We start from the raw sequence: 72,089 nt of genomic DNA, 5'->3' as shown, positions 1-72,089 counted from the left end.
TGCTGCAGGCACCTGATCAGAGTGTGCTGATGAGAGTGTGTTGATTTTGCGTTTCCCAGGACTTGCTCTGCACCTGGCTTCTTATTTGTGCATAGCTTGTTTTCTTTCTCACACTGCTTGTTTCAAGGGCAATTTAAAGTTGCTCTGCAGTTTTAACTAACAGGCCTGGGCTGTCCAACCCAGACAATGGTAACATATGTCCACAGTCCTTTAAAAATTCCTCTAAACTCTCCCGCTCCTTCTCCCTCTCACTCTCCTACTCCCTCTCCTTCTCATTCTCCCTCTCCTTCTCCCTCTCATTCCCCTTCTCATTCAACCTCTCCCTATCCTACTCCCTCTCCTCCTTCTTCTTCTCCCTCTCCGTCTCCTTCTTCTTCTCCCTCTCCCTCTCCTACTCCCTCTCCTCCTTCTTCTCCCTCTCCATCTCCTTCTTCTTCTCCCTCTCCTTCTCCTTCGTCTCCCTCTCCCTCTCCTTCTCCTTCTCTCTCTCTCCTCTCCTTCTCCTTCTCCCTCTCCCTCTCCTTCTCCTTCTCCCTCTCCCTCTCCTTCTCACTCTGCTTCTCCCTCTCCCTCTCCGTCACCATATCCTTTTCCGTCTCCCTCTCCTTCTCCGTCTCCCTCTCCTTCTCCCTCTCCCTCTCCGTCACCATATCCTTTTGCATCTCCCTCTCCTTCTCCTTCTCCCTCTCCTTCTCCTTCTTCTTCTCCCTCTCCTTCTCCCTCTCCTTCTCCTTCTCCTTCTCTCTCTCCCTCTCCTTCTCCCTCTCCCTCTCCCTCTCCTTCTCCTCTCCGTCACCATATCCTTTTGCGTCTCCCTCTCCCTCTCCTTCTCTCTCTCCCTCTCCTTCTCCTTCTTCTTCTCCCTCTCACTCTCCTCCTTCTCCATCTCCCTCTCCCTCTGCTTCTCCCTCTCCCTCTCCTTCTCCCTCTCCCTCTCCGTCTCCATCTTCTTTTCCGTCTCCCTCTCCTCCTTCTCCCTCTCCCTCCCCTTCTCCTTCTCCCTCTCCCTCCCCTTCTCCTTCTCCCTCTCCTTCTCCTCTCCCTCTCCATCACCATCTCCTTTTCCGTCTCCCTCTCCTTCTCCATATCCCTGTCCTTCTCCCTCTCGCTCTCCCTCTCCCTCTCCTTCTTCTTCTTCTCTCTCTCCCCTCCTTCCTTTCCCTCTCCCTCTTCTCTCTGTCCTTCTCCTTCTTGTCCATCTCCTCCTTCTTCTCCCTCTCCCTCTCCTTCTTCTCTCTGTCCTTCTCCTTCTTGTCCATCTCCTCCTTCTTCTCTCCTCTCCTCCTCTCCTCTCTCTCTCGCCCTCTCCCTCTCCTTCCCCTTCTCCCTCGACCTCTCCTTCCACATCTTCCTCTAATCCACCCTCTCCTTCCCCTTCTCCCTCTAATCTGCCCTTGCCTTCCCCTTCTCCCTCTATTTCGTCCTCTCCTTCCCCTTCTTCTTTGCCCTCTCCTTCCCCTGCCTGTTTGCCTTCTCCATCCCCTTCCTCTTCACCCTCTCCTTCCCCTTACTCTTCCCCCTCTCCTTCGCCGCCTTCTTCGCCCTTTCCTTCCCCTTCTTCTTCGCCCTCTCCTTCTCCATCTCCCTTACCTTCTTCTCCGTCTCCCTGTCCTTCTCCTTCTCCCTCTCCCTGTCTTTCTCATTCTCCTTCTTTCTCCCTCTCATTCTCCATCTCCTTTTTCTGCCTCTCCTTCTCCTTTTTCTTCTCCCTCTCCTTCTCCTTCTCCTCCCTCTCCTTCTTCTTCTTCATCTTCTTCTCCCTCTCCTTCTTCTTCTCCCTGTCCTTCTCCTTCTTCTCCCTCTCCTTCTCCTTATCCTCCTCTCTCCTTCTCCTTCTCCTCGCTCTCATTCTCCTTCTCTTCCCACTCCTCCTTCTTCTCCCTCTTCTTCTCCTTCCTCTCCGTCTCTGTCTCCTTCTTTTCCTTCTTCTCCCTCTTCTTGTCCTTCCTCTCCCTCTCCTTCTCCTTCCTCTCCCTCTTCCTCTCCTTCTCCCTCTCATTGTTTTCCCTCTCCCTCATTCTCCTCCCACTTCTTATTCACCTTCTCCTTCGCCTCTTTCTCATTCTTTTCTCTCCCTCTACTTCTAACTCTCCCTCTCCTTCTTTTCCCTACCCTTCTCCTTCTTCTGCCTCTCCTTCTCCTTCTTCTCACACTCCTTCTTCTTCCCCTTCTCTGTCTAATCTGCCCTCTCTTTCCCCTTCCTCTTCGTCCTCTCCTTCCCCTTCCTCTTTGCCCTCTCCTTCCCCTTCTTCTTTGCCCTCTCCTTCCCCTTCTTCTTTGCCCTCTCCTTCTCCTTATCCCTCTCCTCCTCCTTCTCCCTCTCTCTGTCCTTTTCCTTCTCCCTCTTCCTGTTGTTCTCTTTCTCCTTCCTCTACCTCTCCTTTTTCTCCCTCTTTCTCCTTCTCCTCCCTCTCCCTCTTATTCTCCCTCTCCTTCTCCTCCCTCTCTACCTTCTCCTCCTCTCCCTCTCCACTTCCTGCCTCTCCCCCTCCTCCCCCCTTTCCTCCCTGTCCCCCTCCTCCCCCCTCTCCTCTCCCTTCCCCCCTCCTCCCTCTCCTCTCCCTTCCTCTCCTTTTTCTTCTCCTCCCTCTCTTCTCCCTCCTTCTCCCTGTCCTCCTCCTCCCCCCTCCCCGCCCAATCACAAATAACGGCCTTATTTGCGCAGAGATCATATTAGCAGAGTCTGTCACACTGCTGTTCTGTGTTCTCTGCTATGGTTATAGTAATAAACTGCTTCTGTTCTGACCTGATCTAAATTGTAATTATGGTTATTTCTGTGACACTTGCATGTGGTGCAACTTCACTCTGATGAACCAAACCAACCAAACCAATAACAAGGGGGAGAACTTCCATATGGAGATGAATAAAAGGAAAGGCAGGAAGGCCAAGGAGACACAGGGGACCTGGGGAAGTCTGGAGAGGTCTTCAGAAGAGAATAAGGAGCCAAGAGATATGGAGGGATTGCACGACTATAGGAGAAAAACATATAAATAGTGATATGTGTGCAGAGAGAGGAGAGTTCCCACTGGGGAGACAGCAGGATGCCAGCTAGTAAGTGACATTCTCAGTAGAGTATCTACTCATCTGTCTAGTATAACTGTAATCTATCTCCTTTAACCACATCACCTAAGCATCCACTTTTGGTTTGTGTATCCTAAACTACTCTAACCTCACTCTCACATATAAAAAAAGTGAAAGAGTCTTGGAAATGTCTTTAGCAGATTTAAGAAAAAAAATTAAAGGGGAATAATTTGTACATCTTAAATATATATCTATATGTATCTATACTTGCTATCAAATTTCTTTCTTCAGAGAGCCAGGCTCTCAGATCTCCATAGGGATATATACAGGGTGGATAAAAATAGAAGAATTTAAAAAAACAACTTGCTTTTGAATCTTGCTTTATTTAAAGACATTTTTGTTTTAAATCAATCCATTTATACTTAAATATGAAATCTGACATTCTGTGCAAAGTAGTAATCTAGTAAACAGTTAATTTAAACTACAAAAATATTCAGTAGTATTTGAAGTGTTAAAGAAAAATCAAATCTCTGAAAGAGAAGTCAAAGACAAAGCAGCTGAAGCCAGGATATATTGAAATGCTATACCAGTTTTTGACAGGAACAGATTGTTCCACAGGTGCATAGTGAATATTTGCTTCATTTAAAATTTCAGCTACTTCATTCAAAGCTGAAAAACAACTAGGATTTTAAAAGACTGGAAACCTTATTTTCCTGTTACAATTCATGAAAAAGAAAATAGGTGAAAGGCTGTGATTCTAGTTTTAAAATCTTGAAGCCCATGATAATACAAACCAATTAGTTCAGTTCACTGCTATAGATAATATTGTATTAACTAAGTCAATATGTTTCAAATTGAAAGCATATTTTTTGAAAGTTATTTTCTCTTCCCTATGCATGTTAACTAGATTTTATGTTACTAGCTGTGCTCAGTCTGGCTGAGATGAGGTTAACTTTCTTCATAGTAGTCTGTATGGTGCTCTGCTTTGCATTTATGTTTAAAACAATGTTGATGACACACCAATATTATGGCTACTGCTGAACAGTGCTTGTACAGCATCAAGGCTTTGTCTCTTTCCCACTTGGGCCCTGCCAAAGCAAGTAGGCTGGGGGTGGGCAAGAGACTGGGAGGGGACACAACCAGGACAGCTGACCCCAACTGACCAAAGGGATATTCCATACCATATGACATCATGCTCAGCAATAAAATCTGGGGGAAGAAAGGGGGGGGGGGGGGGGGGGGGGGGGGGGGAGAGAGGGAAACAACAACAACATTCAGAGTTATGGCATTTGTCTTCTCAAGCAACCATTACACATGATTGAACCCTGCTTTCTTGGAAATTGCTAACCATCCGCCTGGCAATGGGAAGACGTGAATTAATTCCTTAATTTGCTTTGTTTGCATGCACAGCTTTTTTTCCCCCTGTCATTATACTGATCCACAAGTCTTCTTGCTTTCCTTCCATTTTCTCCCCATCCTGTGGGAGAGGGGAGTAGACAAGCATCTGTGTGGAGGTTTGACTGTCGGCCAGAGTCAAACAACCAAGGCTTCTTTTACACACAAATAGCACAAACTATAGGTAATAAATGATCCACATTATATATTAACATTGCTTAAATTTTGTGAAAATGAGAAAACTTAATAAACATATGTTAAAATACACTGCCACTGAAATGCATTGTCCCAGTTAGCAAAATGAGATACCAGTAACATATTTGTGAAACATTAACCTTTTTTAATTATTAAAGAGAACCAATCTTTTTCTATGGGAAAAAAAAAAAAAAAAAAGAAGGATGAAACCAACGTTTTTCCCATTTTAAAAGTAAAATTGTAGTCAAAACCATGTAAATTAATTTTTCTTCTACCCTGATCTTCTTTGTCTATAACCTGGAGGAAAAAGGGATCATTTACTGTCCTTAGAAACAGCTTAGCCCCCTTGCTAAAAGCATTTCAGATTTCTTCCTTTCATAGCAGTAGAAAAAAATCCTGATGAAGGGCAGAGATTACTTCTGTTGGAAAAACCTACAACATTACATTTTTTTCATTTGATAAAATTAAAGTGCTAGAGATACAGAAGCTCTAAAAATATGATGGTGTGGAGTTGACAGTGGGAATTGCTGGTTGGTACTTCCCCTCCCCATAATCTGAACTTTAAAAGAAAATTTAAAATAGGTAATTTCTTTTTTAAAACAAATTTCTTCCCCTTCTGGTGGCATGGAAGCAGTGTTTTTCCATTGCCTTTAAATAGCAGAACACTTTATTGGGGAGAACGGAGGGAATCCCCCTAAAATTAAAATATATCGGTAAAAAGGACAAGGGAGACACTAATTTACCTCATCTAAGGCCACGGAATGTTATTTCTTTAAAGTCTTAGGATTGGAAGCATAACCACCCCTTTGATATGTACCAACACTTCCATAATTACTGAGATTGTACAACAAAAAGACTTCAAGTTGGTTTAAACTAAGTCATTTGATGCTATAAATTTATCTTCAGTTTTCTGTGAGAGGCAAATAAGCAGGGTATCTTTAGATTACAAGGTGATGTTTTCTGCTATAGTCAAGTTGCACAAATGAAGTCAGACCAGTTCCTATTCCTAGTGTAGTTCTGGTACCTGATACAGCTAATACTCCCAATTCAATGCACTCAATATTAAAAAACGTTAATAAATATGTTAAGGACAACTTTGTGCAAAATAAAAACATAATTCAATGTTATTTATATTTCATCATTTAAATACCCAGGGAACTGCTGTATTTGTATTACCAACAGAGGTAGAATTAGCCAGCTTTGCAATTACCTAAAAACTTGTAACATTAGCTCAGTTAATTTGATGTGTCTCTAATCCCAGTTGGAAGGTCTGTTTTTAAACAAGACAGTGCCATCACTTAAGTGAAAACATAATTTTTTTAAAAAATGGAGATTGTGATACAATATTGGCTTTCTGGAAAAAAACCACAGTACTAAAGTACCCTTTCTCCCCCCAATACATTACCAACTTAATCAGACTTCTCTTTTCTAACATTAATTTATTTCCTTGTTTATATTTCTTGCTATCAAATTATCACTTATTTTTCTGTTGAAGTGTTTACTGACATATATTTAAAGACACACTTTATGATCCTCCCACTTTTCATCATACTGTTATCCCAAATCTGGGTTCTTCACCCAGTGTGCAAGAGCCCATCCACACACAGAATTTTTTCATGTCTGCGCAGAGATAGGTGCTAGGTTGTAAATCCACAAAGCTAGCACACCACTTAACACACGGTAAAATGTTTTATACGCTTTAAACAATTGTTTACAATTACATTTAGTCACACTAAATTCTCATTAGTTCTTATGAGCCTCATTGTTCTTTAAAGGTAAGGTATTCTTTCTTTTCACTAGGCATGTTCTGCGGGGAGGGGGCTTTGTTATTGTGGGCTTTTTTTGCTCGAGGGTGTATCTTTTAGTATGCTAATTAGAATAGTTCACACATAGGTCAAATAATTTTCTGTTTGGCCTTATTAACCATTTGGTTCTCCTTAAACTCATCCTGTTATTTCTTAGCTTGAGGTATTTATGATATCTATTCTCTCTCCCAAGGCCATCTCTTGTTAACTGTTTGTAAGGGTTAATTAGCATCGTCTGTTTTTTAAATTCCTTTGACTTTTTTTTCATTATAGATATTTATGCATTTCTTTAAAGAAAATAGCTCTTGCATCAAATCCCCCCTTTGAGACTGTGTAAGGGAAGAATTTATATTTTTCCTTTATATTAGACTCAACTTTTCATTAGTTGGCCCACCCAAGATAAAACAATGTCTTCACACACATTGAGTTAGCACGTATATACTCACAAATATTGGAACCCCTATTGGCATGCAGGATCACACTCCACAACCCTATCAGATTGCAAAATAAGTATATATGCACTGAGCACGTGGGGAGGGGTGGGGTGTGTTAGTCCCACCAAAGCCACAGCAACTTGCCTAATTTTATACAAACAAATGTTACATATACACAAGATTTCCAAATATGCCTATACATATACATAACCTAGCCTCACTTCATATTAAAACTAGCTCCTAGAAGTCATTTCCATAAGTCCCTCCCAACTGTGCATGTGTAGTGCCCTCTTGGTGGGGGCCACGGGGAGGAAGGCTTGGTAGTCTCCCTCACTCTGAACTTTTTTGCCTTCTGTCTTTGAACAAACTCAGTTGTCCCCTGACCTTTGTCTAAACTAGAGTTGGTTTTTGTAGCGGAATGAAGGCAGTGGGTTGATCAGCATTGATAACATGCAGCTGTGGCCTTGCCTCAGCGGCAGTGGGTTGATTGACATGGATGATGAGCAGGTGTAGCTCATTCCACTAAGTGGTTAAATAGCCCTGAGGATGGGGGTGGTGTCAGATTGAGGGAGAGCAGCAGTGTGGTCTGGCCTTTGGAGGAAGGAGCTACAGCATGGGCAGTAGAATCTGACTGGTGATGAAAGCCTTGTTGCAGCCTACTAGTTTGTGCTGCAGCAATTGGTGCTCTGTGTGAGGCTGAGTTGGATTCAGACTACAACAACTGGTGCCCAGCATAGCTGAGACAAGTGGGAGAACCTGTGACCCGTAACAGACACTGTGATAGGAGAGCTGTTGACAACATTGATGTGGGTGTATTGTAATATTTGTTGTCTATCTTAACTCAAACAGCAACTTTTGGTGCTCAATATAGATGGGGACTAATTGATATGGGTGCAGAAAAAGAAAATGCTATGTTAACAATGCTTAGAGACATAATTGAAAAAAGAAGTGTAAAGTATAACAAGAAGGCAATAAGAACTTTGCTAGCATGGTGCAAAGTAAATGATGTGTTAATTATGCCAAAAAAATGTCTCCAGTGTTCAGACATGGCAAAATGCTGGAAAATCTCTTTTTGAGGCTGCCTCGAGGGGTGATAAAATTGCAATAACATTGCTAACAACATGGAGATTAGTCTTAGAGCTACTAGAACAATTAAATGTGGACAGGGAGACAAATTCTATATTTGCAATGCTTATGGATATATTTGAAAAAAGAGGTGTAAAATATGACAAAATGGCAATAAGAATTCTGCTAGTATGGTGTAAAAAGTATGATTTGCCAGTTACAGTGAAAAAGGTTTTCAGCATTCAGACATGGCAAAGCATTGGAAAGGTACTTCTTGAGGCTGCTTTGAGAGGAGACAAAATTGCTACAGCTTTGTTAACAGCATGGAGACTGATCATAGATTCGCTAGAACAATCAGATGTGGACAGTGAGACAAACCCTGTATTAACAATGCTAGTAGACATATCTGTAGGTAAAGGCATAAAGTATGATGAGATTGTAATAAGAACTCTGCTAGGGTGGTGTAAAAGGAATAATTTGTCCATTGGAGTAAAAAATGTCTCCAGCATTCAGGTATAGCAAAGTACTGGATTGTTACTTTTGGGGGCTGCCACGAGAGGGGACAAATTGCTACAGTGTCATTGGCATCATGGAGGTTGGTCTTCAATTTACTAGAACAATCAGAAGCAGACAAGGAGACAAAGGCTGCGGTTGAAATAGCCACATCCCTGGTTGCAGAGATGATGCCCAATAAGGTACTTTCGGCACCATCGGATTCTCTGCCATCACCTGATTCACGCAGTCAAGGCCGGCAGGAGGAGCAGAGCGGTGCCGGGTCAAGTGGACAGAGTTGGTTCCCTTTGGGGTGGCAGGGAGATCTGGTCATTGTCCCATTGCCTGACTGTGATCCCAAGCCATCTGTGATAGATTTATCGGAGGAGACCTTGGGTCGTGTTCAACAACCAGCCCAAATTACAGCATCGGGACCAGATCCTGCCAAATTCTTGAAAAAGATGCGGGAGCAAACACTTGTGGAAGGGGATATCGGTGTTCAACTGCCATGGGGGGCAGGGTGTTAGCCTGCCCAGTGCTTTGAAAGGATGGTAAAGATTCCCCCCCCGAGCGGGGAACCTTTTAACTGGGGAGTGATAAAAGACTTAAGACCAACCTGTATACAGTGTGGAATAGGCTCACCTTATGCTCAGTTGTTGTTACGTAGTATTTTCACAGCAGAGATTACTGCTCATGATTGCCGTTCAATTGTGCAAATTATATTGACCCCTATGCAAATGTTAATGTTTGAGTCAAATTGGAGGCACTTTGCAAATGAGCAATCACTGATGAATTTAGAATACCTCCAGGATGATCCACGTTTTGGGACGGGGATTCCACAATTGATGGGGGAGGCTCCAGTTAATTCTCCTCAGTTACAAGCTCGCTTACATCCTTTAGTCCTGCAGCAGGGAAAAGTTAGCTCTCCAAGATTTATTGCAGGTCCCGGATCATGGTGCTCCACAACAGTCATGGACCACAATAAAACAAGGCCCAAACGAGGGACATGTGTCATTCCTGGATAGGTTGAGAGACACCTTGGACAAGCAAATACAGAATGGGGCAGCTAAGGAAGCATTGTTAGTTCAATTAGCTAAGGACAATGCAAATGAGGATTGTAGAAAGATGATTGCAGGCATGGCGAATCGTAATCCCACTTTAATAGAATTAATGGATGTATGTGGGAAGGTGGGAACTGCTGTCTTCCGAATGGAGCGTCTGGCAAAGACCTTTGCTGATGCAGTCAGGGTTGTCTGCCGTTGTTACACATGTGGGCAAGAAGGTCACCTAAAGAGATCGAGGCTGGGAAGGACTGATGGCTCTGGTTTGGTATGCTGTTGATGTAACAAACCAGGGCGTTTTGCAAAATACTGTAGATCTAAATTTAACACTCAAGGACAGTTGCATTCTGTTGCCACCTGCAAGTAGGGAAACAGGGGGAGGAATGTGGGGGGGTGGAAACAGTGTGATGATACAAGTGAATCCTCCACAACAATTCCAGGCTTATGCAGTCAACTCGCAGCCCGAACTTCAGGGAGCGCTGGATTGGATGTTACCACAGCAGCCGCCATCACAATAGAGGATGATAAAGTACGTAAGGTCCCACTAAATGCTGTGGGACCCATCAGCAATAAATTGAGTGTGCTGTTGCTTGGATGCTGTAGTGTAACGTTACAAAGTTTGTTTGTCTTGCCAGGAGTCATTGATGCTGATTATATGGGTCAGATTGAAGCAATGGTGTGGACACACACACACACACCACCACCAACACCCCCCCGGTGTCAATTCCTGAAGGTAGTTGGATTGCACAATTAATTCCTTTCTGGGTGCAAGTTAATTATGCCCATGACAAAGTCCGGGGCAAAGAAGGGTTTGGTTTGACAGGAACACCACAAATTTTCTGGACTCTGAGTGTATAAAATGCTTGACCAACTCTAACCTGTAAAATCACCTTTGCCAAAGGGACCCCTTCCGCAATATGGGTGACTGGAATGATTGACATGGGAGCAGATGTAACTATTATATCTGTGTGCATCTGGCCTTGTTCTCGGCCTGTCTGTTTGGCAGGTTCCATATTCGCGGGAGTGGGTGGTGTGACACAGAGTGTCCAAAATCAGTATATGGTGCAGGTTCAAAACCCTGAGGGCCAGACAGCAACAATCTGTCCCTATGAATTTGTGGGGATGGGACATTTTGGGACAGTGGGGATTCATCATTGGTACCCAGAAGGATTTTTAATAGGGGCCATTGTGATGGAGGGTGTACAAAGACCTACTCTGCCTTTGACTTGGAAGACAGATACCCCTGTTTGGGTGGAACAGTGGCCCCTCCCTGAGGAAAAATGTGTAGCCCTCCAGCAATTAGTCAAAGAACAATTAGCACAAGGTCACCTAAGAACCTTCCCATAGTCCTTGGAATACCCCTGTGTTTGTGATAAAAAAGAAATAGGGCAAATGGCGCTTGTTACAAGATTTAAGGAAAGCAAATGATGTAATGGAGGGAATGGGAGCCCTGCAATCGGGCATGCCTTCCCCGACAATGATCCTGTGAAACTGGGACATTTTGGTAATAGGTTTAAAAGATTGTTTTTTCAGTATTCCTTTACATGAAGCTGATAAATGTTGGAAGAAGGGTTCGCCAAAGTCAAGAAGACGCTCAATATGAGTTATGCATCTTGCTCAACTTTATTAGTTTCTAACACTACTTATATAGAACCAATACACATGCATATTCGTAAAGCAAAAATATAATTGGTTAGTAGTCTATAAACACGCGCGGTTCTCACACCCCTAATTATCATGACTAAAATAAGCATTCTATCCATGTAGCTAATTGAGTTGCTGTGCTTCAGCCTTGTAGTTTGTTACTCCCTATTTTCCTATACCGGTCCCTATCTTTCTTGGCCCTGCACCTGCTTTCCCAGCAGCTGTATCTTGTTACAGCCACGGCCTGTTGGCATAACATAATTACTTGGTCTCAGGATTCAAGAATAGCTCAAGGCTACCTTTCTTGTTAACTTCAGCACAGCAACTTCAGTACAATTCTGATTACAGGCCTATTGTAATACCAGGCCTGGATTGTGCAGATCTTCAGAGATTCTAAAGCCATGCTTCTGCAGCCATTCTTCTGCAATTCCCCCTTTTTTCTTTTGCACAAGCCAGGCCTGATTGGTTATGTTAAAAACTAATCTCTTTAATAAAGAAAAAACACAGCTAAAAACTAAAAGCATTACTATAATGATTATAACAAAGCGTATTCCTTCCATCAATAATGTCTTTAACCAACCTGTTATGCCCAATCCTCTCAACCATTCATCAAAGGGATTATCATCAACAAGAATATGCTTCATGTTTCCCTGCAGTTGTGACAACTTCTTGTGGATAGATATGGAATGATCGGAAAGGTTCACACAACACATCCCTTCAAAATCCTCACAACCGTGTCCATGTGCTAATAACAAAAAATCTATTGCAGCTCTATTTTGTAATGTAGCATGCCTAACACTATCTACGTCAAGCAGTAATGAACTTAAAATCTACGATGTAAGATTAAATTGCTTCTCTCCCCAACACGCTAACCTTCGTATATTCTTAGCGTTTAATGCAGTCATTGCTCCTGGCATAAATATGGAGGCTAGGACATTTGTTGTTACAGACTGCAGATCGACTCGGTCATTACATGTTTCATCAAAGGTGCGCAGTGCCCTCCGTGATCTATGAAATTGTGGAGTCATTTTCAATAAGTCTTTCATATGTGGAGCAAACAAAGTTAAACACCCTAAATAACATGGTCCACCGACAGGATTCAAAGGAATCCCTGGCCATGCTCTATCTCCACATATCAAAAAGACTCCCGGTGGCAACTGATAGCCCCCTGATACATTTACATGTAACCCTCCAGCTTTCAGTTCACCCCAATTAGGTGAACCGGTTAAATTTTGAAACTATGTATCAAACTCCCATTCACCTTGTCATGCTAGCCACAATTGCCACGGTTCACCAAACCAAGTTACTCCAGTGCCATTTGCAGGTTGAAGTGGTGGTACCGTGTCCTCGCATTCTGGCATTCCCGTTGCAGTCACGTTAACGTACTTAACAGGCGTAATGCTACCCAATAGGTCTAACTCCTGCAATGGCAAATGATATGGTCGATTCAAATTTTCAATAACCGTTTTCTGCCATGCTGCATTACGCATAGAAGGCCAAACAAATTGCCCATTCGGACTCAGGCATGTTCCCTTTTCATTGGAAGTCAGATTCACTGTTTTGACATTCTGAAAACCATCAAAGTCCGCTTCATTCTCCTGCAGGGGAATACCAATTAAGCAAGTTCTAAAGGGGTTGTCTGCTTGCTGCAAACCTAAACAAAAGTCTGTTACCCCTGTGATATTTGCCCATGTCACCCATATGTTTGTTCTAGGCAAGATGTTAAAAATACTTTGGCCAACGGGTAACACATTCATCAAGACCATAAACCAAATCCACCATTTGAGCATGCTTAAATGAAACGTTACTTTCTGTGAGCTCTCCTTGCCTTCATTCTGAGCCTTCCCCCACCTTTTGGCAGGGGCAGCATATTTTCGGGGTATAAAAATATCTTTACCACACTCCCTACTTATAATTTTAGTCTAATGTAGCAGCCCAAGGCCGTCCAAATATCTGCAAACCCGCCGCTGCCACTGTGCTCGATTTGCGCTTTCAGTAGCTTCAAACAGGGCAAACAGATCTTGAGCAAACCGGTGGTCTCCTCTAATGCCTTCTTGCAATTCCCAAAAAGGATTCCTCTCTCTAATTTTCCATTTACACTGTAAACACCCTAAATCCGTTTGCAAGGTATATACACAGACCCACCATACAAGTTTACATAAGCCACAAAGTAATAGAACCCAGCCACATTCCCTTTGTCCACAGTCACAGGCATGTAAGGAATAGTGCAGAGTTCTGTTCTCTAGTTCTGCCCGTAGCTGGTCACATGCATTCCTCGGGGAGGCCCAGATTGTCCTCTTCTGTAACAGCAGCGATGCCTCCAACACCGGAGGCTGTGTGGCTAGATGCCGCCGATGTAGCTCCCGCTGGCAAGCTTCCAGTACCAGTTTTATGATTAGTGATATCAGCATGTGTCCATTTACTGGGTGCCCATACTGGACCTGTAGGGGTGGAAACACACATATAACCTCGACCATTAAACAAAACAGGGGCAGGACCTTCCCATTCCCCTGACCACGGATTTCTATAATAAACAGATAATTCAGTTCTTGGGGCTGCAGTATTTACACAAGTAGCATGAATGATAGCTGGGGGTTCTGAATCGTCCCCAAACACACACAAGTGATTGAGAACAAACAAGGTTCTGTGTAGACGCTCCTTTGGATCTGTAATGTCCGCAAATTTCTGCAGATAGTCCTTCAATGTCCTGTTTGTTCTTTCCTTTACATGAAGCTGATAAATGTAAATTTGCTTTTTTGATACCTAGCAGAAACAATGACTCCTTGTAGGTGATACCAATAGACGGTGTTGCCGCAGGGTATAAAAAACAGTCCTGCTATATGTCAATGGTATGTAGCAAAGGCATTGTCACCTGTATGGGAACAATTTCCACAAGTATATTGTTATCATTATATGGATTATATTCTTGTATCAGCTTCAAATAAGTCTGAACTCCGAAAAATGTAGCCAAAAGAGATGTCTTAGGTGAATCACCCTTCTGTTCTGTTGATTTTTCTACCACATCTCCTCCCAACGCTTCTATAGCTGCTGCCGTTACTTTTTTTTTCCACCTTCCTAGTTTCCAGAGTGTTAATTATAGACTGCCATGTAGCTCCTAACGCTTTAGCTTCTTTACCTTCTTTACCTCCCTCGATCGTAGTATCCCAGAGGCAATTTCCAACTTCTCTCCATTCCATAATGCTAAACAATAACACGGGCTCGGGGATCTTATTCTTTTTTCATTGCCCAGTGAACTAAGGTCTCCACTTCTGTTTCTTTAAGGCTCTCTCCTCTCTTAAAGAGGATGCTAGTTAACAGTTTAATTGCCGCGACTAATTCCATCGCAGTCTTCCTCAGAGTTCCCCCCTCTCACAGAAAGGATATAAACGGGGAGCCCCGCCACACTCGTTGCGGTCTTCCGTAGTGCCCCCCCATCTCTCAGAGAGGAAATCAGCGGGGAGCCCTGCCACAATTTACTTGACGTGGTCTTACCTCCGGCAGGGGTGTGATCTGCAGCTCTACACCAAACTCTGGACTCCGCTTTTCACCTTCCAGGTTCCGCCCGCCTCCGACCTCCAGCTCCCTAATCGGACAACTTCCCTTCGGGTCCGATGCACAGAGAATTCAGCGTTTAAGCTAAACCGCATTTAAGCGAACCACATTTAAGCGAATAAATGGGTCCCTGTTTGGGCGCCAGACAAAGAGGGTCCCCCGTAGAGAGTCGGCCAAGTCACGACAATCACACCAATATAGCTACATGCCGTGCTCACTTTATTAAACAAACAGGTTATATTTGTAACTTAAACCAACTGCTCACCTGACTTTACACACAGGTGATTGGATAAAAGTTTCTGGTCACGCGGGCGTCCGTGTGGCTGATCGGTGAGCATGCTGCAGGTGCCTGACCAGAGTGTGCCGATGAGAGTGTGTGGATTCCGTGGTTCCCAGGACTTGCTCTGCACCTGGCTTCTTGTTTGTGCACAGCTTGTTTTCTTTCTCACACTGCTTGTTCCCAGGACAATTTAACGTTGCTCTGCAGCTTCAACTAACAGGCCTGGGTTGTCCAGCCCTGACAATGGTAACATATGTCCTCGGTCCTTTAAAAATCCCTCTACAATCCTTCATTCCCCAAACTCTTTGTAAAGATTGTACATTCGCTTTTTTGAAATAATGTCTGCAAGTCAGTTTTGAGGAAGGGCACACCAAACAAGGACTGGTTCAGTAAGGAGACCACACATTAGTTGTTGGGTTGACTGGCGGCAGCAGTGCTCCCACAGTCTGGCACACTAAGCTCAGGCTGCATACAGCGAGCAGGTATCCATCGCGGACCTTCATCTGTAGAAACACGAGCATAATCTCTCCCCTGAGTTAACAATTCATGCGGTCCCAACCAATGCCCAGTACGAGAGTCTTTCATGTGTACTAAGACACCTTCGTACTTTTGCTGCTTGTCACCAATTGACACAAAGTGCTGCACAATGGGAGGCACTGCATGGTCGGCAGAGATTTTCAGAAAGTTCAAAACATAACATGCTTTCTCTAATCGTGCTTCTGGGGTCATTCCCTTCATTCCCCATTCCCTCCCCCCCCCCCCCCCCCTTTTTTTTTCTTTCTTTTTTCCTTTTTTTTTTTTAATAGCAAAATACATTTCAATCGTTGTAATACAGTAGATTATAAACAGCTTTTCTGCGTGACAGAACACAGTCACCCCGTACTTAGAAACAGTTTTTTCCAAGTCCTGCACTACTTTCCAAGCAAATGGTGCATGAACGTGAGGATTACCAGCAGCCACATTACCCAGTACAATAGGATATGCATGCGGCGCAGCGGTGGAAGGAGTAATAAGATCAAGGAGCGGTCCGCCTATCTGTTCTGCTAAATTCCAGTTTCCCTCTTTTAATGCCCCATCTCTTATAGCCTGCCAAAATTGCCGAGGGTCGCGCGGCATTACCGTGACACTGGAAACTGGATTTCTACCACCTCCACCTTCTTCATTGCCTGTGACTGGTAACGTTGTCGTAGCTGGATCCGAATCCGGGTTTTCGGCATTTCCATCCTGCGCAGGCAGGGGTGGAGCAGAGGGGGCGGGCGGGAGGGGCGGAGCAGCCGGAGGAGGAAGGAGTGTGGGCTGGCACAAATGTCGGGGGGAGTCAGAGGGGCTGGGATCAGTCCGCCGAGGTTTCTGCTTGTAGTCCTCGTCCTCGGTATCAGATTTAGGGGATTCGGGGCATTGGGGAGTGGCATCTGGTAAGGGACACAGACTCTCCCCCTCCCCCACCCCCTCATCCTCTTGTCTGTATTCTGGAGGGGGGTACAGGGGAGGTTTGAATGATACACCCCCATTCGCATTTTGCTGACTTTTCAAGCTCCCACTCACATCTTGCTGACTTTTCAAGCCCCTACTTGTGTCTTGCGGACTTTGCAAGCCCCCACTCATGCCTTGATGATTTTTGAAGCCCCCTACAGCATGTCTAAGCAGTCCCCATGTAGGCAAAAGCTCTGACGCCTCTTTGTCCCCTTTCTCCAGAGCTTCTGACAGTGTTGATCCTAAATTGTCCCAGGTCAACACACTAAGAGCAGTCACGGGGGACGCTTCCACTCCATGTGTTTTGGCCCACAATAACATATTTTTTAACCAAAGCCCATCTAAAGTAATTCCACGCTTCTCTAATACTAATTTCCACATTGATAGCACCATGGTATCTTCTTTAGATAACTTACTCCCCATGTTGTCCCTGGTGGCTCACCTTACCGGTGTCAGTTCTCCTGGGGCCTTGCAGCTGCTCACTGCGCTATTCCTCTTCACCAGGCTCCGCCTCCCCAGCAACTCGCTGGTCAGTCTCAGGATCTGCTCCTGACACCCCTTACCGGGGTCACATCGGCACAGTCTCAGGGTCTCTTTTTGATACCCTTTACTGGGATCACATTGGCACGTCGCAGTCACCAAATGTGGTGACACAGGTCGAGGCAGACTGAAAAACACTATGTCTGCGTGGCTGGGTTCAGACAAAATGACAAAATGGCCTTTATTGTTTATACAAATTATATATGTATCTTAGACAGTACATGTGTCAGACCCTGATAGGCTTTTTGTGTTCTTCTTGCTTGCTGTGATAAATGACTTAGTCCCAAAATAGGATTACAATCAAAGTTTGCAATTTATTAAGCAAATAGAGGCAAGCAAACAGCGCTGGGTGCACTGTGAGTCTCTGTTCCACCAAGATGCGCACCATACAAAATTTATTTTAGGTTTACATTTCCTAAACTAATACATATTCATAGCTTTTTCTAAGAAAGGGTTGGTTTATGTAAATGGATCCTTGGAATAGGTGTGTACTTCATGGCGCATTCTCTTTCTATCTCCAAGGGTCTTCTTAACTCCTATCTGGTGGTCAGTGGATGAAGTCAGCAGTCTTCCTCGGCTCACCCTTAGGATGACCCTAGATTTTACGCATGCGCCCTGTAACTTACTTAACACTATTCGGTTAGCAGTCAAGCCAGTTTTAGCCAGCATATCAGGGTGTGTAACCAGATGTCCTTTGTAAGATACAGGAACTAGCTATGTAGCCAGATGTTCTTTGTAAGATACAGGAACTATATATATTGATCACTCTGTTTTTCTTAAGCGTGTGGTTATACAAGGGTATGTAAGACAGAAGGTTACATTTCATCATGTGGTCCTAGCATTGTTCTATATTGACACGAATCAAATGAACACATTTCACAATTCCCCATCTTTTTTATGGTATTGATTCGTGTTTTCATTTCCAATCAAGTCAACACTTGTCGAATTGGTATCAATTTTGGATCTTCTTTTGTTTTTATTATCATCAGGGAATGGGTTTTCTCTTTCCCTGGTTCTGGGTCAACAGGTACCGCAGATATTTGCATCCCTTGTATAACCGAGTATATTAATCTGGTAAAACAAGGTATTAAACATGGAATAATTAACAATCCTCCACATATCCCAAATACAATTATCCCGATTTTAGTAAGCCAATCACCACCCATAAAGCTTCCCCATAATCCTCCTAGATTGATTCCATTCCAAGTTTGAACTGGGACATGTGCAGTTTTCTTCATTTCTTTTATCAGCTCATTTACAGCTTTTCCTTCATCATCAATCTCTAAACAACAATTACTAAGGTTAAATTTTCCGCAGACGACTCCTTCTTGTGCTAACAAATAACCCAAAGCTAAGCAATTTTGATAAAAAGCGGTTCTCATCTTGGTATTTTGCTTTGCAATTAATCCCAGTGCATCTCCAGTTTTATTTACAACTATTTCTACTACAACTTGTAGCCTAATTATTCTATTAAGCATATATATTGGGGTCCTATAACCCCAGGATCCATCTTCTGCCCACATAGCTGGATCATAATAGGCAATGATTCTCTCAGGAGGCCATTCATTATCTTTCCAATTTCCTATTTGTAAGCTTCATTTATGGCGCCTTTTTCTTAGCTCATCAGCTTCAGCATATACTGGGACTCCTAATCGCTCTCCCCGATTTATGGGTAACAGGAAAAAAATGGGTCTTATAGTTCTTAATACACAGGATTCTGTCCAATTCTTTGGTAAATATGCATAGGCTAGTTTGCCACAAATCCAATAATGTCCTTCAGGAGTTGGCCAACCATTTGGTATGTTTTTTCCATTGGTCCAATTCTTAAATTGATTATTCATTTCCAGTGGGTTTCACCATTTATCCCAGCTATTCTGAGTTTCGTTCCATAAGTAACCTCCTTCACACTCCAGGTTACCTACTTGGCTTCCTTCGTTTTTTATATTTTGCCAACAACTCCTTCCAATTATACTCATTTGGAGTACCCCTTGTTGTTTTCTATTACCCTTTCTCATTGTTTCCCATACTTGGGGATTGCTTATGTTGCTCTCCATAGCCTCCCATGGCCATCGTTCACCTCAATTTGTTCCACCACAAACATAACAATTAGTTATATTCAATGACTTGGCAATGTTTTCAGCAAGATTTATAAATAAATTTTTAGCAACTGTGGGAATTTCATATTTTACTCCTGTTTCTATTTCATGATAAAATGAGTTGAATAACAGTCTATGTTGCACTGACTCTTTTATCCTTTCTTTGATTTCAATATTAATAACTATACCCGGGTCTTCTCCAGGTCCATATATCTTAAGTCCAATTTTGGTTACTTTCTTCTGTTTCCAAATTTCTAAATTTATAAGAGTTAAATTTACTAGATTGCAGGTACGGGTTGTACAGTTACTGTCTGTTTGTACCCTTGTCATCGAAGCTTGTAAATTTCCACATTGATTATCATATCCCCAGCCTGCAGTATCCTTACACAGGACCATCCCCTTCTTCCACATAGGTGTGCCGATTGATACCTCGGTGTTTGAATAGGTACATAATCAGGATTTATTTGACATTGACATCCGCCAGGGCAGATGTATTTTGGTTGATTACTATAGTACCGTGTCCACTCTAAACTCCCACAATTAGTGTCTAGATCATCATCTATAATATCACATGCATGAAAGATTACTGACACCGATGTGTTCAAATTGGTTATAACCTCACTTGTTACAATTAATCTACCTACTTCCGAATTTGTCTTCATTTCCACCCAATATTGATAAGGGAGTTCTTTTGGATCATAGCATACGGTCCTGTTATATTTTCTGCATAGAGCATACTGGGTTTCGTTATGAATGCAGCTTCCTATTTTTTGGTCTTTACAGTCATAGACTATATGATACACCAAGATTTGGGAACTTACCCATCCCCTTCTAGTAGTTACTATACATTGATTGCAGTTGTTTGTCGTAGCCTGGGTTAAGGAACTCACCCCAAGTAGGACTAAAAGAGGTCCAGTAAGGGCCACAGTGATCGGCGGTCACAGCCCGAAGGGGTTGCAGCCCTTAGCAGACCTTCCAAGCCACAGCACTGGTTCCCTATCCGGTCTTGCCCTCTTCTTTAATCTTAAGGGATGGTCTCTTTTAAACAGCCAGATGAGATAATTTGTATGCTATGTCCCAAAAATTTTGGTATATATTGTGGATAGCTTATTACTGTCTCTTATTTCCTAAAAATGCTTCTTGATTAAATTGACAACAATAAAACCTTACCCAGGGTAGGTTATATAAGGGGGTGGTGGCTCTGCATCGAATACACCAAAACTAAGCTGTTATTTAGATAGTGTTCCTATCCTCCTCCTGGGGAAGTAATATACTTAAAACATTTAGAACACTTAACCCTTAAAAATAAACAACAGCGTTTACACGATGGACAGGCACTAGTACCAGCTCCTCTCCAGGGGCTTGAGAGGGTATGACATTTTGTCAATTCTCCTATATATTAATATATTACTCGAAGAGGGTCCCCCGTGGAGAGTCGGCCAAGTCACGACAATCACACCAATATGGCTACATGCCGTGCTCACTTTATTAAACAAACAGGTCATATTTATAACTTAAACCGACCGCTCACACGACTTTACACACAGGTGATTAGATAAAAGTTTCTGGTCACGCGGGCGTCCGTGTCGCTGATTGATCAGGTGCCTGCAGCATGCTCACCAGAGTGTGCCGATGAGAGTGTGTTGATTTCGCAGTTCCCAGGACTTGCTCTGCACCTGGCTTCTTGTTTGTGCATAGCTTGTTTTCTTTCTCACACTGCTTGTTTCAAGGACAATTTAACGTTGCTCTGCAGCTTCAACTAACAGGCCTGGGTTGTCCAACCCAGACAATGGTAACATATGTCCTCGGTCATTTAAAAATTCCTCTATATATCCCCCTTTTTCTTTTTGGACAACCCATGTCTTTTTCACAATAGATGTTAACACTTTCTTCACACAAGAAAATAAACAGCTAAAAACTAAAAACATTACAACAATGATTATAACAAAGCATATTCCTTCCATCAACAATGTCTTTAACCAACCTGTTATCCCCAATCCTCTCAACCATTCATCAAAGGGATTATCATCAGCAAGAATATGCTTCATGTTTCCCTGCAGTTGTGACAACTTCTTGTGCATAGATATGGAATGATTGGAAAGGTTCATACAACACATCCCTTCAAAATCCTCACAACCATGGCCATGTGCTAATAACAAAAAATTTATTGCAGCTCTATTTTGTAACATAGCATGCCTAACACTATCTACATCAAGCGATAACGAACTTAAAATCTGCGATGTAAGATTAAATTGTTTCTCTCCCCAGCACGCTAACCTTCGTATATTCTTAGCATTTAATGCAGGCATTGCCCCCGGCATAAATATGGAGGCCAGGACATTTGTTGTTACAGACTGTAGGTCAACTCGGTCATTACATGTTTCATCAAAGGTGCGCAGTGCCCTCCGTGATCTATGAGATTGTGGAGTCTGTCTTTCATATGTGGAGCAAAGTCAAATGCCCTAAATAACATGGTCCACTGACAGGATACAAAGGAATCCCTGGCCACGCTCTGTCCCTGTAGAAGGATTTTTAAAGGCCCAAGGACATATGTTACCATTGTCTGGGTTGGACAACCCAGGCCTGTTAGTTGAAGCTGCAGAGCAGTTTTAATTAGTCCTGGGAACAAGCAGTGGGAGAAGGAAAACAAGCTATGTACAAACAAGAAGCCAGGTGCAGAGCAAGTCCTAGGAACCGCAAAATCAACACACTCTCATCAGCACACTCTGATCAGGCGCCTGCAGCATGCCCACCAGTCAGCAACATGGACCCCACGTGGCCTAGAGACTTTTATCCAATCAGCTGTGTGTAAAGTCGAGTGAGCGGTCAGTTTAAGTTATAAGCATGACCTGTTTGTTTAATAAAGTGAGCACGGCATGTAGGCATATTGGTGTGATTGTCGTGACTTGGCCGACTCTCCACGGGGGACCCTCTTCGAAGGATCTTACTGAAAGCCTTGATATTTGGGATAATTGGTTGCCTCTGTATAATGTTAACCCACAAGAAGTTGATATTGTTGGCACTTTGAATGTTGATAATTGTCTTTATGTAGATGCTAATGTAGTAGGAGGCTATGATGGGACCATGACACCCACATAAATCAACACGTGAACATGTTGATGAGCATAATGCGATTAAAAGCAATATAATTTTGGATGAAGCGTGTAATGATGTAGTTGATTTATGGAACTGATGGGAACATATTGCAGCCATTCTTCTCTTATCTGGAGCAGCAGCATGGAAAGTATTAAAGAGTTAAATCACCTTGTTTGTTAGGCAGTCAAGAATGTGAGTCAAACCTCTAGTGTTTTGGGATTGTTAGCTGATGATTTGCCACTAGTACATACAAAACAGAGCAACTATTGGGGTTTTGTTGTTGGCTCAAGGACATGGCTGTGAGGATTTGGATGGTATGTGCTGCGTGGATTTTAGGCGCCCCATTGAAGCAACATGTTATCAAAATCTGAGAAAATGTCAGCCTTTTTGGCATCGATTCACTCAATTGGCAGTATTGTTTGTTTGCTATTGCCTTGGTTGCTGTCGTGTTTGCAAGGGCCCCGCAGCACATGGCAAACCTGGTACTAGCTGTTCAAAAACAAAAAGGGGGAATTGTTGGGGTCTGCAGCAGGTCTGCAGAGTAGTTAGTTGACTTCAAAGTCTTAGTCGTGTACCTTTAAGACAGCCACAAATTGTCAGGTATGTAAACAGGATGTGAAGAACCGGAACTTAGAAACGCAGCATACGGGCACCTACAGCAACAGCAAATAGCAAGCAAGAAGAAGAACACAGAAAGCCTATTAGGGTCTGACACATGTACTAAGTAATTTGTATAAACAATAAAGGCCATTTTGTCATTTTGTCCGAACCCAGCCACGCAGACATAGTGTTTTTTCAGTCCACCTCGACCTGCGTCACCACATCATAGCATAACAATTACAATTTAACAGTTTAGTCTGTGTCCTCATTAAATTGAATTTGGGTGCCTATCACCAGTGCTGTATACTCTAAATTGACTGAAAGAACAACCATTACACATCAATTGTTGCTGTTTCTTATTAAGCTTACTTTGTAGTTATGATTAAGCATCATTACATGCATAGAATCATAGAATGGTTTGGGTTGGAAGAGACCTTGTTGTGGTTTAACCCTGGCCGGCAACCAAGCACCACGCAGCCGCTTGTTCACTCCCTCCCCAGAGGGGTGGGTGTGGTGTATGAAGGCACAGACTCAGGTTGTGGTGCAACCAGAGACACTGTATTGCACAGAGAAGGTCATATTTATATCTCTGAGCCAGGATACAAATTCCAGTTGTAGGTACCACCAGGCTCAGGGCGGAAACTGTTCATGCAGTTACATAGCTATATATCATTACAAGCATGCAAAGAACTTTTGGCTAGATAACCATGTTTATCTTTCTTACTTTCCTTCATAAGACCCAGTTGTTCTCTTATCTCCTGTCAGATCAGACATTCTCCATCCTCCTCTCATACATCTATCTTACCTCTTGTCAGTAATAATCAGACATTCTCTATCTTCCTCTCCCACAGGTGGGGAGGAGAATCAGAAAGGAGTGTAAAACTTGAGGGTTTAGATAAGAACAATTTAATAATTGAAATAGAATAAAAATGAAAGAACAATAATAATAGTTAATAATGGAAAGGCTGGGGAAAGGAAAAAATCCAAAGGAAAAGAGAGAAAGGAAAACAAGTGATGCTCAGTACAGCTGCTCACCACCCGCTGACCGATGCTCAGCCAGGTCCCTAGCAATGATTGGCAGGTCCCAACTAACCCCCCAAGTTTTTATACCAAGCACGACATCCCATGGTATGGAATACTTCTTTGGCTAGTTCAGGTCAGTTGACCTGGCTGTGTCCCCTCCCAATTTCCTGTGCCACTCCAGCCTTCTCATTGGCAGGGCCCAAGAAACTGAGAAGTCCTTGACTTAGTATAAACATTACCCAGCAACAACTAAAACCATCAGTGTGTTATCAACATTGTTCTCACACCAAATCCAAAACACAGCACTGTACTAGCTACTAAGAAGAAAATTAACTCCATCCCAGCTGAAACCAGGACAGACCTTTAAAGATCATCTAGACCAATTCCCCTGCCATGGGCAGGGACAACTTTAACTAGACCAGGTTGCTCAAAGCCCCATCCAACCTGACTTTGAACACCTCCAATGATGGAGCACGCACAGCTTCTCTGGGAAACCTGTTCTAGTGTCTCACCACCCTCATCATAACAAATGCTTCCTTCTTTCCAATCTAAACATACCCTCTCTCAGTTTAAAACCATTGCCACTTCTGTCATTTCAGACCCTGGTAAAAAGTCTTTCTCCATCTTTCTTATAGGCCCCCTTTAAGTACTGAAAGGCTGCAATAAGGCCTCCCTGGAGCCTTCTCTTCTCCAGGCTGAACAAGCCCAACTCTCTCAGCCTGTCTTCATAGGAGATGGTGTTCCAGCCCTATGATCATTTTCATGGCCCTCCTCTGGACCTACTCTAACAGGTCCATGTCTTTCCTGTGCTGAGGACTCCAGAGCTGGATGCAGTACTCCAGGTGGGTTCACTTGAGAGCAGAGGGGGAGAATCCCCTCCCTCAACCTGCTGGCCACGCTTTTTTTTTTTTTTTTTTATGCAGCCCAGGATTCATACTGAGGTGCAAGAGGCCTGTAATTTTTTAGGTATTGACAAATTCTGGGATCTTGATTAGCTAATCTGCTGATGACACAAAACTTGGACCTCAACAGGTTGGAGAAACGAGTTGGTGGACACCAAGTTGAACATGAGCTAGCAACGTGCCCTCACAGCAAAGGTGAATGGTATACTGGGCTGCATTAAGAATGTTGCCAGCAGATCAAGGGAGGTGATCCTTCCCCTCTACTCAGCACTGTTGAGGCCACACCTGGAGTCCTGTGTCCAGTTCCAGGCTACCCAGTACATGCAAGACGTGGACATACCGAAGAGAGTCAAATGAAGGGCCACAAAGATGATGAAAGGACTGGAGCATCTCTCATATGAGGAAAGACTGAGAATGCTGAAACTGGTTAGCCTAGAGAAGAGAAGGCTAAGGGCAGGGATATTATTAATGTATGTGGATAACTGGCTAGCTGAAAAGGGTCACATAGACATAGTCCAGCTGGCTGGACAAAAATGCACATCGCTCTCAGCTTATCTGAAGTAAAGCAAAATACACTGTCTTTGGCTGTCCTTGTTACACAATAACAGGAAGATTTTGGTGGGAAAAGAATGTTGCAGGTGGGAACAGAAAACTACAGAAGAGAAACTAGGGGTGGGCTTGGTATTTAGGCAACTAACCAATAATGAGCTTAACTTTTGTAATATGTATGAGCTAATTATAACAAGGCATAAAAGGTGACTGTAAGGGACAATAAACGAAGTCTGCTGATCACTCATATTGAGTGACTGTGTCTTCCCTCCGTCGCGACAAATGGCGCCCGAACAGGGACCCTAGAGAGGGCTGAACCTGCGAGCCACGGTTCGACGGAGATTCGGGTACCGGTCCTGAAAGCAGCGCAGGAGGCGGAAGGGCACAGTCCCCGCGCCCGGGAGCGCCTACAGAGGGTCCCGCCGGCCACGCGTCGCCGAAGTCTCGCAAAGGCTGCAACAGCGCTGACGACGGTATGGAGAGACAAGCGACGTATGATTTGCTCAAAGGCTTTTTAGAAAAGCGGAGCATTCGGGGCATAGACTGTAAAAAGGCATTACCCGGGTTATTAGCTTATGGGGTAGCGAGGGGTCATTTTGGGAATCCAGATACGGTTTTCGAGCATGCAGAGTGGCGTAATTATGGGGACACGCTGTTTGCCGAAGTAATAGCCGACAATAAAACTGCCAAAAAACTGATGAAACCGTGGCAGGCTGTCACTAATGCCCTTTTGCAACATCGAGCCGAACAGAGAGCGGCTGCTGCTGCCTCTGGGCGGCTGGGAGTTGCAAGCGGGACTGCAGTAGCCGCACGGCAGGGGGAATCGGCTTCCCCCCCGATTGCCCGCTGCCTCCCTCGGTGCGTACGCTGACGGTTCAGCAGGGGGCTGCGGGAAGCTGGGACCAGTCGCCCTTCCCGTCGCCGCCCTCGTTGAATCCCTCAGCCCCCCCCCCCGTCGGGGAATGATGACGTAAGCGAAGAGATAGACCGTAAAAACCCCGTAGAGAGTAGGGAATGTACGAATCCTTCTGCAGAATGCCTTCAGGTTGCCCAAAATAGGCAAAAGGTCTGGAAGCAGATAGCAGACAGTGCTATGCTTGAGGGTGAACGCGATTTTGCCGCGGGAATCGTGCATGAGGCTTTCCCGGTCACGTATTCACAGCCAGATGCGCAGGGGAATATCACGGTTTCTCTCACTAACTTAGATTGGAAATTATTAACTCAGCTACGGGCTACGGTGAGTGAGTCAGGTTTAAAAGGGGAACCCACCAGGCAAATGTTAGATTATCTTTGGGGAACTAATATCTTACTCCCGAGTGACATACGCAGTATAATGAAGTTAATCTTGAGCCAACATCAGCAGCTTCTGTTTAACGCTCATTGGCAGGCTGCTTGTCAGGAATCGGTAGCAGTGGTTAGACAGCCAGGGGACCCACTGCATGGGGTTACTTTACAGGAGCTGATGGGTTTAGGACCCTATTTTAGAACCGAAGCGCAGGCACTGATGGGACCGGATAAGGCAAAGGAAGCGATGAGGCTAGCTAGACTAGCGCTTGACCGTATAAAGGAGCCCGGGGGAATCCCTTCATATATGGGAATCAAGCAGGGAAGAGAGGAGCCATTTGGGTTATTTATTGATCGGGTAGCAAACGCCATACAGGCGGCTGGGGTGCAAGACTATCTCAAAGGCTCCATTTTAAAGCAGTGTGCCATACAGAATTGTAACCCAGCCACACGTAACATCCTAGCTATGCTACCAGGGACATGGACCATAGAAGAAGCTTTGGAAAGAATGGCACAAGTGCCAGTCGGGCCCCAGGCTATGTTAGTCGAGGCAATAAAAGAACTAGGGAGTGCTTTAAAAGAGCAGGCGCAGTCTACCCAGAGTCAGGTCTTAGCAGCCCTTGCTCCTTTGCAAGCCTTTGCTGGGCGATCAAATGACCGCGGCCCATCTCGTCTACGGTGCTTCCGTTGCGGTGCCACCGGACACGTGAGACGGGACTGCAATGCCAACTCCGTATGGTGCCGAAACTGCCGCTCGGACACTCACAATGAAGCTGCTTGTCGTCGATCGGGAAACGGGCAACCCAGCGGGAAGAGCCGCCCCGCGCTGACACAAAAAGCGGCTGCCTGCCCAGCAGCACAAAATCCTTTCCTCTCCGACCTGCAACCAGCGGAAGCCTCGGCTTGGACCTGGCAACAACAGTAGATTGTACCCTCTTGGACTCAAAGCCTACAAAACTTGCTACTGGCATACAAGGCCCAGTTTGTATACGCGGACAAGCTGTTGGAGCATTACTCATCGGGCATTCATCAGCCACCATGTTGGGACTCAATGTTTTGGTGGGACTGATTGATAAGGGCTTTCACGGAGAAATTCATATTATGGCTCAGACGCTGTTTCCCCCACTCTTTATACCTAACGGGACCAAGATAGCCCAGCTGATTCCACTACCGCATCTTGCAGGCACCCTCCAACCACTGCAAGAACAACCTCGAGGACAAGGTAACTTTGGGTCTACAGGGCAAATGGCTTTATTGACTATTGGCTTGCAACAACGACCACGGCGATCGGTCACAGTGCAGTATGGAGACCAGACTCTCTCGATTACTGCGCTGTTGGATACTGGCGCTGATGTCTCTATAATCAGTGCACACAAATGGCCGGCGCATTGGCCAACCTGTACGACCAATGCTACAGTTGCAGGAGTGGGGGGATTGACCCTCGCTCGCAAATCCCCCCTTCTGCGATGGACTATAGCTGACAAAGTTATAAACTGTTGTGTCTCAATTATTCCATTGCCTGAGGGGGTGCATGCTTTGATTGGCCGCGATATCTTGGCCCAAATGGGGATGGTCCTCACTTCAGACCTCCCTTTCTAGGGGCGGCCATTGCTTGGACTTTCCCGATCCCACTCCGATGGAAGACAGAGGAACCAGTGTGGATAGAGCAGTGGCCGTTAAAAAGGGAAAGTCTAGAACAGGCGCATGAACTGGTTAAAGAGCAGTATCAACAAGGTCATTTGCGTCTGTCAACGAGCCCCTGGAATACCCCCATCTTTGTTATCAAGAAAAAGTCTGGAAAATATCGATTGCTTCATGATCTGCGAGCGGTAAACAAACAGATGCATGATATGGGGGCCTTACAACCCGGATTACCCAACCCAGCTATGATACCGGAAGGGTGGCATTTACTCATTGTAGATTTGAAAGACTGCTTTTTCACAATTGCTTTACATGAAGATGATCAGCGCAGATTTGCCTTTACCTTACCCGCGATCAACCGGGAGGGACCGGACCAACGCTTTGAATGGACGGTCCTCCCGCAAGGAATGAGAAATTCGCCCACCTTGTGTCAACTCTATGTTGCTGCCACACTACAACCTTTGCGACAACGCTGGGCTAAGACTTTAATCTACCATTATATGGATGACATCTTGTTAGCCCAGCCAACACCCTTCTCTTTACGACAAAAACAGGTTTTAACTGAACAACTCAAGCTTAGGGGATTGGTAGTAGCACCCGAAAAGGTGCAAGAATCAAGCCCCTGGAAGTATCTGGGGTGGCGCATCACTGATACAACAATTCAGCCTCAAAAGTTGTCACTCCACTTGGATATCCAAACCCTTCACGACGCCCAACGACTGCTCGGTGATCTGCAATGGCTCCGGCCTGTAGTGGGCATCCCCAATGAACTGTTAAATCAACTACGCCCCCTGTTGAGAGGGACAGATCCTTCAACCCCAGTACAGCTTACTGAACAGCAAGAACAAACGTTACAACAAATAGCTTCAATGGTGACTGCGCGCTCCACGCATCGGCGTGTTGTAGGGTTACCCATCGATTTGACTATCTTGTGTGGCACTCAGTACCTCATGGGTGCTCTAACACAGAAAAAAATAAAAACGGGGGAGAAAGGGGAGTACTCCACCATCGTATTGGAATGGATAGCTCCCCCGCTGCAACCACGACGCACAATACAAGACAAGATCTCGACGCTGACGGAGCTGATCAAGAAAGGTCGCTGTCGTATTTTACAGGTGGATGGCACTCCTCCTGGCACGATATGGGTGCCGATGAGACAGATCGACTTGGAGTGGTACTTGCAGAACTCCGAGGAACTGCAGGCTGCATTACTCCACGATGGAGCAGCAATAATAGTGAAACCACTCCCATCGCCCATCCTGTCGTGGATGGAGAACATGGGCTGGATTGTTAAGCCGAAGCGATCCAGCCAGCCTATCCCACACGCTCTCACGGCCTTTACTGATGCGGGTCGACGCTCTAGGACCGCTGCCATAACATGGAAAGATGAGCAAGGGTGGCAACACCAAATTCTACAAGCGCAGCCAAAGGATTCTCTACAGACGCTAGAACTCTATGCAGTGGTCTGGACATTTATTAGATGGAGAGATGTCCCACTGAATGTAGTCACAGATTCTCTCTATGTTGCCGGCATAGTCAGCCGGATTGAAGATGCAAGCGTGCGTGAATTAAAGAATCAACGCTTGACAGAACTACTTGTGAGCTTGCAGCTTGCAATCGCACAGAGATCGGAATCGTATGCGGTGATCCATATCCGAAGCCACCAGTGGGAAGAAGGCCTCGGAGAGGGCAATGCTCGAGCTGATCGTCTCATCGCAATCACTACTGAACCCCCATTAGCACCACATTGTCGAGCCCGAGAAGCCCATTCGATCTTCCATCAAAATGCGAAGGGATTGGCACGAGCCTACAAACTGTCTATGGAGGAGGCTCGGGCCATTGTGAAGGCTTGCCCTATATGTAGTCACCATAACTCAGGCTTAGGGCTCGGTTGCGGGGTCAACCCGCGAGGACTACAGTCTAATGATGTTTGGCAGATGGATGTTACTCATGTTCCTGCATTCGGTCGATTGAAATATGTGCATGTTACTATAGACACCTATAGCCATATGTTATGGGCCACACCACAGCCCGGGGAAAAGGTCCGGGACGTGCGCCGGCATTTAACTAGTTGCTTTGCTGTTTTAGGGGTGCCTATTACTATTAAAACTGATAACGGTCCTGCATATGGTAGCGGACTGCTCAAACGCTTTATGCAAATGTGGAATATTAAACATGTTACTGCAATCCCTCATTCTCCAACTGGACAAGCAATTGTAGAGCGGGCTAACGGGACGCTAAAACGCTATATAGAAAAGTTCAAAGAGATTCAGGATGTAAGAGAAAGGGTGGTGAAAGCCCTTTTTGTGCTTAATCATTTGTGTGTGTTTGGGGACAGTAATGAGCCGCCTATAATAAGGCACCACGCTGGCTCAGAACCCCCCAGGCCACCACACATGAAAGTACTGTATAAGGATGCAAAAACAGGACAATGGGTAGGTCCTGTGGAGGTGATTTATGTGGGGCGTGGTTATGTCTGTATTTCTACCAATTCAGGCACTATTTGGGTTCCCAGCCATTGGGTAAAACCTGCTGTAGAGCACGCTGGAGGAGCTCGATGCGAGAACGCTGCTTTGCCAGCACTTTGCGATGGGCCCTGTTCTGGAATCTATTCGACATCTGTTCCAATCCCACACACAGAGGACCATGCATGAAAAACTCGAACTTTTGACAGCAAAGATACAATCTCATAGCAAACGGGATTATTATTATTCTTTTTTTTGATCATTATGGTAATAGTTTTAGTAGTGCTTAGATATGTAGTTTTCTTGTGTTAAAACGCTGTTATTGAAGATTGTCAACCAAGCCTATGTCGCCCAAAATAAAAACGGGGGAATTGTGGATAACTGGCTAGCTGAAAAGGGTCACATAGACATAGTCCAGCTGGCTGGACAAAAATGCACATCGCTCTCAGCTTATCTGAAGTAAAGCAAAATACACTGTCTTTGGCTGTCCTTGTTACACAATAACAGGAAGATTTTGGTGGGAAAAGAATGTTGCAGGTGGGAACAGAAAACTACAGAAGAGAAACTAGGGGTGGGCTTGGTATTTAGGCAACTAACCAATAATGAGCTTAACTTTTGTAATATGTATGAGCTAATTATAAGAAGGCATAAAAGGTGACTGTAAGAGACAATAAACGAAGTCTGCTGATCACTCATATTGAGTGACTGTGTCTTCCCTCCGTCGCGACAAATGTATATAAATACCTGAAGGGAGGGCGCAAAGACGACGGAGCCAGGCTCTTGTCAGTGGTGCCCAGTGACAGGATCAGAGGTAACTGGCACACAGTGAAACACAGGAGGTTCTTGTCTGATCATAAGGAAAGATTTTTTTTACCGTGAGGGTGACTGAGCACTGGAACAGGTTGCCCAGGGAGCTTGTGGAGTCTCCCTCCTTGGAGATATTCACAATCCATCTGGACATAGTCCTCGGTAACTGGCTCTAGGCGGCCCTGCTTGAGCAGGGGTGTTGGACCAGATGACCTCCAGAGGTCCCTTCCAACCTCAACCAACCTGCGATTCTGTGATAACTTCATCTCAGCCAGACCCAGTACAATTCTTACTAAAGACATCTTTCATTAATGGTTGGAAGTTCATATAAGCCAGTATCTCATGTATGGCAGCATTGCAAAATTGAATGAATAAACCATTGGCATATGATGCTAAGCAAGAGGGAAATATCTCTCCTGAAACATCAGTCATACAAAATTGTGAGGGCCTTGAATACCAGGGGGAAGTTGTGACAATATCAATAATGACTATCAATTGCATTTATTTGTCCACATTGTCATTTGCTGCACTTACCCAGCAATAACTGTGTTGAACAATGAAATAGGAGCAGTAGTTTAATGCTTGGTAGGTATGACAAAAGTTGCTGGGAGCTTAACACTTAAAATTAGTTTATATTGAAAAACTGATCAATCACATTGCATTTGCTAAACTACTGAGCAAAGGTGTTGCACAATTGTGGCTTCTAACAGATACTTCTAGGTATTTGTTATATCAAAAAGTACTATTTCACTAAAACCCTTTTATTGATAAAGTGTCTAGCACTTCTTGTTAGCCTTCAGGCAGCAGTAGCAAATCTACATTAGGAAGACAGACACAAAACTGAACTTGGTGGGCATTATAATACTAATTTTCATTTCCAGTCAAATGCTTTAGAAGTGATTGTTTCAAATACATTTCACAAACATTTCTGAACTAACTTGTTTTGTTTCTAGAACAGGATTCCCTGACCTTGTGCACTGCATGATATATTGAACAGGTAAAAAAACCTCTATCTTTAATGAATTTGTGCTAAGGACAAAAAAAAATTGTTTTCCCCATTGCATTCCAAAACAGAAATGTATGCAGTAGTATAATATTCTGCAATTAGTAAAGCCATTATGTTTTCACTAATCTAAGATATCATAATAATCGCTAACAGTAAGCTAACCCCTGAATAACAGTGTAGGGAAAAATGCTGCAAATGATAGCTGTTTTTCTACTGTCTATATAAAGATTATTTCAAGGATCCGGTTCAGTAATAAACGTAACATTAGCTACTACCAGACAGCATAACCACAGAATATACTAATAATGACTACAATATAATGTTTTCTAAAATATTAGTTTCAATACAGCCCAAAATGATTAGGCATTTGACAATCATGATTGAATCTCTTTAGAAATATTGATCTTAAAAAAATTAAATCAGCCGACCAATTCATTATTCAAACTTGAATTTTATTTATTACACATTTCCTAAGCTCACATAGTCCTACTTCAACTGTTGTTGTAGTTTAACCCCAGCTGGCAATGAAGTACCATGCAGCTACTTGCTCACTCCCCCTCCCCCAGTGCGATGAGGAGAATAGGAAAAAATTGTGGGTTGAGATAAGAACAATTTAATAATTGAAATAAAGTAAATAATTATAACAACAACAGGAAGGACAACAATTGTAATGAAAAGGAAAGAGAATGATAGAGGAATTAAACCCCAGAGGAAAAAAAGACCCAAAACCCACAAGTGATGCACAAAACAGTTGCTCACCACCTGCTGACCAATGCCCAGCCAGTCCCCAAGCAGCGATCAGCAGGCCCCAGCCAACTCCTCCCAGTTTATATACTGAGCATGGCATTCTATGGTATATGGAATATCCCTTGCCTAGTTCAGGTCAGCTGTCCTGGCTCTGCTCCCTCCCAGCTTCTTGTGCACCTGCTCTCTGGCAGAGCATGGGAAACTGAAAAGTCCTTGATTTAGAGTAAGCACTACTTAGCAACAACTAAAACATCAGTGTGTTATCAATATTATTCTCATATTAAATCCAAACACAGCACTGTACCAGCTACTAGGAAGAAAATTAACTCTATCCCAGCCAAAACCAGGACAACTGTTCAGACAAAACCAAAGATAATTCAAAAGAAGTTTTTTGAAACTTGAAAGTAATAGCAAAATATGCAGCTATAAACTCAAATATTTTATTTTTCACTCCGCTTTAATTTAGTATGTTATACTAAACACGTAACAAGCCTTCTCTGTAAAGAGGAATCAGAAGCAAGTTCCAAATAGCTCTAGCATCTTCATAATGCTGAATTTGTGTTATCCATACTTGTCCACATCTTTTTAGATTATCTCCAATATTAGCTTTCCTCTTGATGTTTCAACAGGCCAGGAGACAGAAGAATAAATTTTGTGAGTTTCATGTGGCAGGAATATGCTGAACTATTGGGGTTCAGCCTTTGGGGGAATTTAATTCCTATTCAGAAGTGTCTAGGATTTGAAAGTCAGATTGAGAAGGGGAAAGACTGCTTGACAAGATACCTACTGAAAGCCATGGAAAATGGCACTTGACACAGCTAGCTAAAGCTAAGATTCATCCATGAAGTTTCTCTGGTCAGAACTACATTTCTGTGATGCTTCATTTCACTTGTTTGTACCTTTACTGCAAATAGAAAGAGCATTACAACCAGATGCCCTTTCCTTTTAGCCTGCTACAAGCATGCTGTGTCACTTCTTGGATCCTGGGATCCATTTTTGGGGAGTAGATAGAAGGGGAAGCAAACCACCTATCCTACATACCATCAACCACTTATCTCCCATAGCATATAGGTCTACCCTGCTTACACAAATAATATTAAAAGTTATTCTACCAAAACTTCATGTCTAGCCCAGTGTGGTGGGTTCATCTTGGCTAGCTGCTAGGTGCCCATCAAGCTGCTCTATCACTCCCCTTCTCAACAGGACAGGAGGAGAAAAATAATGGAAAAAAAGCTCATGTCTCCAGATAAAGACAGAGAGATCACTCACCAATTGCTGTCACAGTCAAAACAGACTTAGGGAAAATTAATTCAAATTATTGCCAATTAAAAATAGAGTAGGACAGTAAGAAACAAAAACAAAACTAAAAACATCTTCCCCCCCCTTCTTCACAGGCTCATTTATTCTCAACTCTAACTCCCCCTACCCAGGCAGTGCATGTGGATGGGGAGTGAGGGTTGCTGTCAGTTCATAACACTTCATCTCTTCATCTCTGCCTCTCCTTTCCTCATACTTTTTCTCCTGCTCCAGGTGTGGGGTCCTTTCCATGGGAAACAGTCCTTCACAAACTGCTCCAACATGGATTCTTCCCACAGGCTGCAGTTCTTCACAAACTGCTCAACTGCTCCAGCATGGGTTTTTTTCCACAGGGTGCAGTCCTTCAGGAACAGACTGCTCCAGCGTAGGTCCCCCACACCATCACAGATCCTGACAGAAAAACCTGCTCCAGCATGGGCTCTCCATGGGGTCACAGCTTCCTTCAGGGCACATCCACCTGCTCTGGCCACAGGCTGGAGTGTAGATATCTGCTTCAACATAGTCCTCCATGGGTTGCAGGGCAACAACCTGCTTCACCATTGGCAGCAGGGGAATCTCTGCTCTGGCACCTGGAACACCTCCTCTCCCTTCTTCACTGACCTTGGTGTCCTGCAGTGGTTTCTCTCATTTCTCCCTCTTATAGCTGCTGCACAGGTTTGGGGTTTTTTCCTCCTTTTTTAACCCTTTCTTAAATGTTATCACAGAGGCACCACCAACTTCACTGATGGGCTCAGCTTTGGCCACTAGCAGGTCCATCTTGGAATCAGCTGAAACTGGCTCTATCCAACATGTTCTCTTCTCTCAGAAGCCACCCCTGCAGCTACTACCAAAACCTTGCCCTATAAACCCAATAGACCCAGCTTGCTCTGCATCTCTTGCTCCCCCAAAGCTCTCCTTAGTCTGGCTTCACACCATGGCCATTGCATGTGCACATCAGGTGATCATACCTTGGTGGAGTGGGGGTTAATTTACTGAGAAATTTAGATTATGTTGGAACACGATCCATTGCTTCTTGTAACATGTCTGCTGCCCAAGGTCACTGCCCATCTCCATAAATTTTGCAAAAATCAAGTATACATTAACAGTGCCTAATTACAAGGTTTAATTACTGATAAGTAGCTGAGGCTGACTGGCTCACATAGATGATAACACTAATTATGACATGTTCTCATTTCCTTGTGAGTCAAAACATGAGAAATGTGTTATGATTCTTGAATAGGTTTATACCTAATTTTAATTTGACTACAGACATTTCAGTCACTTATTTATGATGACAACTAATTCCAGATTTGCTTTTTGGTGTAACACACCACATCCACAGTTTTAATGCTTTTATTTCTTTATTTTAGGAAACCTTGCCAGTAAAAATAAATAAATATACACACAGGCCATTAGTTTAACTACATTCAATCCCTTGTATAACTTGAATGAGCACAGTGCAGTACTGCCACTGCACAGGGTTAGAGCAGACATAACAAACACGACATTTAACATTACAGTTAAATCTCAACAGGTGTTGAAAGTATACTTTTAATAACAGAACTCTACTGTACAGCAGACATTCTCTAGACAGTTCAATATAAAAATTCTATAGATGATGGATCAGAGTTTCTAAAGATATTTAGTTACTTCTGTTCTCAGGAATTAAGGAAGTGCTCATGGCACTTCCTTATGCTATATTAGAATTTAATTGGAGTGAAAGAATGGTGGCTAATATAGAAACTCCAAGATAGCCCGTCTCCTGCTAAAATCTATCTTGATTTCACTTTCAAATCACATCTTTACCTGCATTATAAATTTGATTTCAAAACTCTGTCAAAAAACCCAAAACTCCGTCAAAAAACCCAAAACTCCATACTTCCCCCCCCAGTCAGTCTAAAGAAAATAAGCATTCATTAAGACATTTTTCAAGTTAATCAAAACAACTTATTTTTCACAACATTTAAATAAATTACAATATTAGGAGCTGGTTTATTACTCTTAATATTTCTATCATGACTGTAAAGGACACGCAAGATGAAGTTTTCAAAAACTATCACCATTGTTTAAACACTTCTCCCTATGAAGTTAAAATTGCCATTTGTATCTGAGCCAAGCCTGCTTTTGAAAATCCCATCAAGGTTCACACAGGAATTGAAATTCTTAAGTTTTAATTTTCATTCTGTCAAACACAGAGAGGGGCACAGTGATTAAATATTTTACTGCTTTGTAAAAAGCAATATATTTCTTTTTCTGCAAGTATAAAAGGCAGGAGCTTGAATGATGAAGTTCTGTTCCTGACACTACTGCTGGCTCACTAACAGATTTTGAAAAGTTGTAACTTCTGTATTTGTCTTTGCCAACTTCACCTGGGTGCTAAGACTTTATGAACTTTTGTTATATGCACTGGAGACCAAGCTGGAAAAAAAAAAGGGGGTGGGGGGTGGGAGGGAGTGAGACAATATACAAAATACGACTCTCTGGAAAGCTTAGTGTAAGGGGCATCATATTGGCTTTGAATTAGCATCTTTCACATATAAAGCATACCCATTGATGAAATGCAGTGGAGAGCAAATCAGCTAGTACAGGACTGATGGATATTTCCTTCTTTAAAACAAACAAAAACACTCAAAAAGCCCATAACACAAACTCATTCTCATTCTTTTCAGAGTTGGACCTTCCCCTTTACTTCCCTTTCCTATGTTTCTTTACTCTTCCATCTCAGCCTATACCCAGTCCAATATATACTTACGGAGAAGTTTTCATGCAGCTGCTTTAAAACCTAAGATCAAACAACTTCGAATACGTATTTCAACTTTTTGTGATAAAAAAATTCTGAACAGTCAGCTACATAACTCACAGAATTTTAGGTTAAAATCCTCTTTTCAATTGCTAAAATGTTGGGGTTTTTTTTACAAAGTCCTTGTTACAGAAGAGATGCTTCTTTTGCTTAACTTCATGAAAACTCTGCAGATAGTTTCTGTAAGATTCTACAAGTCAGACCTGAATAGAAACATCCCCATATGCAGTTGCACATGGATTATTTTTAACATTGCCATGCAAATTTAGTCACTATGAAAATTAAGGAAATGGCACCCTCTTGTGGTACCTTGGCTTTTAATGAAATCTTCATATTTCCCAGTATAACTTTACAAGCAAAGAGCTTTTCTAATATACCCACTATTAAATGCAGATTTATGCTTAATTTTTTTTCAGACACAATAAAACTAAATAATTCGGGAAATTACACATTGATAGGAAAGAAGCTGCATGACATATTACCAAACAGTAATATTAAATTTCAAACCTTTATACCCAAAAGGAATTGGATGTTTTCAAAAGCAAGTGCCTAAAAGGCCAGAGAGACAGTGGAGAGAGTGTGTGCAAAGATTCTACTATGCCATTAAACCAAACAAGTGTGATGTATCTTTTATTATTAAAACCAGTAAATTTTTACCCCTACTACAAACCTCGTTCTGCCTACTGCCACTTTTAACAATTAAGGTCTCATCAAACAAAACCAAAATTCCTCATACACTAAAGATATCTCAGTGTTTTACCGCTACTCAGTTACTAATTGTTATTAATAGCTGACAATAGTACCTCAAGTAGTAAAATTAGCTCAACAGTTCATTGTACAGTTTAGGCTAAATTCTACTTTTTCTTACATTCTAATAGAATTTGACTTCAAATATCACATATCCATTTTACTTACATAAGTGAACTAGATCCTGTGTCAAAGAATGTTCATGGAGTTCAGATTCAGTGCTTTGGCATCTTAGTAAAGCTTGGCAAAAATCACTCCCCTCCCCTACTTCAGCTCTGCCCTTTCCATTCGACAGTGGCCTTTTTGCAAGTTATGGATTGTATTCTTAGAATGATATACCTTCTGAATGACTGGAGGTCTCACCTTTTTAAAGCAAAATCCCTATAATGCATACTATAAGGTCAAGTCAAATTAGTTACTTCGATGATCCTAAGAGTAATTGTGAAAAAGTAGTGATTATTCTACAGAAACTACCTGCTATCACTGCACTGAGTATGAGGCTGTGAAGGGAAAGTGAAAGCTACCTACCCAAACAGAAGGCTTTATGAAGGTCTAGTCCCTTGCAGGTTTACTATCATTGGCTAGGAAAGAAGAGTAATAATAATTTCGTACCCAAACTTTAAGTATTTTAAAAGGCTTTGATCATATAAAACTCAAATCACCAGGAGATTCTATTTTTATTTATTTATTTAATAATCTATGTTGCTGTATCTATGAGACTTTGATCCAGAGAGGCTTGCCAACTAAGACATTTTCTTGAACTTTACCCAATACTATACATCAGCAGTATTTGATCTATTTAGTTACTGCTGAAGTACGAGACAAGATTACTGGACAGCAAAAACTTCTCAGAGAAGAATACAAGTTACTCCCTGTAAAACGTGCATGCTTGGCTTTGCCTAGTTTTATTAATTTCATTGTATGTAAAAGAAAGCGTGCTCAACATCCTCCTTTATATCCTGTTATAAAATTGTTTCATTTAACTCATTAGCAATTTTGAGTCAAGGCCAGTAAGTTTAAACCATTTGCAAGCAATGTTTTTTATAGAGCAAACTGGCTTTATATTTGTACCAAAAAAAAAAAAAAAGATTGTTCAGATGAAGTGTTTAATGCATACAGGAATTAAATCAGAATGTTCACAATTACACTGACACCAAAGACCAATAAAAAGTAAATGCTATTCAGTAACACACAGCAAAATTCTTTATTTCACTACTTTCACTTTATCTAAATATTCCTCAGTATTATATAACCCTCCCTCTGTCTTCCACTTTATACTCCAAGTATTGTTTGTTAATCTTAGCCCAAAGTCTGTAAATAGTCCCAGAGCTAACACTGAAAGGTCAGTCATCTCAAATCCTGGATAGGCACCAATTGCAAACACACTGAAACAAAATGCTTAAATACTTTTTAATTAATTTATTATCTGCGCACAAGAGGTAATTACCAATAAAAACTCAAGACATATACAGTATTTTTTTACATGGTGATTAAAAGTAATTAGAATATCACATGATAATGGCTGAATGTAATGTTTCCAATTACAAATCATAATGCATGTTAGAACCTCAATGGAACAAGCCAAAATGCCTTCAAAGCAGTTTCAGAGCACAATGCAGCACTCCTTTAATTTGCACAAAGGTAATTTGCAACACTGTTACAGATTAACTGTAACGAGACAATGTTACAGTGCAAGTTTCTTTATGGCTAGATGTGAAGATATAACTAGTACAGCAATTCTAGTATATTTTAAATTACCTTGCCTAAGCAATTTTTCTGAGATGTTTATCAAAGTTGCTGGAAGATTCTACACTAAAAACTATGTCTTACTACTTTTTTTCCCCCTGACCATTTTTGGTTACTTATATACATTGCAATAGAATGAAATTAAATTTCTAGAAATGAGCTGTCTCCATTGTATATATTGTGTTTATATATCATACAAATAAAAGCAAAAATAGTAGATTACTCAAGCAGTATAAATCTTACAGCATTTTGCTAGCAAAAAAATACATGCTGAAATTACCATAAGCAGCACTGGCACCCACAAATTACCACCTTCAGTTGTTTCCTTTTTAATTTATATTCTACATAAATTACTACTGAAGGCTAATGGTTTAGTAGTAGATAAATTGGACAGTTGGAAGTCAGATAAAGCCTGCTCAACCAACTCTGAAAGCTGATATTGTTTAAAAAAAAAAAAAAAAAGAAAGAATGAACAAGAGTGATGCATGCAACAGAGCAAAAAAAGCATCAATTCCCCATTTGAAGAAAATACTGCACTTGACCTTAAAATGCATGACTGATTTTAGTTATAACAAGACAATCCCAAGAATCAGAATGAAATAAAGCAACTATTTTAAAGATTTAAGAGCTGTTATCAAAAATAAATTACATTTTTTCAAGTTAAAGAAACACTGCTATGAAGGCTGAGCACCAAGCAGCCTTTCAATAGCTGCACTGATATCTCCTCCTGTTGCTATTAAAGCTTGTAAGTTTGCTTCATGGTTCAAAAAGCCCATTGCACTCAGCTGCTCCAGTTGTTGCTGAAATCTAACTTCTGGATTTTGTAACTGCTAAGAAGAAAAATCTCAAGCTATGAAAGCATAATACACATTTGGCAAAGTACAGGTTTTAAACATAGTTGGTTATGAACCACTTCTTGTCTTTACTAATTTTTGAATGCATCTTTTTAAAGTTCCCCAAACTAGACTATGACAAATTTCATTCACAACTGAATTACTGATCAAACAATTTTAAGAGTATCTTCACTTATGTGACATTTTTGAACTACAAGAGTGGCTGCTTGTTTGATAAAAAAGGAACAGTTAAATCTGATAAATGTGTCCCAAGAACAGTTTCTTAAAGACGTGCATACAGACTTTTTTTTAATGAAAGAGTCTAATCTAGTAATGTGGGACAGCAGGATTTTGAGAATTTCACTGTTAGCAACAGCAAATACGGTAGACTTTTTTCCCCTTGACATAAGCTACCTATTTAATGCTCCAAGTATTTGTTTTTGGCAAAACTCTCAATCTCAGTTGTACGATGCATATTGTAGGTCCTGCACTTGGGTCACAACAACCTCATGCAACGCTATAGGCTTGGGCAAGAGTGGCTGGAAAGCTGCCTGGTGGAAAAGGACCTGGGAGTGCTGGTTGACAAGCCAGCTGAACATGAGACAGCAGTGTGCCCAGGTGGCCAAAAAGGCCAACAGCATCCTGGCTTGTATCCAAAACAGTGTGGTCAGCAGGACAAGAGAAGCGATTATCCCTTTGTACTCAGCACTGGTGAGGCTGCACCTCGAATACTGTGTTCACTTTTGGGCCCCTCACTACAAAAAAGACATTGAGGTGCTGGAGCATGTCCAGAGAAGGGCAACAAAGCTGGTGAAGTGTCCAGAAAACAATTCTTATGAGGAACGGCTGAGGGAACTGGGGGTGTTTAGCCTGGAGAGGAATAGACTCAGGGGGACCTTATTGCTCTCTACAACTACCTGAAAGGAGGTTGTAGGCAGGTGGGGGTAGGTCTCTTCTCCCAGATAACAAGTGACAAGGCAAGAGGAAAAGGCCTCAAGTTATGCCATGGGAGGTTTAGATTGGATATTAGGAAAAATTTCTTCACTGAAAGGGTGGTCAAGCATTGGAACAGGCTGCCCAGGGAGGTGCTAGAATCACCATCCCTGGAAGTGTTTAAAAAAATGCGTAGATGCAGTGCTTAGGGACATGGTTTAGTGGTGGACTTGGCAGTCCTGGGTTAATGGTTGGACTTGATGATCTCAAAGGTCTTTTCCAACCTAAATGATCCTGTGATCTTCAACTCAAGAGTCATTTTTGAAACAGAACAATTATAGGAAAATAATATGCTTTAGGTATATGGGGTCAGAGTAATACTGAAAAGCCACTTTTTTTAAATGAGTAAGACAGTTTACATATCAGCACAAGATTTTGGCAGCTACTGCTAATTTTCCTTTTGTTCTACTTAAAGTTTCATCCATTAAGAAATTCCTACCAGTATTTAAAAACTGTATATACTTCCAAACCAATAAAATGCAAATATACTGGCTGAAATTTAAGCATTCCTTCTTCCCCCAAGCAATCCTTCTTCCCCCAAGCAAAACCAAACAGAATACTGAATTGGTAGCATAAAAATATCTATGGGAACATGGCTTCCTATAGCTATGCCTACCACCACTTTCTCATGGTTACATAAAATAACATTTTTCTGTCAGATCAGCAAGCTGAACTGCTTTATTCTGTGGCAGCAGAGGAGGTAAGAGCAGGACTGTCCCTTTTACCAGCAGCCTACCATTACCACTGGATATGTACCACACTGTAATGGTGCTGTTTCACACAGCGCTTTTGAGATACCTCTTCACTGTTACGGGTGTGTCCCCTTTAAAGCCGGTCTTGCTCACCACCCTACATTTACCTACAAAGCTGCCACCTTTGCTTGACTTCTGGAGCTATCCAGAAAGCCTGAATCACAATTGGTATGTTAACACAATGTACACTGTGCAGTCTGGACCTGCAGGATATCAGGGAAGGATGCTACAAATTCAGGCCCCAAATGACCTGAGCTGTCACAGCTACAGAGCAACAACCAGCAACACAGATACAAGGTACAGAGATAATGATGTTCAGTACACTTAAGTTCTTGTCTGAGCCCACATTTCACTTGCCAGGGAACCAGTTTTCCCTTTAACACTTTAATCTGCTTCTTTCCGGGCATTTCAGAAACTCAAGAGTACAAAGATAGGTGTACAGCAATCAACCATTCAGAGGACACTTTTACTCAAACGTGATGTTTTTCCAGCATTTATTTGCACATTTAGAACATCACTTTTAAACTTCCTCTGCTCTCCTTTGACCAGAAGCATCCTATTGGTTTACACGGGGGGGGAGCTAGATATTAAAAAAAAGAAACAAACCAAAAAGAACCAAAAAAACCCAACCACCCCACAACAACAAAACAACCACCCAAAACCAACAAACACCCCCCACACACTAGAATAGTTATCTACTTTACCTGAGCATTTGCACCAGCAAGCACCTGCAACATTTGTTGGACAAACTGCTGGTGATCAGGTTCAGCAGCCCCTGATGTTAGACTTGTATTTTCACTGGGAACAGAACTAGGTACAACGGACCCTATAGGAGCTCCAGTGCTTCCCAATCCACCTAAACCAGGACTGAATCTGCACAAATGACAAAGGGTAATACATCGCTAACATAGAAAATGGCTTAATTGTAATGTCTCTTCCCATTATATGTAATTACTAAGTAAAAATTCTGTCAAATAAAAAATGGATGATAACTTAAGTAAAGCACCAAAACACAGACCATAGCCATCATTACTTAGAAATATGTTGCAGACAAAAGTGTGACAGATTCTAAAACAAGTTTAGTGAAGCTAAAAAAATGCAAGAGGCATAGTCTGTAAAAAACAGATAAACCACTACATGCTGAAAACAAAAAGCTGAAAAACCCCCAACACAATAGAAAAGTTTTGTATAAATTTGTATGACCAATTCTTACCCTGGTATAAGTCCTGGTGCTTCTGTTGCTAGTGTCTGCAAGCCCTGCTGAATCTGTAGCAAAGCCTGCATTGCTCTAGGGTTTGACATAGCTGATAACGTGTCAGGATTCTGCATCTAAAAACAGGAGAGAAACTCATAATTGAATAATATACAGACATTCAAAGTTGGTCTTTATCGCTAGATGTTTTATAGAATCTGATATCCTTTCAGAACTTGCTGTTTCTCAACTGTATATTTGAATGTTTACATTAATTCCTTCAGATAATTTTTTTTGAGAAAACTTTCACAGGAAGTGATCAATAAGCTCTCTAGACTCCTTTCAAATAAGAAGAACATAAGGAAAATTATTTTTTATTATTTCTTCTAATAGACTTTATCATATTCCAAAGCCACAGGAGTATATTAGTTCAACATAATTCTAAATTAGTCTCCTATATCACACTCCTGGTAAGCAACAGGTCTGAATACAGTGAAACCTAACTAGTGGATATCTAATACAGAAAGTTATAAAACACCTTTTTCTAGCTAAATTCAGACTACAGCGATTTGATCACGATAATTTGTGCATGTGTTCATATCTGTAGTACAATCAACACCTACAGACACATAAATAGTCTGCAAAACATACTAGCAAACATATATTTGAGGACCCTCATTCTACTGCAAATTCAACCAAAAACTGGTTTTTGCACCCACAGATAAAAAGGCATACTTTTGATTTGTGAAATTAAGTGTCTAAAAACCAGGCTATTTTAAGATACAAAACCAAAACTAATGGCTTATGCTCACCTCTGCTTATAGATGCCACATGTAAGTGACAAGTTCTTTGTTTCAGTTATAAGTCTTGGTAGCCAGACCTGCTTCAAATAGCAGACAGGCTGATTAATCTCAGCAGCCTTCACTTGGTAATTAGACCAAATTCCTTCTGCTGCAAAAACATTTTTTGATTCAAAGAACTGCACAAATTAAGGTTAAGCTTCCTCTAGTACAAAACAGAAGAGCAGAACAGGGCACAAAGATCAAGTATTGATTCTGTCCTGAAACGTGGGTGTGTAATGAGACCTGAGCACAGCAAGTTTTTAAATACTTTCCATTGGTCTCTTGGATTTGTACCTTCATGATAGAAGTCAGAAGAGAGTAACGATGTATAGCTGGTGAAATGAATCCAAATCTTTAAAGGAGAAAAGCATACCAGATTCACTGAAGTAAGCTACTGTAGTTACTTTGTTTAAAAAAATAGCCTTTAAGCCATGTTTTACTGTCTGATATTTAGAGTTGTTTTTACAGAAAACTGACCCCCACGATCATCTGAACACTTAGATGACTTGGATCTCTATTAATGTTTTTAATTCCAGCTGTAAAGTAGCAGCAATTCTGGGTAAAACTTATATAAAAAAAGAGTAGAAAGAGTAGCTCACAGATGTGTTTTTCCTAGTTGTACTGAGCAACTGGCCATTTATTGCAAGTGCTTTCCATTATACTGAGGAACATTCCATAGTTTCCATCACCCAATCCCATAATATAATGGCAACAGATGAACGAGGAAGTATGGGCTGTGATACTGCCAACATTCTGAGAACATCCAGGTATTTCTCCAGTTTACTTAATCTGTTAATGTTGTCGATCATCTGACCTAACATGGGGAAGACAGCAGAAATCTAGCTATACAGATAAACCCCAAGGTGATACTAATGGAAAGAGATACAAAAGCATTAAGAGCACCTGGGTAAAGATTAGGGGGATGGAAAACAAAGCTGATGTCATAGCAGCAGGTGTCCACTACCGATCACTCAGCCAGGATGATAGTACTGATGAGTTATGCTATAGGCAATTAGGAGAAATTTCAGGAACAGAAGCCCTTGTCCTTATGGGAGATTTCAACTTCCCAGACATCAACTTGGGAATACCATACTGCTGTGATAAGCAAGTCTGGGAAATTCTTCAAGTTTGTGGAAGATAACTTCTTATCATAAGTATTCAGTGAGCCAACTAGGAAAGATGCCCTCCTAGACTTGTTGTTTGTGAATAGAGAAGGACTCATGGGAGGTGTGATGGTAGGTGGCTGTCTTGACCACAGTGATCACAAAATGGCTGAATTTAAAATTTTCACTGTAATGAGAAAAAAGGACAGCAGAGTTGCTACCCTAGTCTTCAGGAGAGCAAACTTTAAGATATTCAGGGAGCTACTTAGTAGAGTACCCAGGGGATCTGTTTTTGAGGGAGCCCATGAGTGCTGGTCAGTCTTTAAGAACCACCTTTTAAAAGCACAGGCAGAGACAATGCCACTGTGTCATAAGTCAAGCAAGCTGGGCAGAAGACCAGCTTGGCTGAACAGGAAACTCTTCATGGAGCAAAAGAGAAAAAAAGAAATTGTATGATATCTGGAAGCAAGGTCAGGCTCCGCAGGAAGATAACAGAGGCATGGTTCATATACGCAGGGAGAAGAAACAAAAGGCCAAAGCTCAAGTAGAGTTGAAACTGGCCAGCGTTGTGTCAGATACCTAACAAGGGCTTTTTTAAGTATGTTAATAGAAAGAGTTGGTCTAAAGAAAACATTGGACCGATACTTGTTGAAGATGGTCACCTGACTAATAGGGATTAAGAAAAAGCAGAGGCAGTCAATGCTTATTTTGCATCAGCCTTTAATATTAAAATGACAGACCTTGGGCTGCCCAGTGGTCCTCCGAGTCGGAGGACCACGACCATGGCAACAGTGACTTTCTATTTGTGGACACTGAAATTGTAAGGGACTAGTTGTATTAGCTGAATGTTCACAACTCCACGGGGCCTGATGGGATTCATCCCAGAGTACCAAAGGAGCTAGCGGATGTTATGGCAGGACCCCTCTCGATCATCTACCAAAGGTCTGGGGAGCCTGGGGAGGTCCCTGCTGACTGGAAGCTAGCCAACATTACTCCAATTTGCAAGAAGGGCATGAGGGAACACCCAGGAAACTAGAGACCTGTTAGTCTAAGCTCACTTCATGGAAAGATTACGGAGAATATCATACTGAGTACTACTGAAAGGCATTTAAAGGACAATGCAATTATCAGGCACAGTCAACATGGGTTCACAAAGGGAAAGTGTGTCTAACTAATTGGATATCCTTCTATGATATGGTCACCTTAGTGGATGAAGTGAAGGCAGTGGATGTAGTTTTTCTGGATTTTAGGAAGGCTTTTGATATTGTCCCTCACAGCATCCTTCTGGACAAGTTGTCCAACTGTGAGATGAGCAGGTACATGATGCACTGGGTGAAGAATTGGCTGAAGGGCAGGGCTCAAAGTGTTGTAGTGAATGGGGCTACATCTGGCTGGTGACCCGTCACCAGCAATGTTCCTCAGGGCTCAATTCTAGGGCCAGTTCTGTTCAATATTTTTATCAGTGATCTGGATGCAGGAGTTGAATGCACCATTAGCAAGTTTGCCAATGATACTGAGGTGGGAGGTGCTGGTGACTCTCTTGAGGGACAAGAGGCCTTGCAGAGGGATCTAGATAGATTAGAGCATTTGGCAATTTTCAATGGCATAGAATCCATCTTGTTATTTATTTACTCATAACACTGTCTACTTGCAATGAGATCCTGGAAACACACATATTTACTTTGATTTTTAAGGAGTGCCTAATGATGGAACTCATGCACTGGATTAAATTTTTAAATTCCTAAAAATTTTTCTTAGTCCTATTTAAAGGACACAGTCCCAGTATACACTGTGATGGTTAAGATAAAGCAAATACCGGGGTTACAACCACAGTGGTGTAAGAGGGAAAGCTGGTGGTAAGGCAATGTTTACAGTTAAATATCTTCAGAACCCACTCCACTACTTTTGAATTAGCTTATGACTTGCCTCTTTTAAGGCATGTCTAAGATTTCTTTACCCCGAACAACCAGGGCAGGGTGGAGGAGGTACAAGAAAAGTACCGTAAAAGCTTATGTTAGTAGTGGGATAAGTAATAATCTTTCTTTAATTTGTAAAAAGAAATCATGTAGGAAATAGGTGTTCTCTGGCTGTTGCACAGTAAGAACAAGTCATTTCTTCTAAGCAAAGACACAACAGCAAATCAAAGCAGTTGTGCTAGTCACAGACAAAAAAAATCCACTAAAAGCCAGATTTAATTTTTGAAAGGGATGAGGAGATAAATCAAGGGATAATGCAACTCAGTGTCTAAAGCTAATGAGAATACACATAACAGAGTCTAGCTTTAAGGCACCAGTTTATTGCGAATCAAGGAAAGGCACCAGTTTATTGCAAAAATTGCTTGCTGAATGACGGACGTTTATTAACAACACTTAGTATCTCATCTTACTTGTTGAAGGAAAGTAGGAAGCTGTTGTCTCATTTGCTCTTGAAGTTGAGGATTTCCAGCAAATAAAGGATTATTCAACATCATCTATGGAACAAAAACATTTATCATCATAGATTAAGCAGTAGATCAAAAAGTAAATACTAGAGTGGATTTTAAGACAACTATTTACCATATATGAATCAAATAACAAGATAATTTCTCTGAGGTTATCATAGACTATTATCTCCCACTTCTCCTTCGGCCAAAACTTGTTCTGAAACAACAAACCACCAGCCTGAAAACTGACTGAAATAATTGGTGGTGCGGAGTTGGGGGTTTTTTTGTTTGGTATTTTTGGGTGTATTTTTTGTTGTGGGTTTTGGGGGTGTGTGTTAAACTTTTGAAGTTTATCCTTGCCAGATCCTCACCAAAGCAACCTCATTTATGCAACATGAAAAGCCTTTTCTGGTCAACCTCCACTACAGGTGTGATGGTTTCCCTGTAAACATCATCTGCAAAAAGCCTGGGATATTTTCCAGTTAATATTATCTTTGTATATTAAACACTTATTATCTCAGTTCAAGATTTGACTTTGGATATTATTGCTGTAAGTAAAATTGGAAAGCACTTCTACAATACCATTTATAAAATGGCATTAAGTATCAGCACTTTTATTGTGAGCAAGGATCACAGATGAAAAATGAAAGCCAGAATAACAGCTAGATATGGCATCAACTCCTTCCCTACCACTTCTGTCCTCCCAAGCTAGGGTGGGTATTTATTTACTAGCACATCTACCTTAATTTATAATCAAAGCATTTATTTATTTGGTTCTTATGCTAGGCCACAAAATTATAGGGCTATATGAAACATACACAAACTTACAAGTTGTTACAAGAGAATGCCTGACATGATGTCCAACTAGAAATTGAAACTTACTGCAACAGATTGCTAAAGGTAACTATGGTAATAATTTCAATAAGTCAGGCATTAACATACTTTAAAAACTGGACTATTCACAACAGACAAACACAATTACTCTGTATTGTAAATATAACTGTATCATAAATTCAACTCCTTTTTTCACTTCAGTGCACACAACACATTGCTACACCAAAAGCATTTACCTGTACTGCAAGATCAGGATTCTGGCTCAATGACTGCATCATGCTTCTCATATATGGTGCAGACAACATATTTTGCATAAGTTGTGGATTTTCCGTTATCTGCTGTAACAAGCTCTGCATTCCTGGTGTGTTGAACATACCAACTTTAAAAAAGTAAAAGGTCACAAGGTCACTTTGATTATAGTCAAGATTGTTACTAAAGTAATTAGACTGCCTAGAACTGGGATACAAATGTGTGGTTTGGGGGAGGGTGTTGTTGGGTTTTGGGTTTTTTTAACGAGCTTTAGCCCCTTAAATATATCTCAGCGTGGTTCTGCTCACACAGATGCATCTGCCCTAGAAACAAGTTAAGCCAGAGGTCATATCCAATAAGCAGTCCCACTAAGTATCTACATTAGCTGTTTTCCTGTTTGTCTCCAGACAGAAAAAAAAGTATCGTCATCATTCACCTACAGATTCCCTACTTCTGTTATTTTAAGGCAGTACACAAGTATTGTTAGTACTCTTGGTTTACGTTTCATGTTTGTTCTTCTATGGACGACTTGGAACATTTGACTAATATCAATGGAAATAAACAGCAATACAAACTTTGAATCAAAACATCTCTTTCTAATAAGAGAATCATTTCAGCAAACTCCTGAATATTTGCAAATATATACAATTGCAATAAAAGCCACACCTCCTAGTCCAGATCCCAAATTTGGTATAGTTGAGCTCTGTCCCATACTAGCAGAGGTGCTATTTCCAACATCACTACTGCCACTGCTCTCATCACTGGTGCTGGTACTTGTGGAACTCTGAGAGCTGGACTGAGGAGCCCAGGGATTTGGTAGAGGATCTCTATTTTCTGTACGAGATGGATGACTGTCCCCTCCTGATGATGCATTGCTTACTAAGGAGGCAAATGGGTTACCTCCAAACTACAGAAGGAGAAACAAACACATATCATCTGTTAGTCAACTATTTTTAAGTCTGCTACAAATGGCAAGTACATTTCCAAAATTATACATGAAGATAAATGTTGATGGCTCTTAATCAATTATGATCCCTGTCTTAAAATAAGCCATTGTTAATATTCTGAAAAAATACCAACATTGAAAGAGATATTAACTTATTTTGTTGTTCTTGGAGATAATCACCCCTCATTTTAAACACAGCATTTGCTACTACACTAGCACTTTGAGCACAGTAAGATATCGCGCATAGTGGTTTCCAACTTAGAAAAATTTCAAAGCCTTTTTTCTTCCCACCTTAGGTTCCAAGTTACTAAACACACTAAATTTTCCTGGACCTCAGGAATTTTATAAATCCAAGAATTATACATCAATTTAGAATATATATAATATAGAGTATGGAGACAGTGGGTTGTTTGACATTGACAATGTGCAGCTGTGATCCTGCAGCAAAGTAGTAAATAACTTTGAGGGAGTATGAGAAGAAACCTGGATGAAACAGAGACAAAAGAGGAATGTGATCTCACCTCTAGAAGATAAGGAAACAGCATGAACAGCAGAGAGTAGCCTATAGTGAACAACGGCTGGGCGTGTGGACAGTAGAGTTTGACCAATAATAAAGCACATGTGCAGAGTATAAACTTATAAAAGCTGTAACTAACTAACAATAAAGGTCTTTGCTTCACCATCCTTGCAAAATCCATGCCTCAATTGCCACAATATAACAAAAAAATAACATTAACATAGCTTATCAAACTCACAAAACAATCTTTATTCCTTCAAATTTAAAAGAGCATAGGAACAAGCCACACTGACTTCAAGAAATTAAGTTTTGTCAAGTACACATATGCAAAAAATTCAAACCCCACCAAAATCAAACAAAAAACCAACCAACCAAAGAACATTTACTTTCAGTGGCCCCTACAACCATTTCTCACCTGTTCCTGTGCTGCATTCAACATTGGCTCCTGAATATCTGTGTACATACGTCGCAAAGCATTGTAGCCACCTGGTATACTTTCAAGGTTGCTCAAGGCTCGGTCTTGGTTTCGCATCATTTCCTGCATCATTGCAGGGTTTCTAGCAAGTTCCAGTGTCTAATGAAGTAGAACATTTAATTTGTATTATTAGAAAAAAAAAATTCCATTCTAAAGTGAAAGCATCAGCATTTAACAGTATCTCAGTTAATAATGTCTAACTCCATTTGAAGTTAGGATTAAAGCCAAGTCAAGATGTCAGCCTAGTGGGAGGGGAGTCAATAGAATTTGATATTTAGCCAACATTCTGCCACAACTGTCAGTATGCTGGCTGAGTCAGAAAGCTTTAACTAAACAGAAGAAAAAAACCCTTGAATGTACCATCCTGTTCTTTCTTTTCTCTTCTCAACACAATATATTACTACTATTTCTACAGTACAGCATTCAGTTTATATTTATTTTTTAAGATCGTGTTAATTTTCTAAAGCCTCCATTTGTTTCTTGATGCCTTCTACCACATAAGGCATACCTTACATAACACATAACTTTAGAAGCAAAAGTACCCACAGTTACATAAACTAGAAATAAGCAGTATTTTTGAGAATTATTGCTTTATAGTAAACTCACTGTTGACTAAACAGAAGATTCCAAGTGGCATCCAACTCTAAATTTGGAAGATATGATTATACAGTCTTCAGCATCTTTCAAAACTGTACTGCATTTTTAAAATAAATTAGCTTATTTCAGACCCCAGCAGCTAGAAATAAAAAAAAAAATCAGTTTCCTATAGTGACCTTTTACAGATTGTCTAACAAGCCTAAATTCCTCAACAATATTTTGGCACTCATCTAAGCATATCCAATTCTTGCTCTTTTGTTCAGTTACAATATAATCAAAGGTCACAAACTTAGAGATCTGTCTACATACCTGTCTCATTATATCTGGATTATTCAGCATGTGACTGATTTCTGGATTTCTCTGTATCAGTTGCTGCATTTGAGGGTTAGCCATAATTAACTGCCTCATCAGGTCAGGGTTTGAAAGCATGCTCTGAACAAATGGATTTTCCATTATCTGAACCATCACTTCTGGGTTGGACATAAGTTGTCGTTGCATCTGACTTTGTAACTCTGAAAAGTTTGATGCATTTAAGCCCAGGCTACCCAGGCCTGCCAAACTACCAAGGTCACCTTTAAGAAGAAAAAAAAAAAGAAGAAGAAGAAGAAAAAAAAAAAATTAAACTTTCAGCTTCTAGTATATTTCTGAACACATCCAGGTTCTTTTTAAGTACAACATACATAAACATAACCCACACTTCAAAATAATGAAACTCAATGGAAATTCTGTCTTTGCAAGGCTATTGAGTCATCCACTAAGAGTTTGCTTTACATAACAAGACACCTAGAAATTCAAACTGCATTCTGAAATATAACTTGTTACAATTCTAACAGCTTTTCGTCTATAGCTGAGGTACAAGGGATGTTTGAATTTTGGGGCCGCAGGTTAATTCCCAACACTTTCCAATACATTTGTGGCAGTGGTCTGTCTATAAATTACAAGGCAGACAAACCACTGCCATGAGGAATCTCTTAACATGTTGCATACCCTCATTTCTAAACAAAGAAGAGAGCTCTTCTTTTTGCTGATACAAGAACTAATAATGCTTTACATTCCCCTCCTTTGCAGAGTTCAGAAGACACAAAAGTTTCACATTTTTAGAAGGTACTAGTCAGTCTGGAGAACTGTTTACAACTTAAAAAAGCAATTGCTTAATATAGTTTTTCCAGGTTTTTTTGTTTGTTTTTTTTTTTTAAAAAAAAGAAAGCAAATAATTAAAGAGCATGAATAAAAAACCCCAGTAACTATGGAAAGAGAATATTTTTAAATCAATAGACTTCTGTGTCTATTTCTGAAAGAGAGGACTGATAATGCAATCAGACTCAGAACCTGAGAAATACTGGTTTGTAGAATAAGAGTAACTTTGTTACTTCCGTTCCAAGTCATAATGCTATGGGTCCAACTTCAATACTCTCTTCAGGCCAGTTCAAATGCACTGTTAAGGAAGAGGAGGAGACTGGAAGTTTAATTACCTGTAGTGCCAGAATATGAGATCAGTGGCACCTTACTATTGAAGATGAAACAGCACAAGCCTGAAGTTCTGTACATAAAAATTAAGGAAATAACTTACCTCTGATAACTTACTGATCAGAAAATTATAACCAATACCACTGATTTCTGTAATCAGTAATTATTTTTTTTTAGTCCCATTTACATTAGAATAAAGCTCCAGGGATGCTTACCTGAAACCAAGATACCCACCATATTACCTCACAAATATTCTTACCCAAGCCAAAAGAGTTACTGTTTGTTGAAGTTGGTGTTGAGGTATTATTGCTTGATATTGATGTGGTAGCAATACTGCCAGTGGTGTGTGTTTGTTGACCTGGATGATCTTGTAATCTATAAAAAGCAAGTTAAAAAAATATACAAGTTGAACAAGGTGTGGCAAGTTGACCCCAGCCAGTTAAAAGCCCACCCAGTTACAATGTCTTTTCCCCCCACCCCAGGCAGGATGGGAGAGAGAACTAGAAGGGCAAAGGTAAGAAAAACTCATGGGTTGAGATAAAGACAGTTTAATAGGTAAGGAAAAAAACAAACAACCAAACCAAACAAGTGACACAAAGGCAATTGCCTACCACCTCCCACCAGCAGACCAATGTCCAGTCAGTCTCCAAGTGACACCAGCTACTTTGGAAAAGTGTCATGTGTTGTCGTCCATCCCCGTGTCATCCCCCCCCCCCCAGTTTTATTGATTAGCATGACATGATATGGTATGCAATATCTTTGGTCAGCTTGTTTCAATTGTCCCAGCTGTGTCCCCTTCCCAACCCTAGCCTTCTTGGGGGGGGAGGGGGGGGGGGGGAAATGGGCACAAAGCAAGAAAGAGAGGAGGAAGGCCTTGATACTGTGCGAGCACTGTTCATCCAACAATAGTTAAAACATCTCTGTGTTATCAACACTGTTAGGTGAAAAATCCAAAACACTGCACCATACACACTGCTATGAAGAAAGTAAAACCCCCTACAAGCCAGACCCAGTGCACAAGGTATGGCATTTAATGTAATGTAATAATGATATTTAATACAGGAACAGTATCATACTTCAGAATCTTAATTTACATTTTTATTATTTCTAAAAATAAATAAAAATTAAACTATTATCTCTAGATATCTTCCTGACCAAACTCAAACAGAAAGTATACAGAAAGTGGAAACAAGGACAGGTAAACTGGGAGGAATACAAAGACATTGTCCGAGTCTCTCTTTCTTATACAGAGTTAGGAAAGACAAAGCCCAAATTGAATTGAATTTGGCCAAGGATGTCAAAGATAATAAGAAGGGCTTCTATAAGTAAATAGGAGACAAAAAGACAACTCGGGGAAAATGTGGGACTGCTGCTTAATGAGACAGGGGACCTGGGTACACAGGAAACCAAAAAGGCTGAAATACTGAATGCCTTCTTTGCCTCAGTCTTTACTAGCAAGACTTTTTCAGGAATACTAGGCCCCTGAGACCAGGGGAAAAGTCTGGAGCAAGGAAGACATACCCTTTGTAGAAAAGGATCAGATCAGGGAATACTTAAGCAAACTGTACATACATAAGTCCATAGGCCTGGATAGAATGCACCCAGGAGGGCTGAGGGAACCAGCAGATACCATCATGAGGCCACTCTTAATAATCTTTGATTCATCAAAGTGACTGGAAGAAGTGTCCAAGGACTAGAGAAAAGCAAATGTCACTCCTATCTTCAAGAAGGGCAAGGAGGAAAACCCAGGGAACTACAGACCATCCAGCCTCACCTTCTTTCCTAAGAAGGTAACACAGCAGCTAATCCTGGAAACTATTTCCAGGCACAGGAAGGACATGAAAGCCATTGGGAAGGCAGCATGGATTCACCAAGGGGAAGTCATGCTTGACCAACTTGATAAACTTTTGTGATCAAATGACTTGCCCTGTAGATGAGGGGAGAACAGCAGATAATTTCTACCTGGACTTCAGGAAGGCCTTTGACGCTGTCTCCCATAAGATCCTCCTAGAGAAGCTGATGAAGTAGGGACTGGAGCAAAATGAAAACTGGCTGAATGGCCAGATACAGAGGGGGATGACTAGTGGCACAAAGTCTAGTTGAAAGTCAGGAACTAGCAGAGTACCCCAGGGGTCAATACTGGGTCCAGTCCTGTTTAACTTCATTAATGATCTGGATCAGGGGTCCTCAAACTTTTTAAAGAGGGGGCCGGCACGCGGATGTAGTAACAGGAAGTCATCTGCAGCTGCTTGGTTTCCCCCCCCAACCCCCAGCAGGGGGGTGTGTGTGTGTGCGCCTGTAAATACCGGGGGCCGGATTGAGGACCCTGGGGGGCCGTATCTGGATGATGGGGTAGAGTATACCCCTCAGCGAGATTGCTGATGTCTCAGAACTGGGAGGAGTCTGGCCAGACAACCATGCTGCCATCCAGAGGGACCTCAATAGGCTGCAGAAATGGGATGACAGGAACCTCGTGCATTTCAACAAGAGGAAGTGGTGAAAAGTCCTACACCTGAGTAGGAATGATCCCATGCACTAATATATGATGGGTGCCACCCAGTTGGAAAGCACCTTGGCAGAAAAGGCCCTGGGGGTCCCGGTGGACACCAAGTTGAACATGAGCTAGCAACGTGCCCTCACAGCAAAGGTGAATGGTATACTGGGCTGCATTAAGAAGAATGTTGCCAGCAGATCAAGGGAGGTGATCCTTCCCCTCTACTCAGCACTGTTGAGGCCACACCTGGAGTCCTGTGTCCAGTTCCAGGCTACCCAGTACATGCAAGACGTGGACATACCGAAGAGAGTCAAATGAAGGGCCACAAAGATGATGAAAGGACTGGAGCATCTCTCATATGAGGAAAGACTGAGAATGCTGAAACTGGTTAGCCTAGAGAAGAGAAGGCTAAGGGCAGGGATATTATTAATGTATATAAATACCTGAAGGGAGGGCGCAAAGATGACGGAGCCAGGCTCTTGTCAGTGGTGCCCAGTGACAGGATCAGAGGTAACTGGCACACAGTGAAACACAGGAGGTTCTTGTCTGATCATAAGGAAAGATTTTTTTTACCGTGAGGGTGACTGAGCACTGGAACAGGTTGCCCAGGGAGCTTGTGGAGTCTCCCTCCTTGGAGATATTCACAATCCATCTGGACATAGTCCTCGGTAACTGGCTCTAGGCGGCCCTGCTTGAGCAGGGGTGTTGGACCAGATGACCTCCAGAGGTCCCTTCCAACCTCAACCAACCTGCGATTCTCAGACATCTATAATCTCATCACTTCTTCAGAACAATAGTTTCTAACATTAAGAAAACTGATGGGCATTGCTGTAACCATTACCACCTTTTCATCCTATTCCTGGAATGCCTGTCAATGAATTGTTTTTTCAGTCCTTACGTTGCTTTAGGGATCCTGATGTACTCCTACCCCCTCAAATATTACTAATTCCATGCTGGGGCTTAAAGAAGAGAAGGCTATCAAGATCTGTAATACAGGATTTATTCCATACCACACTTTTAGTAGGACACCCCACTGAACATAAAATTAAGTTAAAGTCTTATTTCATCACAAGACTAATTTCAGAATTTCAATGTTCTTTAAGACTGTAAGAGTATGGTAACAATTTAGTTACACAAAGTTAACGCCATCATAAACTAGCACAAGCACTAAAGGCTGCTTGCACAATTCATATGCTCGCCACACCTGTTTACTGCAGGGGCATAAGCATGGGTGCTACCACGCAGTGAAACAGATCAGGGACTGTTCAGATTATCTTCAGATTTATTCTGCACCTACTGTAACTAAGGAGCAGATTCAAGTGATTTAACAGTAATGGCTCATTTTAGAGGATAACATTAACTTTCAAAAGGCATACGTATGATATCCAGAGACACAATCTTACAGAATTTGGGTTGCTTCTCTTGTTCAATAGCAGGGGTATTTGTACTGCTTTTGAATACATTTTAGTCAAACCTAGGTTTGCCCAACAGAAAGCTAACACACTAGGAATTAAGAAGGTTTTTACTACTTAAGAGATGAGACAACTGCTCATCAGTCAGGTTACCTGTTTTGTGTTTTGATGACCAGGTGAACAGTAAGTCCATCGTGAATCCCATGCTGAATCAAAGTATCTTGATCTTTTAAAATTTTTCCAGCAAATATCAAAACAAGCTGATCAGCGTGGGACTTGAAACGCTTAGAGATTTCTTCCTTGAACTAAACAAAAGTTTAATATTATATAGTTATGTAATTGAATACTGAACTATTAGGTTTTTTATAATTTCAGGAAGAACTATTTTGCTCATATTTATTATATTAATCCACTTGCACAATATGTTTCACTTTATACAACCTAGAAACACTTCACTAAGTTATCTCAACTTTCTTTTTATCCAAAGGAAGATAGGAAATCAAGTAATTCTTTTTCTGTACAATTAAAATGTTTCATATCTAGATCACTAAGTATATAGCTGGCAATAAAAAAAAATTGGCATCTGCTTAAAGACTACACCTTCATTTCAGCCAGGCACATACCCATGATGCAATAAATATGTAGTAGTACACATGCCATTGAAACCATCTGTTGCTGACATGCTGAGGATACAACAACACATGTTAATTCAGTCCACATTTGTGCAGGCACTGAAAGGAGCAGAATCCTTTCTTCTTGGACATATTACTGCTACCTTTCACATGTCAAAATGAACAATCCTTTCCATACAGTCAAAAATTATTTCTTAGGTGGCTCTGCTCTCTCATCCAACTCACAACAGCTACATGAAATGTCCTTCCAGCCCATGGCATTTCAGTTGACTGTGAAATCAAACCTTCATTAGAACAACTGAACCTGGAAAAGCAATTTTATTTCTTCCTTCCTTCTTAACCAATAACCAGCACATTATGCTTTGACTGACTTCTATAAAATAATGAATCTCAGTCAAAAAAGTACTCTCACAGAAGAAACAATTAGCTCACAAAATGTAAAAAGGCTAATATAAGAAAACTGAATCAATTTATTCAACATGACTAGTCAGTAGACTAAACATTTCTGAAAGGATCTCAGGCAGTTGGGAATCCCTCCAGAAGTTCACAGTATTTAACATTTTTCAAGTAGCATGATCAACTTAATTTTTAAAAAAATCCTATTCCAAACATCTTCGTGAACTTTCATAGAGGAACCCCAATTATTAATTATTTAATAGTAAGTAATTGCAAGATTATGAGTCAGTCACTATATTATACTCTGAAAGCGAGTCCCTAACCAAAAAGGTTTATAGTATAGAAAGAAATAACACAGAAAAAAAAAACACGAGCCTGAGACACAACAGAGGTAACAAAACTTTGTGCCTGGGTAAAGGTAATATTTGGTCAGTTAGAAGTCTGCTCACACAGAGTTGGTTCCAGTTCCCAGAGAAACATCTTTTAAGTCAACCTTTATACTAGTAACATTTAGACTTGCAACCATTTTAGGAAGCCATTTCTCACGGTTTAACCTCAGCCGGCAACCAAGTACCATGCAGCCACTCGCTCCCTCCCCCCCTCCCCCTCCCCCCCCCCTCAGAGGGATGGGGAGGAGAATCAGGGAAAAAAGGTAAAACTTGTGGGTTGAGATAAGAACAATTTACTAATTGAAATAAAGTAAATAATAATAATTGTAACAAAAAGAAGGGAGAAGGAGAGAGGTATAAAACCCAAAGGGAAAAGAAAAAACAAGTGATGCACAATACAACTGCTCACCACCCACTGACCAATGCCCAGCCAGTCCCCTAGCAGCAATCCTCCTGCCCAGGCCAATCCCCCCCTCCCAGTTTATATATTCAGCATGATGTCTCATGGTACAGAATACCTCTTTGGCTAGTTCAGGTCAGCTGTTCTAACTTGTATTCCCTCCCAATTTCTTGTACCCCTCTAGCCATCTTGCTGGCAAGGCCTGAGAAACTGAGAAGTCCTTGACTTAGTATAAACATTACCCAGCAACAACTAAAACCATCAGTGTGCTATCAACATTGTTCTCACACCAAATCCAAAACACAGCACTGCACCAGCTACTAAGAAGAAAATTAACTCCATCCCAGCTGAAACCAGAACACACATCTACAGCACACTTTTTGCTGAGGCGGAGGTTAGAGAATCATTTATGTATCTGTCCAAAAGAATTCTGAAAACCATTTTCAATACAAGTGTGGGGTTTTTTTGTTTTAAATTGTCAGTATCTAATATGATGCTTCTGAAAAAAGAAAATACCAAAAAAAGAATACAATTCAGTCTTCAGCATCATCCAATCTCTGCCAATACTGGAAAAATATTAGCCCTATGCTGAAGTTTGACACAAATCACTAGTGGTTGTATTGCAAAATAAAGTTGGGGAGGATGGAAGAGAAGACTTTTTATCATCCTCTGTGGGCAAAGATTCCTCTTCATTATTCTTCATCTCTCACTGTTAACCTTAACTAAAATGCAAGATCATTCCCCTGTAGCAAATGGGGGGGGGGGGGGGGGGGGGGGAACACACCCCAAATCTTTATTTAAATTCAAACAGCATAAGGACAAGAGTAATGACTACCAATTATATTCTTATTCCCCCAGGTCTTATCTGTGTAGCTTTTATAGGACTCCACCATTTTTACTGGTAACAAAGAGTTCAGGGAATGAGGTGCTCCAGTGCCATGGCAATGAAAACGGCATAGACTCTGGAAACTGTTAGATGTGAGCAGTGAAGACAACTAGCTCAATTTTCTTTACCCTAAATGGAACTTTAAGTGTCAAACCTGTACGCATCATCTCAGTGTCCAAATTAAACTTATGCAATTGACGGCAAATGAAGGGAAAGGAGACAACAATGCAAATTCATACACATTAAGGCAGTTGTGAGAAAAGAATCTTTGGAGTAGTTAAATCTTCAATTTGTACAACTGAACTAGATAACACTACCAGTAAATTAGATATAATGCTTTATAATGGCTTGGCACTTAAGGAAACAAGAAGCAGGTCAATTTCAAAGTCTTGCAGCTGGCTGGGAATGATGAACATTTCCATCTAATTCTCCTACTGCACTAACTCTTCCCTTTTTATTAACATGTAGATACTACAATGCTTTTAGCCAATTTGTTTTACTGTTCAAAAATTCAAGCTTGACTTCATTGCAATAGTAGTAGCCATTACAATATCACAAACATGTTCAGTTTTATTGAAACATTAAAAAGGGTTTGAAATTCTAGAAAAGTAATGTTTCTCCATACCTAGCACCTAATGTTCACAGAAGCCAGTTGATTGTACTGCTCTAGTAACTGAATACAATAACAATAATGTAAAAAGTCACATCAATTTTAGACATAATAGTTTGGGGCATCAGCGGGAATAAAACACAGGGGCATTAAGACAGAAACACAAGATTATCATGTAGATGGACAGAGGCCTAGTTTCCCTATGAAAAAAAAAAAAACATTAACTGAAATGAATTAATTCAAGGTCATAGTCTCCTAAAAGCATAAAAACTTGTCAATTTCACATGAATTAGAACAGATCTCAAACTAGTCTTGAAGGCCCTTGCCTGCATTACCATTTCACCTTCAGTTAACTTCTTTCTATTAAGAACTCGCCCCCCTCCCCATTTTTGGGTTTCTTTGCATGGTATTGGTTTGTTGGAGTTTGGTTTTTTTGTTTTTAAGGACAGGAACAGTATAGGGTTTTTACCCTGAGAATGTTTTTAGCAGCACTCCACCACTTGTTTACACACTCAATGATCTCCATACCAAATATCCTCAAGTTCACATGATCTTAAAACCCAATACTCTTAACAGAACTCTGCTCTTTTGTTCCACAGTAACAGAACAGGCACCACAAGTCAAGTTAGAACTTATTACATCTGCTCAACTTGACCACCCCGAAGGTTTTTGACATGCATAGGTGATTCAGTCTGTCAATGCATAGTTGGGGGGGGGAAGGAACAAAGAGAATCCAACTTGCACTCGTAGCTGAGAATTCTAGTAAACATTTTGTCATGAACAAAGCCAATATCTTTGTATACACATGAAGTAGAACAGCTGACTAAAAAGGAGACACTTCTGTACAGCCACTTTGCAGAGCAGATCCATACTTTAAACATTAGAAGAGTTCAGTTGGAAGTGACCTACAATGATCATCTAGTCCAACTGCCTGACCAAAAGTTAAAGCATGCTATTAAGGGTGTTGCCCAAATGCCTCTCAAACACCGACAGGCATGGGGCATGAATCACCTCTCTAGGAAGCCTGTTCCAGTGTTCGGCTGTGGATAACTGGCTAGCTGAAAAGGGTCACATAGACATAGTCCAGCTGGCTGAACAAAAATGCACATCGCTCTCAGCTTATCTGAAGTAAAGCAAAATACACTGTCTTTGGCTGTCCTTGTTACACAATAACAGGAAGATTGCGGTGGGAAAAGAATGTTGCAGGTGGGAACAGATAACTACAGAAGAGAAACTAGGGGCGGGCTTGGTATTTAGGCAACTAACCAATAATGAGCTTAACTTTTGTAATATGTATGAGCTAATTATAACAAGGCATAAGAGACAATAAACGAAGTCTGCTGATCACTCATATTGAGTGACTGTGTCTTCCCTCCGTCGCAACAAATGGCGCCCGAACAGGGACCCTAGAGAGGGCTGAACCTGCGAGCCACGGTTCGACGGAGATTCGGGTACCGGTCCTGAAAGCAGCGCAGGAGGCGGAAGGGCACAGTCCCCGCGCCCGGGAGCACCTACAGAGGGTCCCGCCGGCCACGCGTCGCCGGAGTCTCGCAAAGGCTGCAACAGCGCTGACGACGGTATGGAGAGACAAGCGACGTACGATTCGCTCATATGCTTTTTAGAAAAGCGGAGCGTTCGGGACATAGATTGTAAAAAGGCATTACCCGGGTTATTAGCGTATGGGATAGCATCCGGGTCCCCCGCGGCAGCGCGCAGCCCGGCAGGCCCCTTCCCGGCCGCGGTTTCTCTCCAAGGCGGCACCCCCCCCCCTCCGATCGGCGCCATGGCGATGCAAGCGGCCAAGCGAGCTGACATCTGGCTGCCCCCAGAGGTCAATCGGATCCTTTATATTCGGAACCTGCCGTATAAAATCACAGCGGAGGAAATGTATGATATCTTTGGGAAATACGGACCTATTCGACAAATCAGAGATGGAGACACTCCTGAAACAAGAGGAACAGCTTAAGCTCCTCAAGGAAAAATACGGAATTGATTACAATCCCACCAAAAAAAAAAAAAAAAAAGTGCTTCAGATGTCCCCTACAAGAAATGGGTTTCTGCCTTGAACTAGCAAACATCTCTGTGCTTAAAGAGAAGCCTTTTTGCCTTGATGGAGATAATTTATTCTGTATTCTGTATTTATGCTGTATTCTGAATGTGGAAATTGGTTGGGACTAGGAGGCTGGCTTAAAGGCATTTTGCAAACGGGATTATTATTTTTGATCATTATTGTAATAATAGTTTTTTGATCAAAACCAGCCAAAATTATTTGTAAGCATTAGGCATATCTGGAAGAGAATGCCTTTATTTGAATCAGCAGTTAAGGTGTAGTTTAGTCTGATGCTGTGGTTTTATCTGCTTCTGGTGAATTTTTGAAGTGATGAAATCAGAGATACAAGGTATACTAAGAATTATGAGGTAATAAGGTAATAATCTAAGTAAGGGTGCTGTCTTTTATATCTACAAGTGCAACATGCTTTTATGTAGCAGAGAGAAACTTTGACAATAATGTTGCTTGAGCGAGATGTGCATGTGACAACTTGGGAAAAGGGATATCACAACTGGAGTGCAACAGTGTTTCTATGTCTGGCAGAGTGAAATCTTTCAAGACCTGAGTTTAGACAGTCTAAAATAAATTGTTAGTATTCAGAAAACCCATCTTAAGCCTCTTTTGCTTACATAGTGTTATGGAAGTCAACTGCTATTGTAGAGAATTAATGATTTTTTAATACATATTAACAAATACTACTATTTTACCTTGAGGCAGTTGAGTGAGAAATACTCACGTGTAGCATTTGAGGGAATGTCAGCATAAATCGCACTTACAGTAAGACTGCATTTTTAATTACTGTACTCGTTAAGATTCGATGATGCCATAAGGCTAAGGCCTTTTATCACAGATCGGTTCTGAACTAAAAGGTGTGTGCACATGTAGATATGCACATCTGTGTTATTTTCCTTAATTGGCTACAAAATAATATAATTAGGTTGGGGACTAGATCTTGGGAATTTGTCTATTATACTTCTGTTTGTTAAGGAACGTGCATAACACACAGCACCCATGTAGGCTTGGCTTGTGGCACAGTTGTCAAATTTAGCATAGACATTCAGACAGATAAGCAACGTACTCTTCTTGTGTGTATCACCTACAAGCCATTATGGCTTAGTGTGTAAATCTGTATGTAACTATTGAAAAATCCCCTTATGAATGTATATAGCTCAGAACTAATTTTTTCCCTTTGTTAATTCTTTGATATCAATGAGGTATTCTTCAGAAAATGTATGGACTGGTCGGTTGCCTAAGGGCAGTTGTTATTTGGACAGAAAATTGTTAATGGTCAGGGACTTTCCACTAAAATATTTGCAAATATTCCTAGTCAAACATCAGTTTGGTTTCTTTTTGGGTTTTGAGCTTGCATTAGTCCATGTTCAGAACTTTAAAATTACCTTTGAATTTTTTAAACTTTTTATATCACTGGAACAGAAAGAGCATCTAAATTAAAGCTTCAAGCTAACTTTATTTTTCAAGTATTTCAGGAATTATACTTCTGAACTGAGATTTTATAAGTTGGCTGTGTATTTTCCTGTGTTAAAACGCTGTTATTGAAAATGGTCAACCAGGCCTATGTCGCCCAAAATAAAAACAGGGGAATTGTGGATAACTGGCTAGCTGAAAAGGGTCACATAGACATAGTCCAGCTGGCTGGACAAAAATGCACATCCCTCTCAGCTTATCTGAAGTAAAGCAAAATACACTGTCTTTGGCTGTCCTTGTTACACAATAACAGGAAGATTGCGGTGGGAAAAGAATGTTGCAGGTGGGAACAGATAACTACAGAAGAGAAACTAGGGGCGGGCTTGGTATTTAGGCAACTAACCAATAATGAGCTTAACTTTTGTAATATGTATGAGCTAATTATAAGAAGGCATAAAAGGTGACTGTAAGAGACAATAAACGAAGTCTGCTGATCACTCATATTGAGTGACTGTGTCTTCCCTCCGTTGCAACATTTGGCCACCTTCTTTTTAAATAAATGTTTCCTAATATCAAGTCTGAACCTCCCCTGATACAACTTTGAACCATTCCTACGTGTTCTGTCGCTGGATACCAGGGATCAGCACCTCCCACTCCACTTCCCCTCCTCAAGAAGCTGTAGAGAGCAATGAGGTTGCCCTTCAGCCTCCTTTTCTCTAAACCAGACAAACCCAGAGTCCTTAGCTTCTCCTCATAGGATATGCCTTCCATTTAGTTAATGTTAACTTGTTACCATCTGATAAGTTGGCACAGGAAGGTCCCATTAAAAAAAAAGTTATCCTAGGTAAAGTAGAAAATCTTAAAATCCAAACTGTCATCTTTTGACGTTACCGCCATATAATGATTCAAGATCTTAGTACTAACTCAAAGCATGCCAACAAAAACAGCAACTATACTAGCATTAATGCCCATTCACATGACACAGTGCTGTGAAAGAAAACAAAAGTAAGAGATACTTTCCAATTCCTCTCAACCTTGGTTTAATATAAAACACATTTTAAAAAAAAGTTATATTAACAGTCCTAAAGAGGCCTCAAGGAATTAAACATCCAACTCCAACTGAAAACCAATGTAAAACAGGCTCCTAAAACTGTGACTGCTTTGAAAAATATTATCTAGATGACAAAAACAAGCAACAAGATTGTTGACGCTTTCCAAACCAAACTGTTTTGAACACAGGACAGGGCTTTAGACACTGCCTATGGTTTACAACAAATGAAGCATAGCTAGAAAGCTCACCCAGATAATGCTTCTATAAAAGCCTTTTCAGTCTTTCATGACTTGTCAATTACTATCTTCCTGTGCTTAGAAGTTAGTCCTTGCCAATTATGCACGCTAATCACACAACCAAATTGTTTCCTCAAATCTCCATAATCAAAACAAATCTCTCTATATAAAAAGTTATTTCAAAAAACAAATTCAAATTCTTGATGAGTTTACAAAGCTAGTAGTCCAGAAGAAAACACTGAGGTAGTGTTTTCTAGTGAAAAGAGGACTTACGTTCTAGCCAGTTCTATTCCTTCCAGACAACCTTCAGCAAACCACTCCAGTCCTCTATACTTTGACTTCAGAAGAGGAATTAGCAACACTTCCTTTCCCTGTAAAAGAACCTCACAAACTACAGATAGAAACTGAGCAAATTAATCTGGAACAATTCATTTAGATTGGAAAGGGATACAAAAAGGATTATGTATAGATAGCAATTCTTGCAGTACAGCTGTGTTTTGATAACCTACTACTGTATTGGGTTTGCATGGCAAGGTTTTGGTAGCAGATGGAGTTACAGGGGTGGCTTCTGTGAGAAGATGCCAGAAGCTTCCCCTATGCCAAATAGAGCTAGTGCCAGCTGGCTCCAAGATGGACCTGCTGCTGGCCAAAGCTGAGCCAGTCAGTGACAGTGGTAACACCTCTGTGACAACATACTTAAGGAGTAAAAACTGCTGCACAACAACAGCTGGGAGACAGGAGTGAGAATAAGTGAGAGCAACAACTATGCAGACACCAACGTCAGTGAAGAAGGGGGAGGAGGTGTTCCAGAACCTGGAGCAGAGATTCCCCTGCAGCCTGCGGTGAGGACCATGGTGAGGCAGGCTGTCCCCTGCAGCCCATGGAAGTTAACAGTGGAGCAGATAGCCACCTGCAGCCCATGGAGGACCCCACACCAGAGCAGGTGAATGCACCCGAAGGAGGCTGTGACACTGTGGAGAGCCCATACTGGAACAGGCTCCTGGCAGGCCCTGTGGCCCTGCAAGGGAAGCCACACTGGAGCAGTCCATTCCTGAAGGACTGCACCCCGTGGGACAGACCCACACTGGAGCAGTTCATGAAGAACTGCAGCCCATGGGAAGGGCCCATATTGGAAAAGCTCACAGAGAACTGTCTCCCATGGGTGGGACCCCATGCTGGAGCAGGGGAAGAGTGTAAGGAGGAAGGAACAGCAGAGGCAACTGTGATGAACTGACTGCAACCCCCATTCCCCTTTCCCCTGCACCGCTGGGGGGGGGGGGGAGGAGACAGAGAATTCAGGAATGAAGTTGAGCTTGGGAAGAAGGGAAGGGTGGAGGGAAGATGTTTTAAGATTTGGTTTTATTTCTCATTTTATTACAAATCAAATTGGAGTAGGATATTAATTTCCAAGTCAAGTCTGTTTTGCCTGTAATGATAACTGCTGAGTGGTCTCCCTGTCCTTATCTCAACCCATGAACCTTTTGTTATATTTTCTTTCATGTGCAGTTAAGTAGGGGAGATGGAATGGCTTGGTGGGCACCTCACAGCCAGCCAGGGTCAACCCACTACAACAATCCTTACACTGAAACATCAAAGTGAAACTCACTCTGCATAAAAGTATCTGCAAAAAAGAGACTTTAGAGTATTATTTAAATAAAAGTATTCATATTTTATTATACCTGCCAATCAGAAAACATTTGCCAAGTACCTCTGTTAGATAGATGCATCTTGAAAATATCAGCTAAGTCAACTGTCAGGGAAGTCAACATACTTTCTTCTGAAGGTTTCTATGCTATCAAACAGCAAATTACCATTGTTCTAAATAACTTTTCATAGAGTTTCCAAACTCTGAGAAAAAGAAAATTACTTAAGTGTTGAATAGTTAATCAAACAGGGTTTCTTTATTTCAAAGAAGTGTGAATAATCAGAGCATATTACAAGGTTGACTCCATAAACAGTCACACAGATGTATCTATGATGTGCTTCAGTGCACTGAGACATAAGACAGAGAAAAAACCAATGCTTTAACTTTGGTATTAAACAATTCATGCACTTATGTTCCTTTAGTGCCAACAGAAAGCTAGATCGTAATACTGAAAAAGTAGTACAGATTGGACTATATTAATTCCAACCTCTTTTGATCATACTGTTTAATAATCCCTGGACTACAGGGAAGACAGAACTGGTTATGTTAAAAGAACTGAAATTAAGCTGCCCTTATGAAATAGAGCATTATAAGAAATATTAAAAGCATACAGAAGTTAGGAAAGACATTCCACTATCAAATCACCCAATGCTCTCCTTAACATGTATACATATATGCCAAACACTGCCAACTTGTGATTGTGAAAACCAGGCACAAATCTGAAACACTGGGTTTATGGATTTAAAGTTTCAACAATAATATTTATTCAAATTTTAAACAAAGAACTCCAACCAGATGTCCACTTGTCAACCAACAGAATCCCAACACAATCCAGTGTGTTATCGATTTGTTAATAAGTTAAGATTGATTGACTTTGATTAATTGATTTTATAAAATCATTTAATAAAATTAAAATATAGAAGGATTAGAAAAATTTTTAAATGAAACTTATAGCTGCACAGTAAAAGCTGTTATGAGATCTTCTGTACATCCTGTACCAAGGCTAGAAGAAGGGGCTGGAACCATTGTTAAAACTTAGGTAATAACTCTAGGGTTTGAAAGGTTTCTTTGTATTTAACCAGTCTTCTGTATGTAGAGGTGTATTGAAATGTCAGAATATGAGATTAATGGGAACTGGGGAGAGTCGACTGGAACAGCTTGTAGGTGCCTGCCAAGAAATCGTGAACTTTAATAAAAGGTAATTCCGGCAGGGGGAGATCGCGACCACCGACTCATATACCACCTACCCAAATCGTACCCTAGACCCATTTCTAGACCTTTCTAAGCTCTACTGTGCATAATAGGATATAGGAGGAGAATATGTTAAATGATTTATGGGAAATATTATGATTATGCATGAATATGTATGAATAAGTTCTATATATGGAATCTGATTTTGGGACCTGGCGCGCGTTGATCGTGAGAGGACTCGCTCACGCACCCGGCCGTTAATAAAGAAGTGTCTGCTTATCTACATCACATTGGTGTCGATAAGTTCTTCATTCCGAGATTTCGGTAACAAGTAGGTGAGTTTGTTTATAATTCTGTAGTACAGAAAGCACAACTTTCAGGTATATTATCAGCATGTATATTTTTAAACTAATTATCTATTACTACTGAAAACTATATTCTTCACTGACCAAAGGTTGACCTTAAATCAAAATAGAGAAAAAAATAAACTGTTTTCTATGGTTATATGAACTAAACTTAATTTCCTTAACTTTTCCAAACAGACATTACCCTGACATTTTCAGATAATCATAGAACTGACAATAATTCTCTGCAAGAACTGCAGGCTTTTAAAATTAACAGCACATATTTGCCATATCCAGTTAGCCTAATAATTAAAAATATAAAGCAATCTGTTTTTCTCTAAGAGTTACAGTGTTCACAAAATACATAATTTGATATCTTAAAGTCTGCATACATGCTGGTGGATAGTAACTGTGAATCAATTACAATAACATCTTGAACTCTGTTAATGTTGCTATGTTGGCATTCCAAGAATGCCTACAGGGTAAACAGACTAAATTAAGAAAGTAAAATTGCTTTTAATGGAACCTGTTCCAACATCTCATCACTCAAAGAATTCAAGTCATTCACTAAAGAGACAGTAATGCATGAGTAGTCTGTAACATGACTGTTCACTCTGTGTATACAAGTCCTACCAAAAGGCACTGTTAACTCAAGCCCACAGAACCCACAAAATAAAGGAAAACAAACAAAGAAACCCCAGACAGAGCTAACTGATCTAAAGTCTCCGGTGTATTGGGATTTCAAATCAGCCAACTTGTAGGTATTCATCTTTACCTACCACGAATAGAAAGAAGTCTTTGTACACCAGTGTATGGGCCTGCAAGTTCAGTATCATACAAAGTCAAGAAAGCAAATATTTGATCCTTGTCCTAATACTGAGCCAAGCTGTGCTCAGCATAATCAAATAAGTTCCATGGAAAATAAAGACAGATGGTTGACACAGTCAACTCACCTCCCAGAGCAGTTTGGTTCTTGAGGGTTATTTTCCATTCTAACCTACATACTGCCTGTTCTTAGAGGCACAACATAGGATCAGCAATAACAAACCCTATGTTACTGAACTCTTCTAACACAGAAAAATTTTCCTCAACTTTGGATTGTTGCAAACCTGACTTACATCAATGTAGCAACATTAAATACACTTTGCATAGCCCTAAATTTAGCTCAAATAAACAAAAATTTAGATAAAAGTCTTAGGGTTTTGTTTTGGCTGTATTCTGAACTGACTGTAAACAAAACCAAGTCCTAATATTAGCTACAGGAACACACAGCAAAATAAAAGCTATTCCTCCCCTCCTAGGACTTCAGGCCTCCCCTCCCTTCAATAGGGGGGACATTGTCCACTTGCCTATACCAACAGAACCACCCACTTGCTGATCTCATATGCATTTGAACAGATGCTCTTTTTTTCATTTATTTGAGGCTAACCTATTTCTAGAGCCAGCCCTGAAAATATCACATCTATTGTTATTATGTTACATAATGCTTATTATTAACAACTAATTTTGACAGTTTAAGAAAAACAGCCAATACTAGTCACGCTACAGTCTGGTATAGTTTTTTCTACTAGCTGTAACTTTGTCCAGGAATCAAAGCAAATGGCAGACCCAAGGGGGGGGGGGGGGGGGGGCAGCAGCAGCAGCCTTACTTCATAGGAAGATTCAACTGCAAATCTAATCTGTTAACATCAGCTCAAAGGGATACCAAGACAATATTTAAAGTTTAAAATATCTATAGATGAAGACAACATTTTAAAGCAGTGTGTTCTATTAATCACTTAAATTGTTATGGTTGTTTTCAGTAAAAATTTATGGGTTTATTAGCTTGTATAACTTTCAGGTTTTAAGACAACCATCTACTAGAAAAATCTGATATTCCCATCAGGACTCATATTTGAAATCACGTTGTTAAAAGTTAGATATATTACAAATTCACATCTTAAATGAGTTTTCTTATAATTACAGAAGTCCCCAATATTATTGCAATCAAACTGCTTTTCAGGACAAATGTGATCCTTAAATTAGAGCCAGCATGTTTTTTAAAAAACAAAACGCAAATACAAATAATTTTACGACTAGGTGGCGCAAGAGTCTGTTAAATGTATAGAGCGAGCACCCTGGCTAGATCACTCAGAGCTTTTTAACTCACGTTTTGCATTTCCCCTCTGAAAACATGAGTCAGAAGACACATCAGCAACTAATGATTTAAAGCTCCATTTCTATACATCAGTTGTACTCTTAAACATGTAACCTTTTTTTGGTGAGGTTTGCAGTTACCAACTGCACAAAAAAATAACATGATAACAAGTAGCATACATTGCATTTCAGAGAAATTTTATAGAAAATGAAGTAAGCTCTGAATCTCCTTCAGGGAACTTCACCTTTTCAAGTATTTTAGCATAACAATATCTACATCCTTCACAAGTAGGAGAGACTGGCTTTATAGATATCTACCTTATGCTTTGACCACACCTTTCCTATGATTTGTAGCCTCCTAATCTAAACAAATTAAGTCCTGGAAAATACTCACGTGGAAGGCCTCCAAAAAACCTGAAGTGCTGCAGGAAATCGTGTCAATGATTCAGTAGGTGCTACTGTTTCTCTTGAACCAAAGACAATGAGATACTAACTTTCATAAAGTCTTAGAACAAAGGCCCTAACAATTCAGTTATCAAACACTAGTACGCTGAAGCACAGCAGAAGCTGTACTTTGTTTTTAGTGGAAACTTTATACAGTCTAAAGACGTGGCTTTTCTAAAATTAAGAGATCTTTGCCATAGCCTACTTGCTGTTTCTAAAGCCAATTTTAGATTAAAATAATTATTGGCACTATAGCACTGCCACGTAGGTGATTGCATATGCTTTCTACAGTTGTACTAGCTAGCCAGCAAGCCTCCTACTGTCAGACTGAGTCAGCTCGGCAGGGCAATTCAGAATTACGAAACGAGCTACGTCCACCTCCCAGGCCGGCTCTCAGCATCCTAACTGGGAGGAGCCGCGGAGGAGACGATGCAGGTTTCTTCAACACTCCCGATAGCCTCAGTTAGCAGCAGCCCCCCACAAAGCCAAGGCAGCCCTAATACTCGCCCAACAGCGCCGAGAACAGCTCGGATAAGCGGAAACTACTTTGTCATCACGAAGGGCCCTTACCCTCCAGCGTGGGAGACGGAAACCACAGGCCAGGCCTCTTCCCCCTGGCTGCACTCCCCACCCCCAACCCCTCACCCCCAACCCCTCACCTGCTGGATGCTGCTAGTCTCAGGCACAGCGAACTCTTCCTTCTCCTTGGGAGTCTTCACCGTGATTTTGATGATCCGCGGCTCAGCAACAGCGAAGCCCTGAGCGGAGGACTCAGAGGAGCTGTGAGCCCCCGCGGAACTCTCCGCACTCTCCGACATGGCGGGTGGAGCCTGACTCCAAACGAGTCCTCCACGTCACAGGCTCACTCCCAGAGGCGGACAAAAACAACCCAGCTCACCCGCGGCACGCACTGATGACGTCCTGGACCGGGGAAGTTACTAGAAAGGGGGAAGCTGTCTCCCTGGGCGTGGGTTCGTTTTCGGCGCGCTTGCGCGCTACGAGTGGTAGTTTGAAGATTTAAAATCTTAGAAAGCGACAGTGACAAATAGTTCCTTAAACTGTCATACGGAAGTTTTAAGTTTCTTTTCAGATATAGTCGGGTGACTTCAGTACTCTGAAGTTACAATACACTAAAAGTTTTATGAGTTTTACAATATTAAACTGTTGATGTCCTATATATAATGATGTTATTACCTGCATATAATATAATGCACAATGATATTGTATGAAGTAACAAAGCTGTACCATGACCTGTATGACTTTCATGTTAAAAAGGGAGGAAGAAAAATTATATACAGCTTCTGAGCCTATGTAAAGAGAGATTGTAAAATTGCCTTTTGCTTCTAGGTTACTTGCTTAGCATC

At 41.4% G+C, this 72,089-nt stretch overlaps 1 protein-coding gene across 4 annotated transcripts; it reads right to left on the bottom strand.

Annotated features, from left to right (window-relative positions):
- Positions 1–32,861: 32,861 nt before the first annotated feature.
- Positions 32,862–71,629, bottom strand: LOC129783225 (ubiquilin-1-like). 4 transcript variants are annotated; one of them, XM_055793112.1, is made up of 11 exons: positions 71,385–71,607; positions 57,044–57,195; positions 53,244–53,359; positions 51,827–52,089; positions 50,861–51,019; positions 49,649–49,889; positions 48,970–49,112; positions 47,864–47,947; positions 43,554–43,669; positions 43,045–43,213; positions 32,862–36,887 (listed from the first exon to the last, which is right to left on the bottom strand). In XM_055793112.1, the coding sequence occupies exons 1-11, from the start codon at positions 71,541–71,543 to the stop codon at positions 36,867–36,869; spliced, it is 1,623 nt and encodes a 540-aa protein (XP_055649087.1). In that variant the 5' UTR covers positions 71,544–71,607; the 3' UTR covers positions 32,862–36,866. The 4 variants fall into 4 exon arrangements, with proteins under 4 accessions (XP_055649087.1, XP_055649085.1, XP_055649086.1 ...); XM_055793110.1 differs by lacking the exon at positions 32,862–36,887 and adding an exon at positions 39,421–40,592 and having other exon boundaries at positions 71,385–71,629; XM_055793111.1 differs by lacking the exon at positions 32,862–36,887 and adding an exon at positions 39,421–40,589.
- Between the last annotated feature and the right edge of the window lie 460 nt (positions 71,630–72,089).

The sequence above is a fragment of the Falco peregrinus genome, chromosome W (assembly GCF_023634155.1).
Source record: "Falco peregrinus isolate bFalPer1 chromosome W, bFalPer1.pri, whole genome shotgun sequence".
Taxonomy (NCBI): Eukaryota; Metazoa; Chordata; class Aves; order Falconiformes; family Falconidae; genus Falco; species Falco peregrinus.
The sequence above is the reverse complement of the archived record's forward strand: the minus strand, read 5'-3'. Positions and strand labels throughout refer to the sequence as shown.

Excerpts from the sequence above, each read along its gene's own strand:
- LOC129783225 (XM_055793110.1), bottom strand. The coding sequence starts at position 71,543 with ATGTCGGAGAGTGCGGAGAGTTCCGCGGGGGCTCACAGCTCCTCTGAG. Across the intron at positions 49,113-49,648 it reads TTTGGGATCTGGACTAGGAG|TTGGTATGTTCAACACACCA; the intron begins GTGTGGCTTTTA and ends ACTTTTTTAAAG. Across the intron at positions 43,670-47,863 it reads TTCCTACTTTCCTTCAACAA|ATGCAGAATCCTGACACGTT; the intron begins GTAAGATGAGAT and ends TCCTGTTTTTAG.